Source organism: Solanum dulcamara, chromosome 1 (assembly GCF_947179165.1).
Source record: "Solanum dulcamara chromosome 1, daSolDulc1.2, whole genome shotgun sequence".
In the NCBI taxonomy this organism is placed as follows: domain Eukaryota; kingdom Viridiplantae; phylum Streptophyta; class Magnoliopsida; order Solanales; family Solanaceae; genus Solanum; species Solanum dulcamara.
In genome coordinates, this window is record NC_077237.1 from 79,719,223 (window position 1) to 79,791,311 (window position 72,089).

General features: G+C 35.3%; 2 protein-coding genes and 2 pseudogenes across 2 annotated transcripts; 2 read left to right on the top strand and 2 right to left on the bottom strand.

Moving 5' to 3' along the window:
• The first annotated feature begins 2,952 nt into the window (after nt 1-2,952).
• On the top strand, nt 2,953-4,481 carry LOC129889283 (transcription factor ORG2-like; annotated as a pseudogene).
• Nucleotides 4,482-7,985: 3,504 nt separating this feature from the next.
• LOC129894618 (transcription factor ORG2-like) lies at nt 7,986-38,161 on the top strand. Its single transcript, XM_055970302.1, has 4 exons — nt 7,986-8,281; nt 35,064-35,070; nt 37,360-37,713; nt 38,072-38,161. The coding sequence occupies exons 1-4, from the start codon at nt 7,986-7,988 to the stop codon at nt 38,159-38,161; spliced, it is 747 nt and encodes a 248-aa protein (XP_055826277.1).
• Nucleotides 38,162-39,077: 916 nt separating this feature from the next.
• Nucleotides 39,078-40,536, bottom strand: LOC129894624 (importin subunit alpha-4-like). Its single transcript, XM_055970305.1, has 4 exons — nt 40,461-40,536; nt 39,991-40,122; nt 39,769-39,899; nt 39,078-39,339 (listed from the first exon to the last, which is right to left on the bottom strand). Exons 1-4 carry the CDS (start codon nt 40,500-40,502, stop codon nt 39,078-39,080), a joined length of 567 nt encoding a protein of 188 aa, XP_055826280.1. The 5' UTR covers nt 40,503-40,536.
• A 115-nt stretch (nt 40,537-40,651) lies between these two features.
• LOC129889289 (uncharacterized) lies at nt 40,652-44,195 on the bottom strand (annotated as a pseudogene).
• Nucleotides 44,196-72,089: the final 27,894 nt, after the last annotated feature.

Below are 72,089 nucleotides of genomic sequence, written 5' to 3' on the forward strand. Positions count from 1 at the left end.
TTATGAAAAATTTTAAAAAAATATTTATAAATTATATTTTAATAAATATTTTTATATATAACATAATTTAAAAGTAGTATATCTATAATCGGGTCGGTTTGGGTTCGGTTTGACTTTTTTTAGTTAAAACCAAATCAACCCTATAATGGTTGAGTTTTTTTTCCAAACACCAAACCAAGTCAAACCAAACCACTAGTCGGGTTTTTTTCCGGTTTGGTTTGATTTGTCGGTTTGGTGCGATTTATCGATTTGCCCTGTACAGCCCTACCTACACCTATTCCCGATTGATTGGAAGCCCATACATAAGCGGCCCATGAACCATGTTGGTAAACCAAAGTTTGTTTAATGGGCTTAATGTTATCGATCTGATCCAAATTCTCAATATTGGGCCAAAGTTTGCAACTAGAGCTTTCTTCTTTTAGGTTCCTATTATTGAATTCTTTGTAAAATGGCCCAAATGTAGTTAAATAGGAATATTAATTTTCATATGATTAAATAGTTTGCATGTTGATATCAATTAGCCCCTTTTATCAAGACCAAAATGTACAAGTTTACTCCGGCCAAGACCAATTCTGCCTAAGGTCATGATCGAGTCATGACGAGAGAGAAAACTGGTTAAAGTTAAATAGCCGATTCCTGTAATTGAAAAAATAGCCATTATCTTGGAGTTTCAAATTCCAAAAGTAAAATTCTAAGATATTTTTCGAGACATGACTATTTTGGAGTTTTACTTATAAAATTTGAAACTTTGAAACAATATTTATTTTGGAGAAGTGAAAAGTAAAAGCTATTTTTATAGAGTAAAAACTATTTTTTTTTGTAACATTTGAGAAGATTGTCCTTCTGATATAACTTTGCAAATAATAGCCTTTCACATTTTTTGGATACTTAATGGACTCCTTATCTTTCCTGGAATTTGGGGAGATTCTTTAATTTGCCCCAAATTATTCTTTTTCTAATTTATGAGAATGTAGTTCATTAATATTTTTCTCTTTTTTTGGTACTATAATTAAAATATAATGACGGTTGACTTAATGATTGTATCAACCCTATGAATTATAGAAAAATAAAAGGAATATAATGCAAGTTAAACACTATTCACAATTGATAGAAATGTTTAGTCGAAAACGACTAATTATTATTAATTTTAAGTTTGTAACAATAGAGTATCAACATTAATTTTACTTTTGGCGTGGCAATTCTTTTTAATTAAAAAAAAGTAGGTATATTTTGAAATTTAGTGGTCCTCACTTCATCTATTTGTTTCTTAACACAAACCGTTCTTATTAATGTTTTAAAAATAAAGTATCGAAAATTAGTGGACCAAATTGAAACGAAAGAGAAACCAAAGTATTGATATGATTCGAAAAAGTCTAATTTTAATGGTACATAATATAATAATAAAAAATTAATACGATATAAATTTTTTTGAATATTTGATTGAATAAAATTATCGATACCTTTATTTTAAACATCTTATTTTAGGAATAAACGAGAAATTAGATCATCTTTTTTCCGAGAAAAACCGTTTTTCTCTCATGCAGACACTTTTTTTTTTACTTCAAATAGACTATTCTATGGTGAACTTTCCTCTTCTTTTTTTTTTTTTGGCTCTAGTTGCTACCATTTGAAAGTTAGTATTGCTCATTTTATCTATTATTGTTTCTTAAAATAATAACTGTTCTTTTTTATTGTTAAATTGAGGTTTCTGAGAATCTTAATAACACTTCTGTCATATTTGACGTTTCAAAAATAAAATATTAAAAATTAATCGAATTAAACTGAAACAAAACAAAAACCAAAATGATTAAGACATTTAGAAAACGACTAATTTTGATTATGCAAGATAAAATAACTAAACTGTCAGTATACTATAAATTTTTTGAAATAATTGATCGAATCTAATCATTAATCACTTCACATCTATGTAAGCAAATACAAAAAAAATATAACAACTTGTATTATATTCTTGATTTTATTAGTTATTCCATCATCCTAAAGAACCTTGCATAATAATTTAACATTAAAAATGTAGACGTGGCATATTTAATTAATTAAACGTGTTTAAGCGAGACTAATCCACTAATTACTTGAGCTTTAATGTTTAATCTATTTGAGGCTCGTGCTTGTCATGTGATCTCACACGCAATGACCCCTACAAGCATATACAATTTTTAATATAATAAATAATTAATCATTTAATTGTATAATTAATGAAAGGGATAATAGCGCTGTTAGTCCCTTAGTTATTGGTAAATTTTATTTTGGTTCTTGTAATATTTTACTACTCACATTTAACTTCTAATTTATTAAAAAGTGTGTTTTAGTCCTTTTATGTAGGAGTATATTTAGATTACACATACCTTTTTCCTCTGATGGAAGTGGAAAAAAAATTAATTTTATCTATTAGAGGAAAAGGGTATATGTGAGCCATTTTTATAACGGTAGAGGTATTTGTAAGCCACTTTTGTAATGAGGGGTATATCAACTCTAAATGACAAAGTTGAAGGGTATATCAGACTTTTTTCCCTTAATTAGTTGAGCCTTAACCCCTTGGTGTCTTACATGTCTTCTTCTACCCTGCTGAAACAACTTTCTTTCATAATGAAGTCACGACTCTACCAAGTGCCATCTCGCTCGACCTAACCCAAATGATTGTTTAAGATATTCTGAGAGAGTGCGTTGCGCGTTGCCCAAAGTTTAATGTGTTTAATTAGATATCAGAAGGATCAAAATTAAAATTCTTCAATAATTGAAGGACCAATGTGCAATTATCCTGAATAATTAAATATTCCTTAATTAGAGTAACTATCATGCTCATGAGCTGTGCTCTGATGAAATCTATTGGAATAAATCCTCATATATAAACATTATAACATTGTCTTACAAATTAGTACTACTAATTAGTAATTAAAGTACAAAAAAAAGTCTTAAGAGTGTTGATTAGCAAACATGCTAACCATTTCTTCTCCTATGTTTTCTACTAATAATAATTTTGGTTGGCTTTTGGAGGATCCAGTTAGTCAACAAATTAACATTAATCCCATCGAGACTCTTCATTCATCATCATCATCATCTCACAAGAGCCTTCAACACTCTAATTCAAATAAATTTGATCATCAAATTATTAACGGTGGTGATCATCATCAACCTGATCAGACCGTGAAGAAGCTTAATCATAACACAAGTGAACACGATCATACAAAGAAAATCAACGGCTTATATTCTTCTCTTCATTCTTTGCTTCCTTCTTTTGATCATACGGTATAATTTCTTTTCTTTTACGATTCGATAAAATTTCATCTTAAAAATTTATTTATTTTGAAAAGTACTTTTGTCTGATACATGCTTCACAAAAAATTGCTTTTGAAGAGTAACGCTTTATGTTTGGCTAATCTACTTCTGTTAATATTAGAACAACAATTTGTGCTTGACTAAGATTTTACAAGTGTTTACTAGGAAAAATAACTTTTTCCGCTTCCGAAAAACGTTCTTTCTACTACTCAAAATAACTTATTTTTTCCTAACAAATATTTCAACTCTCCAAAAACTTGATCAAACAGACTACTATTAATTTGGAATTTTATTTTCTTTCTATCATATGCTTACGAGACTTGTTTATTCTTCATGTTTACAGAAAAAACTAAGTATTCCATCAACAATATCAAGAATTCTCAAGTACATACCAGAGTAACAAAGTGAAGTGGAAAGATTGGTTCAAAAAAAAGAAGAATTTACATCAACAATTATTTCCAATAAAGAAAATTCAGCTGATTTTGACAAGCAAAAAAGAAAGAGGAGGAATTGAGAATTCTTCATTAGTTATTTGAACAAGTAAATTAGGTGATAAAGAAATAGTGGTTCAAATATCAACTTTGAAGATCAATAAAGGTTCAATTGGTGAGGCTATTTCAGTATTAGAAGACGAAGGACTTGTTCTACTCAATGCAACTTCTTTTAAAACTTTTGAAGATAGAGTATTCTATACCTTGCATTTTCAGGTATTATTAAATATCCGTTCTGTCTGTCTGTTGCTGCATTTGCTTTGTATCTTGTTGTTTTACTGTTATATTTTTTCTTGTAATTCTGCTTCAAAAACTTTTCTTTTGAGTCGATGGTCTATCGGAAACAACCTCCCTATACTGCACTTATAGGATTCCGTATGTTGTTGTATTAAATTCACTTACCCTTAATCAAGAATAAAAAAATACATTTTATCACAAGTCCAAAACTAAAATATTCTAATAAGAATCAAAAAGAGCAATTATTTCTTATACTATATATAATTATTTGTCTTTAGACAATATTTAAAGAATGATCTTATGGTTATATTAGTAGATTTTTGTTTGTTTTCTATATTTTTAATTTTTTCCTATTCATTTTGGGTATTTGTTCAACAGGTTGAAGGAAGTATGGTGGTTGAGGTTGACATGTTAAGAGACAAGATTTCATCTTATTTTGAGAAGGAAGACAAGTTATAATTACTACAATGATTTTCTAGTTTAATTTTTAGAAGGATTTAATTTATATAAAAATGACATTGTATTTTCAGTTTAATTTTCCTTTTTGCTGTTTTTAGTAGGACATGATCAGAAAAAAAAATTATATATGTAAATACCATTTTATTATCCTATCATTGTGAGTTGTGCCTTCATTTTCAAGAGAGGCAATATCTTGTTATCGTAAACACGTTAACTATAGTAATATTCTTTGGATCTTGAGTCATTTGCACTTCCACAAGTTTGGGATTTAGTAGATTTCTATAAATTTTCTTTTGATAGGGAATGTACATCGAAGCTCTCGTAGGCAGAGACGGATCTAAGATTTTGAAGTTTATGATCAATTTTTATAACGATTTCAAGCTAATATACGATAATAATTAGGTTCACAGATAATAGATATATAGAATTTGAGCAAAAACTATTGAGTTCCCGTGAACCTACGCTCGACAAACTGGATCCGCCCATGCTCATAGTGAGTTGTTATGGATGAATCCAAATTGGTTGGGGGTAGCTTGAAGCCAAATCGTGGAAATCTTAAGAATTTGATCAGCAAAACTGGTATAATATCTTGTTGAAGTATGTTGACAATTTCATTTAGAAGTTTAAGTTATTGAAGAGAAACATTTTTTTCTTTAATTAATTTACGTACAGACTAAATTGACGTTGAGTCTACCTCAATAAAAGAAAATAACTCATGAGCTGAGATTTATCGAAAATCATATATAACGAATCAAATTATCTCATTCTACACCAATTTGGAACATTAACACACCTATTAAATTAAAGACTGTATTTTGAGATGAAAATAGTCTCTCAACCATAGAGAAGAATTATAATTATTTTCATTGTATCACATTGAGCTCTACCAAGTAACTCAAAATTAAGAGTCATTTGCACTCCCTTTCACGTATTGTCTGCTTGGTCCAATTAGTTTTATGAATTTGTCCATTTGGCTATATCAACATCGAGCCTAAAAATTGGATTCATGGTAACAGGAAAAATATTTTTCATTCCTTTGTCAGAAACATATATGGCCATGAAAGAGGAATTAAGTAAAACAGAACTGACTAGGTGATAGAGTCGTGAAAATGCTTGTTTCGAACCATAAGTAACTCTAAATTCAGGGACTCTTTTTATATCCGAATGCGAGAAAGGGTCGTTATGCCAATACTAACGCGTACTGTACGAATTTTTGTTTATGCCTGACAAAGTTCTTTAATTTCTTCTCTCATCATCGATGTAAGATTCATCTGAAATATCATATATATATACACCTTTTGCAAAAGCTTGTTAATCTAGAAGTTTGCACTACTAGAAACAAAATCATTTTCCACCGTGAATTAATGAAAAATTTATATTATAAAACATGCTTTTTCCCACCGAACTAGCTTACTAAAAAAACGCATGTTGAAAAATATATTCTCATTGAAATACTGACAATAGTCACTGAACATTTTTTCTCTGTTATCCACCTTTGTCGGTCCGCGCTCCCTACATTAAATTTTAACTAGTTTAGGATACGTGTTTTGCACGTGTGGACCGTGCTAATTTATAAAAGTTATATATAACATGAATAATTATTACACGTGTGACGCATATCAATGAGTACACATAGTTTTGAAAAATTTGTAACGTTATCCTTGCCTTATGAAGATAGAAATGTTGTTTCAGATAAATTCTCCTCTCAAGTAAAGCATATCAAAAATAGTAAGAAAGGAAATAAGTAATAAAGGAATCCCATAGAAAATAATGGATAAAGAAACAACAACAACAACAACCAATCAGTAAGACAACCAAAGCAATGAAGCATACACCATACAACAACTTCAAACATGAAAAATTCGGTTAAATCGAAGAATCAAAACTCTAAAATCAATAATTTTATTGAATATCATTTTTTTTTTAAAAAAATGTTAAAACCAAATTTAATTAATTTTATTCGGTTCAATTTTTAATTTGTCAGTATTTATGTCCCCCTTAATACAAGATATCCTTTTTCACTTCACAATGACCCCAAAACTCCCACCAATGACCATCCTATCCGTGACTCCTTTCACCCATTTTATAGTATTTTTTTTATATGCATATTATATAAATATGCCATTTAACTTGATTTCAACTACTATTTATGCACTCTAACTTTGAATGCATACAAATAGACACTTAAATTTATATAAAGTTGAACAAGTAGACAGACGTGTCCTATAAGGGAAGTATTATTCTAGAGACCCTCAATTTTTGGACTTATTGAATAGCTTGGTTCTTCAGCAACAATTATAGTAAGCTTGAACATTATAAAACAATAAATATAAGAATATAAGAATTGTTATGTGGGTAATCTCTTTGTTGAACAAATTCAATGGCTATATATGCTTATTTCGTCCAATTTTTCTATTAAAAAATTCCAACTAAAAAACAAAGAGAAATTATCAAAACGGGAGAATCTATTATCAATTGTTGATTATGTATTAACTCATATATAATTTTAAAAGTTATTAATTAAAAAAAAATAAAGAAAGGTGAAAGGATGATGATAATATGAATGCAAGAAGATGACTTGAAACAAAATCAAAATAAAAATACTTGTAAAATTTGATCCAAAATTGATAGATAATAATAAATTTTGAAAATACGTATGATGATCGTGGTGCAAAGGAAAAAAGATCTTTGTAACATATACTACAATTCCAATTCTGCTTGGGCTAGTAGTGCTTGTATCGAATTAGTCTCTCAAATTATTTTAATTAGCACTCTAAAATTATTACCTTACCGTATTATGTTTGTCAGATTAACCAACAATATGTTAAAAAACGATTCAAAGTAAGACCACACCGTTGGTAGTTTTCCTCCTTAATAGAACTCTAACTAAATTTTAGTCAATTTTAAAATATAAAATATTAAGTGTTTTTACCTATTACAAATAGATAAAGATTTAATAATTACTTGGTTATGAATATTTTAAAGAAACTCCTATTATTTGAAATTTAAATTTAAATTTTATTATTCCTTATATAAATCCTCTGTAGAAGATTATTTATTAAAATATTCCACACTTTGACTTTATTAGATTTTTTAAAACTAAATAATTATCCGAAATATTATGATAAGAGTATGGTTACAAATTACCATTAGAAACTTCATGCTTTTAATATAGTATAATTAATTAAACATGCTTACATGCACGTGACATGGCCACTAACTACTCGAGCTTATAAGTAAAGGTTGGCTCAAGGCTCATGCATGCCATGGTTTCCACACGCATTGCGTATTACAAACTTGATACATTTTTAATGTAAATAAGCATTGTCCATGGAATTACACAACTACTCTATTACTTGTTAATTTAAGAAATAATATTAATTTATCTCACTTGTTATGGTCGATGATGTATAGATTCTCATTATTATAAATATCACGACAACATTAATGTCGTAATGACAAATTAGTAGTAAAGCAGAAAAATTAAGTGTTAATTAACAAAAAATGCTAGCCATTTCTTCTTCTCCTTTATTTTCTACTACTAATGATAATTTTGGGTGGCTTTTGGAGGATCTTATAAGCCATGAATCAACAAATAGTGGAGAAACTTCAAATTCATCTCAAAAAAGGCTTCAACAATGTGATTCAAATAATATTTTTGATCAGATTATTATCAACGGTGGTGATCATCATCAATCTGATCAGACGGTGAAGAAGAACGCAAGTGAACGTGATCGTAGAAAGAAAATCAACGGCTTATATTCTTCTCTTCGTTCTTTGCTTCCTGCTTCTGATTTCATGTTTAGGTTGAGAAAAAATTTAGGGACGAAGTGGAACATCAAGACAAATTACAAGGGTCATGATAAATGTTGTAGTTTAAACCCTAATAAGACCCGACCCAATATATGCCCAAGCCATTTCTTAATGTGTAGTTGCACAATAAAATCTTTCCGTTTTGCTATTTAAAATTTAATCCTTTTAAAAAGACAGTATGAAAAATAATCTTTTCGTTAAAAATGAGAGTAAAATTCCAATGAATCACCATAAAATTTATCTTAACAATAAGTTACGGTGATCGCAAAATTTTTACTAAATACTAGTGATGATTATAATCAGTGTAGAAAATTCACTAACATAGCATATTATGGTAATCACAAAAGGATTAATACCACTCAATTAATACTTATTGGATTATTTTAAGGCGAAATGGTCTAATGGACCTTTGTACTTGTCCGAATTTGTATTATGGACCCTTCTAATTAACTATTTACCAATTAAACCTTTAAACTCAGTAATACACAATATATCAAATCCGTCTGGCTATTGACTAGGCTTATGTGGCTATATAATTGCCGAGTTGACAAAAATGTGTGAATACACGCGTGTAAAGGCAAGTGAAGGAGTACATTTAAATTGTAAAAATATGAAAATTATAAAATAATAAATTTAAAAAAAGAAAAAAGATTTTTTTTTTTTAAAATAAAAATCTTCTTTTGATTGAGTTTAAGAATTTAGTTAATTAGGGTTAAGTAGAAAATTCCACAATACAAATTCATACAAATATAGAGGTCTATTAGATTATTTCTCATTATTTTAAATCTACCAGTACTAAAAATAGTGTCATTTTTGTCATTTTCTCCCAACCAAACGCGCAGTTCAAATAAATGTGACAAAAGTACAAAACTTTGTCCCACTTATTTAAGATTACCAGACAGAAAGTGAAAAAAAATAATTACCTGGGCAGTGATTTCCACCACGTGAGTTAAATAGCCAATGCAACTTGTAGCTGTATTTTAAAAAATATTAATTTAAGTTATTATTTTTTTTTTTTTTACATGTCTTACAATTACAATTGAGAGTTTGAAAGCTAACTCACTTGATAGGCTTTTCAAGATTGAGGTGAACGATTCTAATTCGATGATCAGTAGCTCCTATCCCCCTCATTTAATTTGATAGAAGAAATTAAAAAGTATATTATAGTAGGTTAGCTATCAGATATTTATCAAAAAAAATTAACAAGTAAAAAATTCATCACAGAAAGACTTTTAATTATCTATATATCCATATTAGGTATTTGTAAATCTAATAAATATATGGTATCTATCTTCATAAACATGATTATTACTAAATCATAGTGAATTAATATACACCAACTTAATATGATCTATGATTTAGCATACATACTCACAAATAAATTTATTTTTTGGTACACAAAACTTAAATTCTTTATTTTCTTTATTATTATTATCCACACGTGTTGTAATTCCTTATAGCCTGTGTGTGTCCCCTACCACTCTCACTGTCTCACTTTGCTAAAAAAAATATAAAATTTTCCATTTGTTTAATCTCAACAACAAAAAAAAACCTTTAGCTTCTCATTCTCTGAACTTGCTTTTGAAGAATATAATATCCTAATCGATATGAGTTGTGATGGAATAATTGAAATTTCTTCATTTTAATTAGAGGTTTTAGGTTCAATTCAAAATTTTTTCTTTATCCCACAGAGAACATGTTGTAATAGATTGTTATTTAAGTATTCAACTTGACAGTTGGAATTAAATGTTTTTTTCTCTTTTGGCCTCTGTCTCTTTTTAGAATGGTCAGCTACTTTATGTCGAAGAGTCTCATGGCAGATGAAAAAAGAGAGCTTCTAAAGTTGAATTGGATTCCGGATCCATTTTAATATATGATAATACAAATATCAATTCTGCTATAATATCATATAATGAAATGAATATTGAATCTAATTCGACTCAGAAAGTCAGCTCATGAAAAAAGGATTATACAACGTCAGATACAAATATCAAACATTCTTCTTTCATTCCATGTGAGACTCTTCAATGAACTGTTCAAAGTATATACACCACATGCTTAATTACTTACATCGATAAAATAAATTTACCCAATAATTAAAATTTATCCTGCTATAAAAGATTGTTTGCCTTATTTTCAAGTAATCAATTCTACTAGTTATGATAGTTTAACTTTTTATTTACTTTTTAAGTTGCCTAATAACGTAAAAACTTGTTGCCTGGCGTATAGAAAGTAAACTTTAAATTATTTACCATGTGTGCGCACTAACTTGTATAGAAAAGTGACACGAACCAACAAGAGTTTTGGTGGAGTAATATATTCTCGTTCATTCTTAATTAAAGATTTCAGGTACAAGCCTTGAGTATTGAGTCATTTTTGTTAAGGAATGTTTTACTTCCAATGTGAGTCTCTTTAACACGAATTCGAATTTAGTTTGGCTCAATACGGGAAATCGGATGAAAATATATAAAAGTAGAACAGAACAAATAAGATAAATGAAAAAGGATGTTGTTTAGATAGTGACAGAATTAGAGGCTTCAGAAGTTGAATTAGACTCATCTTACGTCGGATGAAAAAGGAAGGCTTAGGGAGTTGAATAAGACTCAATGCCCATTTCAATACACGGTAGTACAAACATCGATTTTGCTATACTATTATGTAAGGAAATCAACATTGAGTCTAATTCAACCCAGAAGTCATCTCATTAAAGAAGAATATCTAAAACCATATAAATAAATCACCCATCTTTTTTTCATCCGAATGTGGGACTCTCGACGAACAGTTCAAAGTGTATACACCACATGTTTGATTACTTACAATGATAATGCAAATGAATGTTTACACAATAATTAGAATTTAACCTGCTAGAAAAGATTGCCTGCCTTATTTTCCAAGTAATCAATTCTACTAGTTATGATAGTTTAACATTTTATTTAACTTTTAAGTGGCCTAATAGCTTAAAAACTTGTTACCGGTGGATAGAAGGTAAACTTTAAATTATTTACCATTTGTGCCCACTAACTTGCATTGAAAAGTGACACATACCAACAAGGGTTTTTGATGGAGTAGTAAGTTCTCCTTCATTGTTAATCAGAGGTTTCAGGTATAAACCTTGAGTATAGAATCATCTTTGTTAAGGAATGTTTTTCTTCCAATGTGAGACTCTCTAAACAAATTCGGATTTAATGTGGATCAATATGAAAAATTAGATAAAAAAATAACAGAAAAAATGGAACAAATAAGATAGATGAAAAAACAATGTTGTTTAGAGAGTGACGGAATCAAGAGCTTCTAAAATTGAATTAGCCTTGGAGTCCATTTAGGCAATTATCGATTCTGCTATACTAACATGTAACGAAATGGACACCGAATCTAACTCAATCTTAGAAGTCAACTCATTAAAAAGGAATTGTCTAAAATCATATAAAGAATCTGTCTATCTTTTTTTTATCCTATATGGGACTCTTCGACAACAGTTCAAAGTGTATACACCACATGTTTAATTACTTACACTAATATATAATGCAAATGAATTTGGAATTTAGCCTGCCATAAAAGATTGCTTGCCTTACTTTCAAGTAATCAATTCCACTAGTTATGATATTTAAACTTTTTATTTACCTTTTAAGTGATCTAACAACATAAAAAAACTTAGGATCATTTATATTGTCAATGTATAGAAGATAAACTTTGAATAATTTATCATGTGTGCCCACTAACTTACATAGAAAAGTGATACGAACCTAAGAAAATAAATTCTCTCTCATTCTTAATCAAAGGTTTCAGATACACACCTAAAATATAGAGTTATCTTTGTTAAGAAATCTTTCTCTAATAACCTCATTTCTTATGGATGAAAAAGCAAATAGCAAGAAGAAAAATTCAATTTTGTGACTTGTGAAGTGATGGTTTGTAACACCTCAATTTTTTTCGTCAAGACTCGAACCATTCTTCATATGCGTGTAGGATCGAACTCAGTGACTTTTAGTTGTATATATGAGTTAGGATCAATTCTTAAGTATTTGAAGTGTATTAGATGTGTTTTAGGGTCATAAGGGATCCCTAACACCAAGCCGAGTCCAAAGAATTTCTATCGGCTAAGTTTTTTGATGAGTCCGTATAAGAGTTAACTTCAAATGATCATATCTCCTAAAATATAAAGAATTGGGTGGCCCATGACCTATAAAATTTAAGGTATTTGAGTTTTATTTCTAATTCCACCACGTTTGTCTCATTTGGAGTTCGGAGTAAACAGTTATGACCATTTTACTGGAGACGCTCTATCCTTACAGAAGTCCACGATAGATCTGCGATGCGGAGAGGACACATACTCCACTGCCTAAGACGAACGACGCCCCCTTTATTTTTTTAGGGTATTTTTGTCCTAAACCCTTTAGGGAGTTATTCTAATGTCCCTAAACTTGTAGAAATCAGTTTTCCTCATTAAAAACTCTCTCATTCACTTCTAAACATCAACGTTCAAGAATTTTCAAGAAAGCAGCAAGTTAGGGTTCTTTTTCAAGATTCTTCAACAAGGTAATTCCTTCATAGATTTCAAGCTTTCCAAACCAAACTTCTTCATTTATTCATGAATCGCTAAGAGATATCTTAAATCCTAACCATAGGGTTTTCAAGAAAATAAGTCAAAGAATTTCAAGAAAGGGTCCCTTGATTGTTCTTCTTCAAGTTAAGATTTTTCATCAAGATCTATGGAGATTTTAAGGTATGTAAGGCTAACCTAAAATATGGATTAAGTTCTTCCATATGCCCCATAGATGTGTTGGATACAAATTGTGAAAGACTTGAACCCTCCATGAACGTTTTCTTGAATTTTACTAAAACCCTAGAATACCTTTACATACTATTAATTGATTGATGATCTTCATGAATTGAATTCTTGAATAAATTACTTTTCACATGATACGTCATAAATTGTAGCCATATATATATATATATATATATATATATATATTGATTGTAAATGATTATGTATATGTATTGATTGGAATGAAAAATAAGAATTGGGATAACTAGGAATGTGAATGACATAAAATAGGAACATAACTTATTGTTGTCATACAAGTATATCTAACTACTCTTGAAAGATATGATTGGGACTAATTGGATAGTATAATTTGTTGAAAGGTTTGATTGTGATAAAATTGATAAATTGATAGGGGTCAACATGAGACTTGTCGATATGATTAGATTAAACTGATTGGATAAAGTTTTATGAGCATTGAGTCTTAAGAGGATTATCGAGCACCGAATTGGGTAAGAGTAAGTAATAACTCGAATTCAATAACTACGTCGCCAAATATAGAAGATGATTGGACCGTTAAAGTCGGATATTTTCCAAATTACTGTCCTGACATAATAGGACTTGATTGATTGTGGATCCATGATTGTTGATTCATTCCTACCCTGGCAAGGTATGAACAGACGTGGCAACATAGGCTTGTTGTACTATCATTGGCTCATAAGTGATGGTTGTCGGATAAGAAAAACTCCCATATAAGTCTTGATAGTACTCTGAGTCAGATTGGAATGGATTGGATTGGATTGTACATGATTGGTATTGTCTAAATCATATTCTTGTTTAGACTTAGGACATCTTAATTAAATTGTTTATTCTCCTGAGTTGACTGATTCTACCCTGATGCATGTTTCACTCTGCCATTTTACATACTCATACATTCCACGTACTAACGCCATTTGGCCTGCATCATTTCATGATGCAAAGATGGGTACTAGAGATTATCAACAGGTGCACCGTTGAGGATCTATTCGCTTCCAACTAGTTGGTGAGTCCTCTTTGTTTTCAGAGGATACCGTAGTTATCTTTTCGGCTATGAGTTAGTTTTTCTTTATTTGATTTATGGTAGCCATGAACTTGTCATTGACAACTCTTGGATTGTTGATAAAGGCTTCATAGACTAGAGTATGGATGATGTTGATTTGTTCATTTTGTATAGTTTCATTCTTACTAGTTGTTAAATTGGATATGTGGTTGGCCTTTGGCCTTATTTATGAATAGAATCCTTGTGAGTTGAGTCTTCCGCTGATAGAATGTGACGAAATGAGAGTGTGATTGGACCAAGTGGTTCGCTTGAAGGCCAGCTGTAACACCCCTCAAATTTTTTTCCTAAGATTCGGACCTTTCTTATATTTGGGTAGGGTCAAACTTGAGTATTGTGGAGCATTTACATGAGTAAGAGGAGTCCTTGAGAAATTGAGCAGCGTTAGAGGTGATGTGGGGTCATGAAGGACCCCTAGGACCAAATCAATCCAAAAGATTCATCATGGCTAAGTTTGAGGAGGAGTTCGCATGAGAGGTTGACTTCTAACGACCCTATCTTTTGAAATATGACAATCTGAGTGGCCCACGACCTATTAAATTAAAGGTCACCGAGTCTTCTTTCCAACGCCACTAAGAATGTAATTTTTGGAGTTCGGAGTCGAAAGATATGACGTTCCTAAGATGAACTAGCACAACAGATATTTTCAGGCCTGGGTTGCAATTGCTGGAAAACTAGGCTTGGCGCCGCAGTGGCGCGATGCGCCACTATCGCGCCAGAAACATGCCTCAGTAGTTTGGGCTCTGGCGCGGCGCGCCACTAAAAGGTGTGCAGGGTTTTTCAAGCCAATTTCCAGAACCCAGAAAATATTGGCCTTGGCGCTGTAAGGGCGCGACGCGCCACTATCGCGCCAAGAATGTGCCTCAGTAGTTTGGTCCTTGGCGTGGCGCGCCACTACGAGATGTGCAGGTTTTAGGCGTAATCAGCCTGGCGTTGCAATGGTGCGACGCGCCACTATCGCGCCAGGAATATTTTTGCCTATTTTCAGAACTTTTGAGAAGGGGCAATTTGGGAACTTACCCAAATTATATATGTATCACCCTAGACCATTTTGAGATTATATTTTGCATCCTCTCTCTCTCTCTAAAGAGCCCTAGGAGTTTTCCTCTCTCTCTCTCTCTCTTCTTCTTTTTCTCCATTTCCAACAAGAAGAGTTCCAAGAGCTTCAAGATTTGAGTCCTCCATTGAAGACCCAACATCAAGATTTTCTTCAAGTCTTCACTAAGGTATGTAAGGCTATCCAAAACATGGGTTGATTCCACCCATGTGCCCTACTCTTGCTTTGAGGTTAGATGTTCATGAAAATGGAGTTTCTTGGTATGGTTTATGTTTGAATGAGTTTTATCCCCTATTTATTTGATGCTATATGTGTTGATGTTGTTGAGATAAGAAGCTCCTAAAACCTTCATGTTAGTATGATTTGATGGAGATGACTTGTTATTATGTTTTGTTGATCTCTTTAGCCATGTGATTATGTTGCTCAAGTCAATTATGTTGCTCAAGTCAATTTCCTTAAATGTGTTATTCTACTTGAATTGTTGAGCTAAAGTCATAGAGTTGTGATGAGTCTTGAGGAGATGTCATAAATGCTTATTTAAATGAGGCTTAATTGAGTTAATTGGAGGATAGAATTGACGAGTGGACGAGGTCCTAAATGGAACTTGCCATTATGACTTAATTGAGTTGAAATGAGAATAGAGTTGATGAGTTGGCAATGTCTCACATGAAACTAGCCGTGAGGGATTATTTGAGATGATTGGAGAGAGTCTTATGAGCATGGAGTTATGGGAGGAGTATCGAGCACCGAAGCGGGTAAGAGTATAGTCCATACTCGAACCCCAGAAACTACGCCGCCAACGTAGGTAGGGATGGAACCGTTAAAGTCGGATGCTTCCCATGGGATCGAACCGTTAAAGTCGGATGTTTCCCATTTTATTATCTTGAAATGATAGGACTTGACTAATCGATGGTATCCATGATTTGGGAGGCGTTCATGCCCTGGCAAGGTATGGATGGACGTGGCAATAATGTCTGATTGTTGTACTATCACCGGCTCATAGATGAATGTTGTCGGATAAGAGAAACTCCCATTTAGGTCTTGATAGTGCTCTGAGTCAGTTGAGTTGAGTGGCTTATGAGTTAGTTCCGTCTAAACTATTCTTGTTAGACTTAGGACACTTGAGTGAGTTGTCATGTATGTATGCGTTGAGACCCTGAGTTGATATTGATGTTTTCTTGATGTTTATTTCATCCGGCCATTTTACATACTCGTACATTCCATGTACTGACGCCATTTGGCCTGCATCGTTTCATGATGCAGAGACAGGTACTAGAGATCATCAACCGGCGCTCCATTGAAGATCCATATACACTTCCAACTAGTTGGTGAGTCCTCCTAGTTTCCGGAGGATCTTGAGCTCCTTGCATAGTTTCATTTTGTCTTTGTATTTTGATTGTTGGTAGCCATGGGCTTGTCATTGGCACCTTCCAGACTTTGGTAGAGGCTTCATAGACTAGAGTGTGGGGAGGTTGAACTGTTATTTTGAGGAGTCCTATTATACTTATTTTGTTGAGTTAAACATGTTTGGCCTTCGGCCCCCATATTGTAAATAACATGTTATAATTGAACCTTTCTTTGAGCGTATATGACTGAATGATGGAATGATTGAGTTAGGTGGTTCGCTTGAAGGTCAGAAATGGCTTTTAAGTGCCGGTCACATCTAGGGTACCCTCTTGGGGCATGACAAACATGGTATCAGAGCACAGAGTTCAAGTATCCTAGGGAGTCTATGAAGCCGTGTCTAGTAGAGTCTTGCTTATGGGTGTGTTGTGCACCACACTTATAAGCAGGAGGCTATAAGACATTAGGAATTGTCTCACTTCTTTCATCCTCTGAATTCGTGCGATAGAGTTAAACTCTATAAAACTCCTTTCTAATTCGTTCGTTTATACGCTACAGATGATGCCTCCTAAACATACGGCTAGCCAGAGAAACGTTGATAATGCAGAGATGCCCCAATCAGAGGTACGTCCAGCAAGGTCTAGAGGCCGACCTACGAGATATGCGAAGGCACCTCAAGTGCCTGCTACCCCACCTGCACCCACATCAGAGGCAGAATTTCCTGGGGCGATTGCAATGCTCACGCAATTAATGGCTGCCCGGAATGGTAACCAGAGTTCGCCGACTCTTAACTCTAGTTCCTAAGAGTCATCTGCTGCCACTAGAATTAGAGACTTTCTGAGGATGAATCCGCCTGAATTCATGGGTTCTAAGGTTGATGAAGACCCCTAAAATTTTATCGATGAGATGTGGAAAATTTTGAAAGCTATGCATGCTACGGAAATTGAGGGGGTTGAGTTGGTGTCTTATCAACTCAAGGATGTGGCAAATATCTGGTATAATCAATGGGAACAAGGTAGGGGTGAGGATGCTGAACCTGCTAGGTGGGATGAATTTGAGAGAGCCTTTCTTGACCACTTCTTTCTCCGAGAATTGAGGGAAGCGAAAGTGGAGGAATTTGTGAATCTGAAACAGGAGGGTATGATAGTTAAGGAGTATGACCTGAAGTTCATCCAGCTATCCAGGTATGCTCCAGAAATGATCCTAGATGTGAGTTCAAAGATGAGGAAGTTCGTCTCCAGATTAGGGAGGCATGTGAAGAAAGAATGTAAGGCAACATTATTGATCTCGGATATGGACATTTCCAGATTAATGGTGTATGCTCAACAGGTAGAGGATGAGAACAGAAAAGACAGAGAGGAGTATTTGAGCAAGAAAGTAAAGTCAGCTGGCAATGAGAATGAACAGAGGCAAAACAAGGGTAACAGGTCCTTCTTCCAGAAGAGGCCTTCCAACTATGCCTCATCTACCGCCAGTGCTTCTATGCCGCAGAACAGGTATGATCGGCAGGGATAGAGTTGCCAGAATCTTGGACCCCAGGGTTCTCAATCCCAGGCCAGTGTAAGTCAAGGCTCGAGAGGGAAGCCACCATGCGGCAAGTGTGGTAGGCTCCACTTGGGAGAATGCAGAGCAGGAAGGGTTGGTTGTTATAAATGCGGCCAAATGGACCATTTTCAGAGGGAGTGCCCGATAGGGGAAATAGAGTCCAGCATTCTGCCACCTCACCGCTGGCTAGGGGTAACCAGAGGGGCACTACTTCAGGTATGAGTGGAGGTACAAACCGCCTGTATGCCATGGGTAGTCGCCAAGATCAAGAGAACTCTCCAAACATCGTGACGGGTATGATTCGAGTCTCTTCTCTTGATTGTTATGTGTTGATGGATCCGGGTGCCACCCTATCTTTTGTGGCTAGTAAATTCGATAAAGTTCCTGAATATCTTCGTGAGCCTTTTTGCGTAGCTACTCCTATCGGTGATTCTGTTTTAGCTGAGAGAGTCTATAGAGATTGCACTGTGTCAATCCATTATAGGGACACCTTGGCCGACTTAATTGAGTTGGACATGGTCAATTTTTATGTGATCCTTGGCATGGACTGGCTTTATGTCTGTTATGCCTCCATTGATTGTAGGACTCGAATTGTTAAGTTCACATTCCCAAATGAAGTTGCCATAGAGTGGAAGGGTAGTCCGGTTATGCCTAAGGGTAAGTTTATTTCTTACCTTAGGGCCAGGAAGCTAATCTCAAAAGGGTGTATCTATCACATTGTCCGAGTGAAAGATGATAATATTAAGCCCCTATCTATTGAGTCGGTCCCAATTGTCAACGAGTTTCCTGATGTCTTTCCCGAGGATCTGCCTGGAGTCCCTCTTGATAGGGAGATCGACTTTGGGATTGATGTTCTTCCTGATACCCAGCCTATCTCAATCCCTCTATATAGAATGGCTCCGGATGAGTTGGAAGAGTTGAAAGAGCAGTTAAAGGACTTGTTAGACAAGGGATTCATTAGGCCGAGTGTCTCACCATGGGGTGCTCCCGTCCTATTTGTGCGGAAGAAAGATGAGTCCCTTAGAATGTGCATTGATTACGGGCAGCTAAACAAGGTTACCATAAAGAATAAGTACCCTCTCCCCAGAATAGATGACTTATTCGACTAACTTCAGGGTGCCACTTATTTCTCAAAGATAGACCTAAGATCGGGCTACCACCAGTTGAAAGTAAGGGAGTGCGATATTCCAAAGACAGCATTTCGGACCCGTTATGGCCACTTTGAATTTTCTATCATGTCCTTTGGATTGACTAATGCCCCCGCAACTTTTATGGATCTCATGAACCGGGTATTTAAACCATATCTTGATATGTTTGTGATTGTATTCATAGATGATATTCTGGTCTACTCCAAGAATGAGGAGGAGCACGCCCATCATCTTAGAGTCATCTTTCAAACTTTGAGAGAGCAGGTATTATATGCAAAGTTCTCCAAATGTGAATTTTGGCTTGCATCAGTGGCTTTCTTAGGCCACATTGTATCTAGAGATGGTATTTAGGTTGACGCTTAGAAAATTGAGGCAGTGAAGAATTGGCCTAGACCCACATCCCCGACAGAGATAATAAGCTTCTTGGGTTTGGCCGGCTACTATCGAAGGTTTGTAGAGGGATTCTCATCCATATCATCACCATTGACTAAGCTGACCCAAAAGAAGGCTAAGTTCCAATGGTCCGATGCTTGTGAGGAGAGTTTCCAAAAACTAAAGGCTAAGCTAACCACTGCTCCTGTTCTAACTTTTCCCGATGGAACAGAGGGCTTTGTTGTCTACTGTGATGCATCCAGAATTGGTTTGGGTTGTGTGTTGATGCAATAGGGGAAAGTGATAGCCTATGCTTCAAGACAGCTTAAGATTTATGAGAGGAATTACCCAACTCATGACCTTGAACTGGCAGCTGTGGTATTCACGCTTAAATTCTGGCGCCACTACTTATATGGAGTGCATGTTGATGTATTCACCGATCACAAGAGCTTATAATATGTTTTCAACCAGAAAGAACTCAATCTGAGGCAAAGGAGATGGCTCGAGCTACTCAAGGACTACGACATGAGCATCTTCTACCATCCAGGTAAAGTTAATGTTGTTGCTGATGCTCTTAGCAGGTTGTCTATGGGTAGAACTACCCATGTAGAGGAGAGAAGAAGGGAATTGGCGAAGGAGGTACATAGATTAGCCCAATTGGGAGTTCGTCTGGAAGAGAACAACGAAGGCGGAGTTACTGTTCAGGATGGGTCTACATCCTCACTTGTGGCAGAGGTAAAGGAGAAACAAGATCGAGATCCTGTCCACCTTCGGTTGAAGGAAGTTGTTCACAAACAAGGGGTGATGGTTTTTACCAAAGGGGGAGATGGTGTGTTGAGGTACCAAAATAGATTGTGTGTGCCTGATGTCGATGATGTTCGAGAGAGGATTTCGGCTGAAGCGCATAGTTCTAGATACTCTATTCATCTGGGCTCTACAAAAATGTACCATGACTTGAGGGAAATCTATTGGTGGAGTGGGATGAAGAGGGATATTGCAGAATTTGTTTCCAAGTGCCCGAATTGCCAACAGGTGAAGGTTGAGCATCAAAGGCCATGTGGTTTAGCCCAAAACATAGAAATTCCGGAATGGAAGTGGGAGATGATCAACATGGACTTTGTTATAGGGTTGCCGAAGTCCCGGAAGCAACATGATTCGATCTGGGTGATTGTGGATAGAATAACGAAATCAGCTTACTTCTTGGAGGTTAAGACTACTGACACCGCAAAAGATTATGCAAAGTTGTACATTCAAGAGATCGTTAGACTGTATGGGATTCCCTTGTCTATCATCTCAGACAGAGGAGCTCAATTCACTTCCCAATTCTGGAAATCCTTTCAGAAGGGACTGGGTTCAAAGGTGAACCTTAGTACGGCCTTTTATCCCCAGACGGATGGCCAAGCGGAGCGCACCATTCAGACGTTAGAGGATATGTTCAGAGCTTGTGTGTTGGACTTCAAAGGAAATTGGGACGATCACTTACCTCTCATAGAGTTTGCATATAATAATAGCTATCATGCAAGCATTCAAATGGCTCCTTATGAAGCTTTGTATGGAAGGAGGTGTAGATCACCAATTGGATGGTTTGAAGTTGGTGAGGTTGAGTTGATTAGGCCTGACTTTGTTCACCAAGCCATGGAAAAGGTGAGAGTTATCCAAGATAGGCTAAAGACAGCCCAAAGCCGCAAAAAATCTTACACCGATGTGAGGAGGAGAGACTTAGAGTTTGAAGTGGGTGACTGGGTATACTTGAAAGTGTCACCCATGAAGGGAGTCATGAGGTTCGGGAGGAAAAGGAAGCTTAGTCCCCGATATATCGGTCCTTACCAAATTTCGAGGCAGATAGGGAGTGTTGCCTATGAATTGGAGTTACCCTCAGAGCTATCCTCTATTCATCCAGTATTCCACGTTTCGATGTTGAAAAAGTTCTTAGGCGATCCCTCATTGGTAGTCCCTATTGATAGTATTGGAGTTAAGGATAACTTATCCTATGAAGAGGTTCTGGTCCAAATTCTTGATCGCCAAATTTGCAAATTGAGAAACAAAGAGGTCGCCTCAGTCAAGGTCCTTTGGAGAAACCAATTTGTTGAGGAAACCATATGGGAAGCGGAGGAATCTATGAAATCTAAATATCCACATCAATTCGTGCCTACCGACGAGCATGTTGAAGGTAATTCCCATTTCCTTGACTTGAATTCATTTGTGCATTTTGAGTCTTGATTGATAATTGTTTAAGAATTTGATTGATTGAATGACTAGATTCTTAGTTGTGATTTGCGCCTCGAGTCCATTCTTGGTTACACGTCATTCGAGGACGAATGATCCCAAGGGGGAGATAATGTAACACCTCTCAAAATTTTTCCCTAAGATTCGGACCTTTCTTGTATTCGGGTAGGGTCAAACTCGAGTATTGTGGAGCATTTGCATGAGTAAGAGGAGTCCTTGAGAAATTGAGCAGCGTTAGAGGTGATGTGGGGTCATGAAGGACCCCTAAGACCAAATCAATCCAAAAGATTCGTCGTGGCAAAGTTTGAGGAGGAGTTCGCATGAGGGGTTGACTTCTAACGACCCTATCTTTTGAAATATGATGATCTGGGTAGCCCACGACCTATTAAATTAAAGGTCGTCGAGTCTTCTTTCCAACGCCACCAAGAATGTAATTTTTGGAGTTCGGAGTCGAAAGATATGACGTTCCTAAGATGAACTAGCACAACAGAGATTTTCAGACCTGGGTTGCAATTGCTGGAAAACTAGGCTTGGCGCCGCAGTGGTTTGGTTAAGAAGACTCGATGACCTTTGATTTAATAGATCATGGGCCATCTAGATCGTCATCTATCAAAAGATAGGGTCGTTAGAAGTCAACCCCTCAAGCGAACTCCTCCTCAAACTTAGTCATGACGAATCTTTGGGTTAAAATTTGGTCTTAGGGGTCCTTCATGACCCCACATCACCTCTAATGCTGCAACATTTCTCAACAACTCATTTTACTCATGTGAAGGCTCCACAATACTCGAGTCCGACCCTACCCGAATACAAGAAGGGTTCGAATCTTAGGGAAATTTTTTGGGGGGTGTTACATTATCTCCCCCTTGGGATCATTCGTCCTCGAATGACGAGAAATAAAGAATAGAATCGGGGTGCAAATCACAATCAAAACTCAGTCATTCAATCAATCAAATTCTCAGTCAATTATTAATTAGGACTCAAAATGCACAAATGAATTCAATGTCAAGGAAAGGGACATTACCTTCGACATCCTCCTCGGTAGGCACGAATAGATGTGGATATTTAGATTTCATAGCTTCCTCCGCTTCCCATGTGGCTTCCTCAACAAATTGATTCCTCCACAGGACTTTGACTGAGGTGACCTCTTTGTTCCTCAATTTGCGAATTTAGCGATCAAGAATTTGGACCGGAACTTCTTTATAGGATAAGCTATCCTTAATTCCAAAGCTATCAATAGAGACTACCAACGAGGGATCGCCCAAGCACTTTTTCAACATCGAAATGTGGAACACCGGATGAATAGAAGCTAGCTCTGAGGGTAACTCCAACTCATAAGCAACACTCCCAATCCGCCTCAAAATTTGGTACGGACCAATATATTGAGGACTAAGTTTCCCCTTCTTTCCAAACCTCATGACACCCTTCATGGGTGACACTTTCAAAATACACCCAATCACCCACCTCAAACTCTAAGTCTCTCCTTCTTACATAGGTGTAAGATTTTTGGCGGCTTTGGGCTGTCTTTAGCCTCTCTCGAATAACTCGCACCTTCTCCATGGCTTGATGAACAAAATTGGGCCTAATCAACTCGGCTTCACCAACTTCAAACCACCCAATGGGCGATCTACACCTCCTCCCATACAAGGCTTCATAAGGAGCCATTTGAATGCTTGCATGATAGCTATTGTTATATGCAAACTCTATGAGAGGCAAGTGATCATCCCAATTTCCTTTGAAGTCAAGCACACATGCCCTCAACATATCTTCCAATGTCTGAATGGTGCGCTCTGCTTGGCCATCTGTCTAGGGATGGAAGGCTGTACTCAAGCTCACCTTCGAACCCAGTCCCTTCTGAAAGGATTTCCAAAATTGGGAAGTGAATTGAGCTCCTCTGTCTGAGATGATAGACAAAGGGACCCCATGCAATCTGACGATTTCCTGTATGTACAACCTTGTATAATCCTCTGCGGTGTCAATAGTCTTAACCGCCAAAAAGTGAGCCGATTTCGTCATTCTATCCATAATCACCCAAATCAAATCATGTTGCTTTCGAGACCTCGGTAGACCTGTAATAAAGTCCATGTTGATCATTTCCCACTTCCATTCTGGAATTTCTATATTTTGAGCTAAACCACATGGCCTTTGATGCTCAACCTTCACCTATTGGCAATTCGGGCACTTGGAAACAAATTCTGCAATATCCCTCTTCATCCCACTCCACCAATAGATTTCCCTCAAATCATGATACATTTTCGTGGAGCCTAGATGAATGGAGTACCTGGAACTATGCGCTTCGGCCATAATCCTCTCTCGAACATCATCGACATCCGGCATACACAATGTATTTTGGTACCTCAACACACCATCTCCCCCTTGGATAAAAACCATTACCTCTTGTTTGTGAACAACTCCCTTCAATTGGAGAAGGACGGGATCTTGGTCTTGCTTCTCCTTTACCTCTGCCACAAGTGAGGACGTAGACCCATCCTGAATAGTAACTCCGCCTTCATTGTTCTCTTCCAGATGAGCTCCCAATCGGTTTAATCTGTGTACCTCCTTCGCCAATTCTCTCCTTCCTTCCTCCACGTGGGCAGTGCTACCCATAGACAATCTGCTAAGAGCATCAACAACAACATTAGCTTTACCTGGATGGTAGAAGATGCTCATATCATAGTCCTTGAGTAGCTCAAGCCATCTCCTTTGCCTCAGGTTGAGTTCCTTCAATCTCCCTATCCGGAGGGACTCCAGGCAGATCTTCAGGAAAGATATCCGAAAACTAGTTGACAATCGGAACCGACTCAAGGGATGGAGACTCAATATTGTCATCTTTCACTCGGACAAGGTGATAAATACACTCTTTTGAGATTAGCTCCTTGGCCCTAAGGTATGAAATAAACTTACCCTTAGGCGCAACAGGACTACCCTTCCACTCTATGACAGCCTCATTCAAGAATTTGAACGTGACAATCTGAGTTCTACAATCAATAGGGGCATAACAGATATAGAGCCAGTCCATGCCAAGGATCACATCAAAATCAACCATGTTCAACTCAACTAGGTCGGCCAAGATATCCCTGTGATAAATGGACATAGTGCAATCTCTATAGACTCTCTCAGCTAAGACAGAATCACCGACAGGAGTGGCCACACTAAAAGGCTCAAAAAGACGTTCATGAATTTTATTGAATTTACTAGCCACATAAGGAGTCACAAAAGATAGGGTGGCACCCGGATCCATCAATACATAACAATCAAAAGAAGAGACTCGAATCATACCCGTCACGACGTTTGGAGAGTTCTCCTGATCTTGGCGACTACCCATGGCATATAGGCGGTTTGTACCTCCACTCGTACCTGAAGTAGCGCCCCTCTGATTACCCCTAGCTGGCGGTGCGGTGGTAGAGAACTGGGCTCTGTTCCCCTATGCTGGACACTCCTTCTGGAAATGGTCTATTTGGCCGTATTTATAACAACCAACCTTCCCCTCTCTGCACTCTCCCAAGTGGAGTTTCCCACACTTAACACATGGTGACTTCCCTTGTGCACCTTGACCCATGCTAGCTTGGGATTGAGAACCCTAGGGTCTGAAATTCTGGCGACCTTGTCCCTGCCGATCATACCTATTCTGCGGCATCGGTGCACTGGCGGTAGATGAGGCATAGTTGGAAGGCCTCTTCTGGAAGAAGAACCTGTTGCCCTTGTTTTGCCTCTGCTCATTCTCATGCCCAGCTGATCTTGCCTTCTTTCTCAGATGCTCCTCTCTGTCCTTTCTCTTCTCCTCCTCCACCTGTTGGGCGTACACCATTAACCTTGAAATATCCATATCGGAGATTAACAACGCCGCTTTGCATTCCTTCTTCACATGTCTCTCCAAACCGGAGACAAATTTCCTCATCTTTGACCTCATATCTGGGGTCATTTCGGAAGCATACCTGGACAGCTGGATGAACTTCAGGCCGTTCTCCTTAACAGTCATAACCTCCCGCTTTAGATTCACAAATTCCTCCACTTTCGCTTCCCTCAATTCTCGGGGAAAGAAGTGGTCAAGAAAGGCTCCCTCAAATTCATCCCACCTAGCAGGTTCGGCATCCTCGCCCCTACCTTATTCCCATTGGTTATACCAAATGTTTGCCACATCTTTGAGTTGATAAGACACCAACTCAACCCCCTCAATTTCCGTAGCATGCATAGATTTTAGAATTTTCCACATCTCATCAATAAAGTTTTGGGGATCTTCATCAACCTTAGAACCCATGAATGCCAGCGGATTCATCCTCAGAAAGTCTCTAATTCTAGTGGCAGCAGATGTCTCTTGGGAACTAGAGCTAAGAGTCGGCGAACTCTGATTACCACTTCGGGCAGCTATTAAGTGCGTGAGCATTACAATCGCCCCACGAAATTATGCCTCTGATGTGGGTGCAGGTGGAGTAGCAGGCACTTGGGGTGCCTCCGTATACCTCGCAGGTCGGCCCCTAGCCCTTGCTGGACGTACCTCTGCTTGGGGCATCTCGGCGTTATCAACATTTCTCTTGCTAGCAGTACGTTTAGGAGGCATTATCTGTAACGTACAAATGCACGAATTAAAAAGGAGTTTTATAGAGTTTAACTCTATCGCACGAAGTTAGAGTATGAAAGAAGTGAAACAATTCCTAATGTCTTATAGCCTCCTGATTATAAGTGTGGTGCACAACACACCCATAAGCAAGACCCTACTAGACACGGCTTCATAGACTCCCTAGGACACTTGAACTCTAGGCTCTGATACCATGTTTGTCATGCCTCGGGAGGGTACCCTAGGCGTGGCTGGCACTCGAAGGCCATTTCTGACCTCCGAGCGAACCACCTGGTCCAGTCACACATTTAATCAATCACATTCTCTTAGCGGAAAACTCAATTAAAGAAATACTATTCATATATAGGGGCCGAAGGCCAAACATTTACAACCCAACAAGACAATAAAATAAGACTCCTCAAAATAACAGTTTGACCTCTCCACACTCCAGTCTATGAAGCCTCTATCAAAGTCTGAAAGGTGCCAATGACAAGTCCATGGCTACCAACAATCAAAATAAGAGAAACGACAACAGACTGTCCAAGAAAGCTCAACATCCCCCGGAAACTAGGAGGACTCACCAACTAGCTGGGAGTGTATGTGGATCTTCAACGGAGCGCCGGTTGATGATCTCTAGTACCTGTCTCTGCATTATGAAATGATGCAGGCCAAAAAACGTCAGTACATGGAATGTACGAGTATGTAAAATGGCCGAATACAATGAACATCAAGGAAGAATCAAATCAACTCGGAAGCTCAACTCAAGAGGAATACCAACTCAATCAAATGTCCTAAGTCTAAACAAGAATATGATTTAGACGGGACCAATCACATACAATTCAACTCAATCTGACTCAGAGTACTATCAAGACCTATTTAAGAGTTTCTCTTAACCGACAACCATCACTTATGAGCCAGTGAAAGTACAACAAACCGACGTTGTTGCCGCATCTGTTCATACTTTGCCAGGGTATGAACGAATCAACCAATCATGGATCCAATCCAACCAGGTCCTATAATGTCAGGACAAATCTCTCGGGGAAGCATCCGACTTGACGGTTCCATCCCTCCTATGTTTGGCGACGCAGTTATTGGGTTCGAGTATGGACTATACTCTTGCCCAATTCGGTGCTCGATACTCCTCCCAAGACTCAATGCTCATAAAACTCCATCCAATCAACTCAATCAAATCATATCGACAAGTCTCATTACAACCTCGTCAACTCATCAACTCTATCACAATCAATCTCTTCCAATCATACTATCTGATCAATCTCAATCACATCTTCAAGAGAAATTTAAATGCATATATATAGCATCATCTAGATATAATCAATCATTTCTTCCATCCATTTGAGAAACCTTTGAGGCTTATCACAATTTCAAGACTTTAAATTGACATTTTATAATAAGCAATATTTTTAAGAAAATAACATCCTTTATCATAATCTACATAGTTAAGAAGATTAATAAAACATATTCAACAACTCGTTTCTTCATCAACTCATACTCACATAAGGGCTCATTTTAGGAACCTCTTATCTCAACAACATTGACACATATAGAATCAAATAAATAGGGGACAAAACTCATTCAACCATAAACCATACCAAGGAACTCCATTTTTTATGAACATCTAACCTCAAGCAAGAGTAGGGCACATGGGTGGACTTAACCCATGTTTTGGATAGCCTTACATACCTTAATGGAGACTTGAAGAAAACCTTGGTGTTGGGTCTTCAATGGAGAACTCAAATCTTGAAGCTCTTGGACTCTTCTTGTTGGAAATGGAGAAGAAGAAGAAGAGAGAGAGAGAGAGAAGCTCCGAGGGCTTTTAGAGAGAGAGTGAGGGATTGAAAATGATCCCAAAATGTGTTAGGGTTGATACATATATAATTTGGGGAAATTCCTAAATTACCCCTTCTCAAAAGTTCTGAAAATAGGCAAAAATGCACCTGGCGCGATAGTGGCGCATCGCTCCATTGCAGCGCCAGGCCGATTACGCCTAAAAACCTGCACACCTCGTAGTGGCGCGCCGCGCCAAGGAAAAAACTACTGAGGCATATTTCTGGCGCGATAGTGGCGCGTTGCGCCCTTATAGCGCCAAGGCCAAAGTTTCTGGGTTTTGGAAATTTGGCCTGAAAAACCCTGCACAACTTTTAGTGGCGCGTCGCGCCAAGGACCTAACTACTGAGGCATGTTTCTGGCGCGATAGTGGCGCGTCGCGCCCTTACAGCGCCAAGGTCATTTCCCCAGCAGTTGCAACCTAGGCCAAAATGAAATTCCTACCGCGCTAGTTCGTCTTAGGAGCGTTATATCTTTCAACTCCGAACTCGAAAATTCGCATTCTTGGTGGCGTTGGAAAGAAGACTCGACGAACTTTGATTTAATAGATCGTGGGCCACCCAGATCGTCATCTATCAAATGATAGGGTCGTTAGAAGTCAACCCCTCAAGTGAACTCCTCCTCAAACTTAGTCACGACGAATCTTTGGGTTAAAATTTGGTCCTAGGGGTCCTTCATGACCCCACATCACCTCTAATGCTGTAACATTTCTCAACAACTCGTCTTACTCATGCAAAGGCTCCACAATACTTGAGTCCGACCCTACCCGAATACAAGAAGGGTCCAAATCTTAGGGAAAAAATTTGAGGGGTGTTACAACTATCGCGCCAGGAGTATTTTTGCCTATTTTCAGAACTTTTGAGAAGGGGAAATTTAGGAACTTACCCAAATTATATATGTATCACCCTAGACCATTTTGAGATCATATTTTTCAGCCTCTCTCTCTCTCTCTCTAAAAAGCCCTAGGAGTTTTCCTCTCTCTCTGTGCTTCTTCTTCTCTATTTCCAACAAGAAGAGTTCCAAGAGCTTCAAGATTTGAGTCCTCCATTGAAGACCCAACATCAAGGTTTTCTTCAAGTCTTCACTAAGGTATGTAAGGCTATCCAAAATATGGGTTGAGTCCACCCATGTGCCCTACTCTTGCTTTGAGGTTAGATGTCCATGGAAATGGAGTTTCTTGGTATGGTTTATGTTTGAATGAGTTTTGTCCCCTATTTATTTGATGCTATATGTGTTGATGTTGTTGAGCTAAGAAGCTCCTAAAACCTTCATGTTAGTATGATTTGATGGAGATGACTTGTTATTATGTTTTGTTGATCTCTTTAGCCATGTGATTATGTTGCTCAAGTCAATTTCCTTAAATGTGTTATTCTACTTGAATTGTTGAGCTAAAGTCATAGAGTTGTGATGAGTCTTGAGGAGATGTCATAAATGCTTATTTAAATGAGGCTTGATTGAGTTAATTGGAGGATAGAATTGAAGAGTGGACGAGGTCCTAAATGGAACTTGCCATTATGACTTAATTGAGTTGAAATGAGAATAAAGTTGATGAGTTGGCAATGTCTCACATGAAACTAGTCGTGAGGGCTTGTTTGAGATGATTGGAGAGAGTCTTATGAGCATGGATTCATGGGAGGAGTATCGAGCACCGAAGCGGGTAAGAGTATAGTCCATACTCGAACCCCAGAAACTACGCTGCCAACATAGGTAGGGATCGAACTGTTAAAGTCGGATACTTCCCATGGGATCGAACCGTTAAAGTTGGATGTTTCCCATTTTATTGTCCTGAAATGATAGGACTTGACTAATCGATGACATCAATGATTAGGGAGGCGTTCATGCCCCGGCAAGGTATGGACGGACGTGGCAACAACGTCTGATTGTTATACTATCACCGGCTCATAGGTGATGGTTGTCGGATAAGAGAAACTTCCATTTAGGTCTTGATAGTGCTCTGAGTCAGTTGAGTTGAGTGGCTTATGAGTTAGTCCCGTCTAAACTATTCTTGTTAGACTTAGGACACTTGAGTGAGTTGTTATGTATGTATGAGTTGAGACCCTGAGTTGATGTTGATGTTTTCTTGATATTTGTTTCATCCGGCCATTTTACATACTCGTACATTCCATGTACTGACACCATTTGGCCTGCATCGTTTCATGATGCAGAGACAGGTACTAGAGATCATCAACCGGCTCTCCGTTGAAGATCCATATACACTCCCAGCTAGTTGGTGAGTCCTCCTAGTTTCCGGAGGATCTTGATCTCCTTGCATAGTTTCGTTTTGTCTTTGTATTTTGATTGTTGGTAGCCATGGGATTGTCATTGGCACCTTCCAGACTTTGGTAGAGGCTTCATAGACTAGAGTGTGGGGAGGTTAAACTGTTATTTTGAGGAGTCCTATTATACTTATTTTGTTGAGTTAAACATGTTTGGCCTTCGGCCCCCATATTGTAAATAGCATGTTATAATTGAACCTTCCTTTGAGCGTACATGACTTAATGATGGAATGATTGAGTTAGGTGGTTCGCTTGAAGGTCAGAAATGGCTTTTAAGTGCCGATCACGTCTAGAGTACCCTCTTGGGGCGTGACACCAGCAATGGTTTTCGAGTGCCGACCACGTCTAGGGTATCCTCCCAGGGTGTGACATGATTATAATGTGGGCATCTCTAAATTCTATCCAAATTCTAAGTAATTAAAGAAAAGAGAAAACTCCCAAAAGAAAACAAAAATAGTACTATAAAAAGGCATTTTATCTACCCTATTTATTAACCCATTGGCCCCTTTTTAAAATATAGCACATTGGCATTTTCTTCAAGGTCCTTAAATAGTGAAAATGACTCGAAACAGAAATAATGCCTGGCATATAGTTCCATGGTCCCAATTATAGTTTTAATTCTCAATAAAGTTATTGGATGTCATCCTCAATAAGTCCTTTTAAAATTATACTTCTTAACCAAAACATCGTACCCACTCCTCCTTAGTGGGTAGAATCATAGTGGCATGTCGGGAAAGCTGATAAAATCTGGCCTCATACTCTGTAATTATCATGTGGACCTGCTTCAACCAAGTAAACTGATCTCGAAGTCGGTCCCTAACACTCCTAGGGATGTATCGAGTCAGGTAAGCCTCTGAGAACTGGGTCCATATCAATAGTGGTGACCCAGCTGGCCTGACTGCAAATAAGAGCGCCATCACTGTCGGGCTGCCCCTCTGAACTGGTGAGCAGTGAAGTCGTCACCTCTTAACTCCACAAGACCCAAGGAATGGAGCTGCTCCTGATAGGTAGTCAAGAACTCCGTGGCATCCTCGCCAATGGCTTTACAAAATATCGAGGCCGACAACCTCTGAAATACCCCTAACATCTTCTGATTATGAAATGATATCACACCCTCCGAAACTACTGGCGGGGGTGCAATAACTGGTGGAGGCAGCTGAACCTCAGGTGCTGGCTGGGCGGGCAGATCCCGCGGTGCAATTATGCCTGCTACTGGGGTTGGGGCTTGTGGTACAACCCCAATAGCTGTGCGGACCTACGCAATCGAAAGCAGTGCTGGGGTCATAACTAGAGCAGTTGGGAATGTGTTGCTAGTGGTGGTCCCTCTGGCTTAGGAGGAATAGGAGCGTCCTGATGCTCTTCTACTAGTTTCGGCTCTATCTCCGGTTCGGGAGCTGGTGCTGCTCCCCTACCTATCCCACGGGGCCGGCCTCTAGGCTTGCCAGGCCTTGGTGCGTCATCACGACCGGTGGTACCGCGCGTACGAACCATCCCTGCGAAAGAGTGGAACAAATGAGATTTCAGGAAATCAATAAGACACAACACTGCACAAAATGATACAACATAGAGAATGTTCCTAATAACATCCTGTAGCCTCCTGAAGATAAGTTACGGATATCTCCGCACCCATCTGCAAGACTCTACTAAACATTAGCTCTATACAAGTGAGACCAACGAACCTGGGGCTCTGATACCAACTTGTCACAACTCGATGTTCCTCAGGTCATGATGACACCTATTGTAAACCACCAGTAGGTAAGCCAACCCGTAAACCCAGAACGTCAAGTAATGGGTCAATATGTCTAATAAATTGGATAATAATAATATATATTAATGAAATTCATGCCTCGATATAGAGATTTATGATATGCCTTTTTGAGAAGGTTATAAGTTTTTATCATGTCAAACCTTGCAAGTGAATTTATAAATCCGACACATGAAATAAGTTAAGCAGTGCTCTAAAAAAATTAATCTTTAAGTTAAATTCATTAGCAATTTAATTTATTGATTAGTATCTGTAATCTTAACATGGGGAAGTACATAATTGTTTAATGGGAAATTTCAAAAATATAAATGGAGGAGTGCAATTATGACTTTTTAGTGGAATGATTTGTAATTTATTATGGTAAGAATAATTCAAATTAATTATTTTGAATTATTTCCATAATAAGGAGCCTCAATAATTAATTCCGTGGTCCCTATAGTGCCCATATTTAACTAGAACTCAGAATTCTATTTTCTTCTTGATGACCCAACAATGTTCTGGGTTTTGATAATGACAAAGGTGAACCAGGTTCATACACGTTGCAGGACATAAAGATTAAAACACAAAGCTACAGCAAAAAGGAAATAAAAATTCAACAGTAGCAAACAAGAAAAACGATATAATAAGGACTCTTATAATGAGGACTCCTAAAAGGAAAAGAATTAGGTGGACAAATAGTTTTCCAAATAGGACTCAATCAGGTTTATGCTTGCACACACTATAAAATGGAAGCTACGACATTAATTACAGCCGCTTCTTGGTCATCTGACATAGAGAGTTTTTCTGTTAAGCAAGAGGTAAAGCAGCAGTTTAAGAGCAAAACATTGAAGAAAGAAGAACTAGAGTTAAGTTTTCTTTCTCAAAGTTAATTCATGTGTTTAAAATCTACTTAGGAATATTATTGAGTTATAATTTTCTAAGGTAGAAAGTGAGGCTTGTAACAAGAAGTGTGTTTGACTTCTTGGAGAGTTTGAGTTGCGATTATAGTTAATCGTTAGAGTTTAAGTACTTGAATTAGCTTCTTGATTGTTAAGTTGTAATCTAAACTGTTCTTTGAAAGTTAGTGAAGTTTGGAGGAAAATCCTATGAGGTGTAGTTTGTGGTTTTTCTTCCCTTGAGTAAGGAAGTTTTCCACAATAAATTTTGTGCCTTGTCTTTACAGTTTTACTTTCGTATCACTATTCAAGAACCTGGTTCTTGAAATCGTTAGGTGGTCTAGGTTTCTTCACTTCTCCTTTTTTGGACTGGGAAAAGGTCCCTATAAATAGGGGTTCTCCTAACCTAAAAAAAAGAAAATGATAGAGGTAATGTTTTCTATGCGATATTTGCCCACCAAACTATTGAGAGAGTTCAGCTGTGAACTTGGGATCACTGTAGAAGAAGGTAGAACTGCAGTCTGATTTGGAGATTTGCTTGAAGGTATTTGCTCACACTTCAAGAGGTATTTATCGAATTAAATTTCAGAAAGTTTATGTGTTCTAGCATGCTTATATGTGTTGTAGCATAAACATATGTGTTATTTATTATTCATGTAAGCAGTATGATTCTAGTATGCTTCCGCTGTGCATATAGTGTTTCAACAATTGGCATCAAGAGCCTAGCTTCGATCTAAATAGATAACTTAAAAAGGATATACGTACGTGTGATTGCACTACATGTTTCGAATTTTACGTTTTCGGTCAAAGTGAGTGTCGTAGTAAATTCATTCAACGTTCATATTTCGTCTGACAGTAAAGTTGTCTATGACACCGGACTTAAGATTCCTCGTTTGTTTGGTTAAAGAAATCTTTGTTAAAAAGCCTTTGTTTTGGTGATTAGTAAAACAAAAGGAATTGAATGTTGTACATGTTGATGGCGGCAGCAACACAGTATTTAGTTTTAATGATTAAACTCAATTTTTTAATCAGAAAAAAACAAAAAGGAAGCTAAGTACTGCTTATTAGGGCTTTTCACCTTGATGATTTACATCACGATTTAAACCCCTTTCTTGTAATTTTTCTTTTTAAAAAAAATTAATTAGATGGTATTCACATGATAAATGTTGTGGTCATTCAATGTGTTTCCCTTGGTGGCTTAGCTTCCTCAAATAATTTGTTTTCTTATTTTGAATCATGACTTATCACGACCCAATTCCTCAGGTCATGATGACACCTACTATAACCCACCAGTAGGTAAGCCAACCCGTCAATTCGGAACTTCAAGTAATGGGTTTGAGGGCAGAAACTAAACAAGAGTGGCGAATTATAAAGATAGGCAGAAAGAATAAACAAAAGTAAACCAAAACATGATATAAACAACTAAAGATCCCTCCCAAAACCCGGAAGTCACAAGTATAGAGCTGCTACAAAATAAAAGATGAGTACAAGTTTTAAAAGTGGACCGAAAATATATACAATAATTGACTGGTCTCAAAAGGCAAAAGACGGGCCATCCATACTAAAGGAGACAGAAATGATCCAAAAACGCCAAGTGCTCACCCTAGTCTCCAAAGCTGACTGCAACAGGCTCGATCTATCCATGGTGTGGTGCTCGGTCCTGCATCACAAAAGTAGATGCAAAGTGTAGTATGAGTACCAAGACAATAGGGACCCAGTAGGCATCATAGGTCGATTGAGCAGAAAAGGTAAAAACAATATGAAAAAAAGGAATAGCCTAAATAAGAGTCACCATAAGCATCAAAAGGGGAAAAAGTACTACCTATGAGACTACAATGCATGAATTGAGAATTAAGATTAATAAATAGGATTCACTTTAGTGTTGTGTGTCTTAGCTAATGGAAAGACACACTGTATATCTTATGCTCATGAGATAATTATTAAAAGAAAAAAAATATCTAAATCAAGTTATTTTAATCTTTAACTATGCCTAAAACGATTAGTTTCAAATTTGGTCATAGTTTAGGTGGTCATGAATTTTATGATCTCTTATTGACTTGAAATTTGATGGTTTCATCGAAAATTGTTTAGATGATTTTAGGTAGTTTGTCAAATTAAAATTTGATTTGAATTTGATAAAATCATTCTTTATGTCAGTTATGTTTATATTAAATATGAAACATGATTACACATGGTGATTTAACATGAATTGATATGTGATAAGAATGTAGATCATATTATTTTAATTCCTAAAAATGTTTAAATCACTTGAATTTGAATTTGAATTTGGTCATAGCTTTGGAAATAAAGTTTTTTAGACTCCAATTGACCTGAAATTTGGTAAGTTCATTGGAAACAATCTAGTAAGAAATACTCACTGCTATGCGTTTATGGTTCTTGAGGTCGTTAAGATGAATTTTAAGTTGTTCTTTTGGATTAAAATGTGAGTTAGTATGAAAACAATCCTTTATATCGATTTTATTTATGTTAAATGTGGTATATGAATACACATGATAATTTAACATGAATTGATATATGATAAGGATATAGATTTGATTATTTTTCCTTAAATTGTTTGAATCTGAATTTGATCATAGCTTTGGAGATAAATATCTTTTTTACTCAGATTGATTTGAAATTCGGTAAGTTCATAAGAAATGATCAAATTAAAAATACTCACTATTATGTGGTGATTTGGCAATTTGAGATCATTTAGATGATGTTTTGGATATTTTTTTGTATCTTAAAAATTAATTTTAATGAAAAATTACTCGACTATGATATAGTGGTGATAGAGATTATTCTCTATGGTCTTCATGACTAATTTTCAGCGTTCATGTGTGGGCTTTAGACCTTCCTCCATATCGGATGAAAGTAATACAAGTCGCTAGATTTAATCTCTAGTTTTGATAATCTGTATTGACTCTCCCTATTTGAATAATATATGATTGGATCAATGAATCTAGGGATAATGATATTCACCTGGCTTAAATTTTAACAATATACTCTTCACCTGAGTTAGCTATTGTTCTAAATTTATTGGAGTGAATATCTGACATCACATATGTATGTTGCATTAGTAGTTAGTTTTCATCAAAATTTATCCTTCAAGATGCATGGATATATATGAGGTGTATTTTGAATTTTAATATTCAATGAATACATAGACATGTTGATTTTCATCAAAATTTATTGGAGTGAATATTTGACATCACATATGTATGTTGCATGAGTAGTTAGTTTTCATCAAAATTTATCGTTCAAGATGCATGGATATATATGAGGTGTATTTTGAATTTTAATATTCAATGAATACTAGTTCGTATTAGTATGTGATTACACTTTCTGACTACTGAAACGAATTCAATGATCCTGCAAACTAAGTGTTTGATTAAATTCTTCAGGCTATATCAACACCGAGCCCAAAAATTGAATTCATGTTATAGAAGAAAGATTTTTCATTCCTTAGCCAGAAACATATATGGCCATGAAAGAGGAATTAAGTAAAACAGAATTAACTAGGAGATAAGAGTCGTGGAAATGCTTGTTTCGAACGACAAGCAACTCTAGATTCAAGGGCTCTTGATATAGTCGAATGCGAGAAAGGGTGGTTTATACCAATACTAATGTGTACGATATGAATTTGTGCTTATGTCCTATAAAGTTCTTTACTTTCTTCTCTCATCTGCTGTGAGATTTATCTGAAATATCATATATATATTCATACACCTTCTGCAAAAGTTTGTTAATCTAGAAGTTTGCACTACGATAAACAAAATCTTTTTCCTCCGCAAATCAATGAAAAAATTATATTGTAAAACATGATTTTCTCAGCGAACTAGCTTAATGATAAAAAACGCATGTTGAAAAACAAATTCTCATTAAAATACTGAAAATAACCACTAAACGTTTTTTCTGAGTGACCCGCCTTAGTCAGTCCGCGCTCCCTACGTTAAAATTTCTAATTAATTAAACATGCTTACATACACGTGACATCGTCACTAACTACTCGAGCTTATAAGTAAAGTTTGACTCAAGGCTCGTGCATGCCATGGTTTCCACACGCATTGCGTATTACAAACTTAATACATTTTTAATGTAAATAAACATTGTCCATGGAATTACACAACTACTCTATTACTTGTTATTTTAAGAAATAAAATTAATTTATTTCACTTGTTAATTATTCTTAATGTTTACAGAAAAAGTTGAGCATTCCATCAACAATTGCAAGAATTCTAAAGTACATACCAGAGTTAGTGGAAAGATTGATTCAAAAGAAAGAAGAATTTATATCAACAACTATTTACAGTAGAGAAAATTCAGTTGATTTAAACAAGCAAAAAAGAAGAGGAGGAATTGAGAATTCTTCATTAGTAATTTCACCAAGTAAATTAGGTGATAAAGAAATAGTGGTTCAAATATCAACTTTGAAGAACAATAAATGTTCCATTGGTGAGGCTATTTCAGTATTAGAAGATGAAGGAATTGTTCTTCTAAATGCAACTTCTTTTGGAACTTTTGAAGATAGGGTATTCTATACCTTGCATATTCAGGTATTATTAAATATCCTTTTATTTGTTTCTATTGCTTAAATTCCATCTGTTGCTTGGATCCTGCAAAAATGTTGTCGGATGTGTTTCGCAGTGCGACGACTTTTTTGGAGGATTCGAGTAACACAATCTTAGGTATGGTTGATTTAGAGAATAGGGAAAAAAGAAAAGAAAATGAATAGAGGATTAAGAGAGATGTCAGAAATAATTTCTCTATCTCTACGAGGTAGGGGTAAGATCTGCGTACACTCTACCTTCTTCATACCTCACTGATGAGATTACACTCGATATATTTCTTTTTGTTTATATATAGTCTTTTTCCTTATTTTGTGTTTTTTTTTAAAATTGTTTTGGTCAACAGGTTAAAGGAACAACGGTAGTTGAGGTTGGCATGTTACGAGACAAGCTCTCATCTTATTTTGAGAATGAAGAAAACCTATTATTACAATGAATTTCTAGATTTATGTTTATTGAAAAACATTGTAATTACACTTTTCTTTTCTTTTTTCCCATCTGTTTCCTCTAGGACAAGACCCAAGAGCAATACAAAAATGTAAATGTCATTTTATTTACCCTGTTATTGTGATCACCATTTCCGCAAATCTAGGTCGATCAATTAGTTTTGTAGTCCTTTATGAATTCGTTTTTAGTTCTGTGTCAGAAAGCGTGAAAACAAGCAGCAATGGGTGAAACCCATCTTTGACGCATCAAATTATCCTTTTTTCTTATAGGGAGTTCTATGATTTGGTCCATATCTTTTGACTGCTATAGCGAGATGATGTTATATAATATAACATACTATGAAAGTCGGTTCCAAAGAATAGACCGTTATAGTGATATGTTGTTATAGAGAATGACTGTTATAAAGAGATTTGACTGTACTTTAAAAATTTAAATTAACCGCTGTTTCTGAAAAACAGTTTGAGGTAGGGAAGTACCTTAGGTAGCACTGACAAATCTGCAAATCAATGGACTAATTAACGCCATGAAGTCATAACAATCAGTCAAAGACAGAACAATTAATATTCAACAAGCAATGAGCTCTAGCAATTGTAAAGCATCACTCTTTTGGCTTTTACATTAGAGCTTAGCACATAGAAAAACCAAAGACAACAGGACAGTCGCACTCGCACATGAGGATAGTGAATTAACTGGCCGCCCCACACTAACAGATTCAAAACAATTTGTACTCTGAAAAAAAAGCAGAGTACACAACACTAGTAGCCTAGAAGGCAAAAACTACGCCAACATAAAACACTAGTATCGACCTTGAGACATTTTATAGTATATCACACTGTACCACTGATATACAAAACTATGTTTTTAAGTACACAACACTAGCGGTCTGAACAAAAAGTCAAATTATATCATACTTCCCCAGGCCAGTACGAGCTCAACAATCTTCTTGCTATCCCTCCGACATCAGGGTCATCCCTCTGACTCTTGATCCTAGCAAGCCCGCCGTTCTCGGTGACCATCTGTGTGTAGATGTTCACACCATCTACCTTATGAGCCTCTCCAACCCTTAGAATACTGCGGAGCCCATGGAAACAAGAGGCTCTTCTAGTGTAACCTTCACACAGAAGGCCCCGAGAAAGTACTGCAATTGAACCATGATCTACCAAGTGTCTGAGCAATACCGAATAAACATATTTGAGACCTTCCAAATCAGATTAGTAAAACACACTAACCATATCCTAGAATTAACACTAATGCCCAACATGAACATTTCAATCAAGGACGAAAATTGGCTTCTAATTTCCCTAGAAGTCATGATCACAACATTAAAGATAGCTACTTGTAGTAGCACAGTTTACAATAAATCTCAATAAGCGGATATACCAACAGGGAACAAGCCAAGTATTGGTATACATACATATTGTTAAATCTTGAGCCAATTATTTTAATAAAATATGCAGTGCAACTTCACAATGATACAACACACGTGCACACAAATATTTATATAACTATATACACACAAGAGGACATTAGACAGACATACACATATATAAGGAAACTACAGCACACTTATGAAGAATCTCAAAAAGAAGATTGTACCTAATCTGCTCGTGAGATCCTCTCCTGGCAGCAATTGAGATGGCGTACATAGCCTCATTTTTGGTATCACCAACCTCTTGGTTAATTGAAATTTGAATAATAGGAGGGAAGATAGCTGCATCAACCATTCTCTGTTTCATAGAATAAGGTTAGTTAATAACATTCATATAGAATGTCTCGAAGAATATTCTACAAAAACATTGCACATGTCAGGAAATGAACCTGGATTTGACTGCTCCGGTAATTCACTATATTTGCGATGGCACGACAAACATACTTCAGATGGAAAGGTCGGTTCTCATGATTGATTAGAATTTCTGAAAAACGTTGAAGAACTTGGTTTCCATGTAGAACCTAGAAAACATTTAAAGGGTTCACTTTAATTCCTCATGATGAAGTAGACTTTTCATTCACAAAATAACAGACCACACATTGCTAATTTTCTCATCCTTCTTTAATACGTACAAACAAGTTTCGGTACGTGCAACAAGGTCCTTAGTTAAGAGGTGAAAAGACGTAATTACATTGAGATCATACATTATTTTCAGTTAACCACATTCATAGTACTATAGTAGTAATAATTTATTATTTAATAGGATTTCAATTATTCAAATTCAATACAACAAAAATTATAGTAGGAGGTTATAATTGTTGGTTTAGCTGTTGCATGTTATATGGTACAATGAAATTACCTGAATTTGATTCTCAGTTCCGTTCTTAAAGAAGTTCTCCATAACCTTCAGCGCACTTGCAACTACGTCACTGTCAGGATGTCTGTCATAACCTCAAGTTTATCAATTAGATTCTATGTTATACTAGCTTAACATTTTATCTTAACTATTAGCACACAAAAATTATCGTCTTAAGGAGAATTTACACCAAAAGAATCACCAGCCTTGGGCACATATTTCCATCAATCAGCGCATTTATAGGATCAAATCCACCGCGTGCCAGACATGCAATAATCAAGCATGCATGCTTAATAGCAGGACTTGCTCTTTCTCCTATAAGAGGCTCCAGTCGATTAATGAGAAACCGGAGGATCGGTAATGATGGCCTCAACTGAAATAACAACAATGTAGCGTGTATGAGCATAAATGAAATTAGTGATGTGTGTGATAGATCTCAAAGAACAGAACATAAACTATCTCCTACTCAACCTTATCAAATGGTGGTGATGGACTACCAAAGCACAAGTATCCTATTGTCCTTGCAGCACTCATGGCTGCTGGTTCAATGTTCATTGCATCTGTGACTAGGCAACTTAGAACTCGAAATAATGGGATGAGATTTGCACCACTATCAATGACGAGGTCCCTACACCTTATTGAACGACGAGCGAAATTCCCCAAAGCCTCTGCTGCCCTATATTGTGCACATACATTGGACCCAGCAGGATTATCAGTTACAAGTCTCAGGTGATGCAAAACTTGGTTGTCAAGAAGAACCTAGAACACATAGAACTCTAATTATAAGAGGACCACTTAGTATAACAATAAATGATGATGAAAACACTACAAATGCTTTGAAATGAATGAGGGATAGGTAAGTAGTACCTGTATCTGATCTTCACCTCCTCTAGTAAGAAAGTTCTCCACAAATGTCAACGCATTTACAACTACTGTGCGTTTAGGATTCCTATCATGATAACCCCAATTTAGTAGATCACATAAAGCTCAAATAAAAAAAAAGATCAAAAAAACAAAGAAGAAAAAAACAGTAGACCACAAGCATGCATAATGATACTTCGATTTAAAAGAGAGAATCTTACCTCAACAGTAACATCAGCCTTCCACACAGATTTTGCTCAACAAATGCTCTAACCAAATCACTTCCAACATGTAATTTAGTTGACAATAAAGCCAAATCCTTCACAGCCTTTAGAAAAAATTCAAAAAATAAGTTAGGAGATACAAAAACCTACATTGTTTGGTAAACTATATACAAGATTTCAGTACAATCTTTGGAGCTCCTTCATAAGAACATGTACTGCAGGTATACTCATCCGGTGGCAAAGAAGTGGAGAAGTGGTCAATCATACACATAGAAACACCTCCTGATGGCTAAGGTTCATGCTGAAATTAAGGTAACATAGTTTGGCCTATCAACCAAAGGGGAGTCAACTTTTGGTGGGATAATTGGACAGGGAAGGGTGCAATTGCATGCTAAGAATTACCCTTGTCCAAATAAATCTCACAAATAGAATATGGTTGACTATATCAATGAGGGAACTCGGAACATTGACAAGTTAAAAAGAAGTTCTACCTTCTGAGATGGTCAATCATACAAGGAACCTTGGTGATCAAAATCAGAAGGAAAGGGATTACCCTATATGGAAAATTGATGCTGATGGTAAATTTTATACCAAAGCAGTCTATCAACAGGAAAGGGATAAAAATGAACAGTCAAGAATTCCTTTTAAAATATCCTTTCTCTCTTGGAGAATGCTCCATAAAAGAACTCCCCATTGATGATGTTTTTCTTAGATCTGGCAACAACCTAGTGTCAAGATGTTTCTGCTATACCTCTCCTAAAATTGAGACAGTCCAACATGATTTTACTGAGAGTGAAGCTGCTGTGAAGATATGGAGTTTGTTTGGGGGTGCTTTAGGCATCAAACATAATGCTAGAAGTGTTAAAGATGTCCTTCATAATATCCATAAACTTACTACTCAGATTACCCCTTTAGTGGTCTGCTGGGAACACTGGAAAGGGGTAAGCTCTTGAAAATTTTGGGATCACGAGAAAGTGAATATAAGCTCTGTTTATTATTACACTGTGGTCTCTCAAAACAACTCTAAAAATCTGGCATTTCCAACCTGTAAATAGGATCTACCTTAGCCAAAAATTTGTGAACTCATCGAGATTTTTTTATACCTGTCCCAAGGAGCACAGTCAACAAGGTTAAACTGAACTCACATGGAAGCTTTCAACTATCTGGGAAAGCTGGCATGGGTGGCATTATCAGAGATTGGAAAGGAGATTTGACCATGATCTTTGCAATCCCTACTAAATGTGAATCCAGGGATTAGCAAAATGTGTTACCACTATCCAAGATCCTAGGATAATCACTAATTTCCAACATTTTCCAAGGGATGCCGAAGGAGTTTACTTCTTAGATAAATGAACTACCTATAGTCTTGATAAAAAAAACGATATGATAAGGCAAATCTTTTTTTGTTAGTTGATAGGCTACTTGGCAATAATGAGTTTGAGTTAAGATTGCCATAGGGTTATACTATTCATTTTTTCGTTATTAAGGAGCTTACTTCTTAATTAGATCAATCTGAAACAGATTTTCCAGCAAGGGAGGGCGGTCCAAACAAAGATACAACAAGCAGGGTAAAAATCAATATGACAGGGGACGTGGCTCTTCTAAATGACATGAATGGTAAGTGATTTATCATTATCAACAGTCTACAGCAGTCACAGTTTACCACTGTATTCCAAAGAATCAATAAATCTTTCTCATTGAAACTCATGGTTAGTTTCAGCTGTTCTTCAAACTGACTCTTTGAATGAAAGCAGGACGACAGAATTATTCATACGTTTGCCAACTTAAATTATCATTCATTCTAAGTGTTCCTAGTTCCTATTAACCATTTCTCATAGTGATTTCTATTAGGGGTGTCAAAATGAGCCCAAATATAGGTTGATCCGTCCAAATTTTTGTTGGTTGGGCTCAAGATAATTTGTATTAGGTTCAATCTCAACTCATTCAAGCCTTAACCCATTTTAAAAGAATTTTCAATTGAGCTCAACTTAATCTCCAATTTCAACCCGTTTTAAGGCTCTTTATTTGCATTAGTATAATGTATCTTCTCATATTAAATGTATGAATTGCTATTTATTTTATTTCTTTTAAGATTAATCTATCAATTTGTAAATTTTTATTTTTATTTTCATGAGTTGAAATTCAAATTGTGGTTATAAAATGTAAATAATAATATGTTAAAATTATTGAGATTAAGCGAGTCAAATTGGGCGGGTCATGATTCAGCCCGAATTTGAGCCCAATCGAGTCCAACCCATTTGAGCCCAAAGAAAATTTGGATGGGTCATGACCCAATCCAATTTCTATTCCAACCCATTTTAATATTCTCAATTTCAACCCAACCCGTCCATTTGACACCCCTAATTTCTATCAAACAAACTGGCATTATCATGGATTTCATCAAACATCTTAAACAGAAATTTAAGATGTGGTATGGCAATTTTTTTCAGAAAAAGAATGGGAACTCAGTTTTACTGGGACTTCATTTATTGAAAATAAATACAAGATTTCAGAAAAATTAGCATTGGACCTGAACAGTTACTAAGGCATCCAACCAGTCCTCATCATCAAGGTCTATTGCTTCCTCATCATTAAGCATTTGCAGAAAAATAGGAATGACACCACGTCTAAGCAATTCCTGATTTTGTGCCATTGTTCCACGTCTAATCAATTCATGTAATGTCCCAGCAGCTCGGCCCTAAGAAAAAAAAAAGAGTAAAATCAGCCACATAATAAATTAGTCTTAGAGCCCGTTTGGATTGGCTTTAAGTTGGTCAAAACCAACTTAAAATCCCTTTTTAGCTTTTGGACGTGTTTGCCTAATGCTGACTTTAAGCCATAAAGTTCTTAAAGTCAGTCAAAAATGAAAAGTTAGGATTCCTAAATTTTTTTTTCAAAGTGCTTAAAGTCATTTTCTTTGACCATGGAAATTACTTTTATATCCCTTGTATTTTAATTAAATTCTCAAACTACCTTTTTTTTATTCTTTTAACCTTAAAATTCACATCATAAGCACTTTTATCCAAACACTCAACTGCTTATTTATAAAAATAACTTTCAGCACTTCAAAATTCTAAAAACACTTCAAACATAAAAGTTACTTTTTTTAAGCCAATCCAAACGGGCTCTTATTTACAAAACATTATTTGCTATGTATCAAACTATAATGAATTATACTCACGCGAAGACTGGGCCAATGTCTTGATCGACAACATTCAATAAGATTGTCTACAATGCCATTACTGAAAAGCCTATCAAGGGGAAGATTATAGTGATAATCGTCTTCTGCATGATGTTCCAAAAAAATTAAAAATGTCATATCGACTAGGATTATAAGCTAAAACATTCTTATTTGTTTCAGACTTATTACTGTTATTTATTAGAAGCTCGATCCTGTAGGCAGTCGACTCCAACAAAAATGGTGTGATATTTGGTAATTGCTCATACAAAGTTAAACCCACAGAAAAATCTTTCACCATCTGTGGTAGCTGATCAAACTGTCAAAAAGAAAAGTTCAACAAAATATATATTAGTAGCTGATTTTAAGACAAGTTGAGGAGAAAGGGAACAATTTTTTTAAATGTTTGACTTTATGTTGACTTGTCATAATTTCTTCTATTTATCTTCTTTTCAGCCCATATCAAGTTTAAATTCATCATTCACGACACTGAAATACAGGTGATGATCTTTACTGAATAATTTTCACTTCGTAATTAACTTACAAACAGTGGGTCATTTTATATCAAAGCTGATTTAACAACTCATGAACTATTCAGATTCTCAAGCATATATAAGATCTGAACACTCCAAAAAATGCAAATCTCACTCAATTTTTCATACATGGGGAAACATTTAAATTTTCCTTTGTTTTTCCTTTTTTGGTTGAATTTTGTCATATATATATATAGAATACTACTAGTTAATTACTTAGTAACCTCATTAAGAACATGCATGTTAGTAGAATAAAGTAAATCTTCAAAGAGAAAACAGAAACATACCAATATTCGCTTATATCCATATTTGCTGATCTGTTCAGGTTCATAATGACACATGTTGTAATATGAATCTGTTCTGTTTGCAAACATTTTCCAGAAGCGTTTTTCTTTCTGAAACTTTTCGCGATATTCTCTATTTTTGACCACGTCAGGAATTATATGGAATTTCTTCATGTATTAGCTAGAAATGGAGAAGAAGATCATAAATGTGGAGAAGAGAAATAATGCAAGTGTTGCAGAGAAAGAAAACGTGAATAAGTATGATGCTCGCACTGAGCCGAAAATTGGTTTCAGGTAGTGCTAGCTATTGTTACTTTTCCAACTTTAACCCTCCGTACGTCTGTCCATTAACAATATATATACACTGCATTCCTTTTTCTTTTCTTTATTAAGTACTCTTAAATAATAGAGTAAAGAGCAGACCGTGAACTTAAACTTTTGCTATGCGCAAGATTCAAAAAAAAGTACGTAGTATTACTAATTAATTAGTTCGTATTGTGATGAGTCTAAATTTTGTAATTTCTTTACATTTTTATTGTAATCATCTAATAAAAAACTGTTGATTAATTATATTGGCTGGGGAGATAATACCCGTAGTAATGATTTTCTATAAATAAGATGCAAGTATATATATATATGAACAATATTGAAAGTGAGAGAAGGTAGAGTATCCAATTTTTCTCTATTTTTGAAAGCAAGTATTATAAAGGGAAACTTACATAAATATATTATATTAAGAAAATATTTATCATTTATAATAATAATAATTTTTTCACTGAATACTTATAATATAGTTTTAATACAATTTTAATACATATTAGCGAGAATAATTTATAAAAACTCATATAAAAAAGGGCAGCCCGGTGCACTAAAACTCCCGTTATACGCAAGGTCTGGAAAAGGGCCCGACCATAAGAGTCTATTGTATTATTCATGGATAATATATCTATTACATACTTTAATACACTTATAATGCATTGTATCAATTTCTTACCAAACAAGTATAATATATTTTAAAACACTTATAATATATTTATCTTGGATGCATATTCACTTTTAATAAATGACAGATATATCATAATATTTCTATGTATTATTATAGATGGTAATAAATAAAAAATATCACTAAAATTAATAATTATTTATTAAAAAGTGTTCTCCCTAATAATTTTTTCTATTATATTACGTACAAACAACCTATAGCAACAACAAAATAATAATATGGCAAAAGCAATACATTAATCGAATTAAAAATAAATTATTATTTTTTCAATTTTTTCACTCAAACTATTTTTTTCCGAGGAGATAATAATTAACAAACTATTCTTTTATAAAATCTTCCCACATTGTACGGATAATCTCTTCCCAACAACTTTCATTTCTAGATCAGATCACCGAGAAGATAAAGCAATGGAGTAAGTTGATAGATAAATATTTAGTTAAAATTAATAAATTGTGGGTGTTTTTATAAAATATAAAAGTTTAGGATAATTTTTAAATTTTTAAGACTTCTCAAGTTCCAAGTTCTAGTTTTTTCTAAAACTTGAAAATTTGAGATTTTTGCCAAATATATTTGTCAAGTAATGACAAATTATATGGCCAAACACTAATACCCAAAAAAGTTTCAATTTTTTTTCAAAAAAATACTTGGGACCAAACACTTACTAATTAATTCACCCAAGTTGGTGAGTTTTTTCCTTGCCTTTTTCTTTAACTATGATTAATTAAATTGATTTAATCTAGACCTTTAAATTTTAAATATGACAAATATTACTCATCTGAATATGCAAATGAGGAAATGGAGAGAAGGTGTAATAGAGAGAAGCCAAATCCAAAAATTTATCTCAGAATAATTACTATTTTAGAAATTTAGTATTAAATTGTTAATTATTTTAAACTATATACTCTTAACATTAAAAGATACTTCATTTGGTTTAGTTTATGTGACAATTTTTAAATTTTGAGAGTTAAGCGAGTTTTACTTTAACCAAGATAAATTCATATGTTTTTAAATTATTAATTACTATATCTTATAATATATTCTGTGTAGTTTTTAAATATATGAATATATTTTTAAAAGAAAACTCACAAATATTATGTACAAATTTACAATCAAAAATCTTAATTTTGGTCTCAAAATCTGAATTGCGTGTCACATTGATTGGAACATATAAAGTAGTTCTTTTTAATATTGCCCTATTCTCAAAAAAGAAATTAAGAAATAGGGATAATTAACTTAATAAACTATATATATATATATATATATATAACGGTGAGAGAATATATTCTTAACATGAACAAATATTAATTTCTTCCCAAAATCCTTTAGGGTACTCGGACACGTCACATAAGTTATTTCTTTGGCCGCGCTAATTAACTGTCTTAAATTCACATTTATCCTAGCTCCTTTTATATAATAATAGTAATATAAAAAATAGATAAGTATCAAAAATATACTTAAACTATCCCTCTTTTTTTAGTTTTATACCTAAATTATTAAGAGTGTGAATTTCATACCTGAGGGAGTGTGAGTTTCATACCTAAACTATCAGAAACACACTCATCTCTTTTATTCCACTCTCACCATAGTGTGTGTGATACACCCTCTCTTTCATTTTAAAAAAATTATCACATCACACTCCACATACACAAAATATTTCACCTAGATAAAATTAAATAAAATTTTAGAATTAGTTAAAATTGAATATTAAAGTATTACTATCTCACCCTAAAAAAATATGAAGAAAATATAAAATATTTTTTACCCCACTCCACCACTTTTTCTCACCATACTCCCCCCTCTCCCCCCCCCCCCCATTTTGTTTTGTTTTATTTTTATTTTCTAAATTTTTTTAAAAAAATTCTTACTTCATCTTCCCCCTCCCCCTTCAAATAATAATTTAGATATTATTTTTATATATTTTTCTAAAAACCAATTCTACCCCGTCACATTTATTCCTCCGCTTCCAATTTTTTTCTCGTTTTGTGTTAGATATATACACATGATTGAGAAAAATAATTTTTTTAATAAAAATAAATTTTTAAAGAAATAATTTCTTTTTGGGGGGATAAAAATACTTTAGTTTTAATTAATATTAATAGTTTATTTAATTTTATCAATATAGAATATTTTAGTCATGTGGCAAAAAAAATTCAAAAAATAGATAGAGTAGAGGAAGTGTATTACACAAGGTGTGTTTCTCAAGAGAAGTGATAGTTTAAATATGAAACTCACAATCTCAATAATTTAGGTATGAAACTTAAAAAAGAAGGATAGTTTATGTATGTTTTTGACACTTATCTCTATAAAAAAATATATTTGTCCTTTCTGCGTTTCGTAAAGGAATAAAAAGGCAGTTGCTTGACTGAGTTAAGTAGATGGATTGTCTTGATAAAAATAGCAATTCTGCATTTTATTTCATGCAGTTTTCACTACTAAAAAATTGCCAAAAAGTGATGCAAAAAAGCGACGGACTGCGTTGCTTTTTTTTGTCAAAATTGACGAAAAAGCGACGCAGTCACTGCAGTCAATTTTTTGCTTGACGCTTTTGAAGGAGCGACAGACAAGGTCGTAAAAAGCGACGGACTGCGTCGCTCCTAATTTTTTTAATTAAAAAAATATAAAAAAAAATACGACGGACTCTGTCTTTTTATTTTTTTTAAAAAAGAATTATTTAATACAAAGCGATAGACATTTAGTCTCCGTCCATCGCTTTGTTTATTTGAATTTTTTCCAGAAAAGAGACGGACAGGGTGTTTCTATCCGTCGCTTTTCTGGAAAAATATTTTTAAAAAAATCCAGAAAAGCGACGGACTAAAGGACCCTGTCCGTCACTTTTCTGGAAAAATATTAAAAAAAATAACCAGAAAAGCGACAGACTAAAGGACCCTGTCCGTCGCTTTTTCTGCAACAATTTTGACCCACCTGCAATCAAAATTCAATTCAATTGTATTCAATTCAGCCCATTCAAACACAAATAACAACAAACAAAATTCGCAAAATATATAATAACAAGCATAATTAAACACTTAAAATGAATAAAATCATAATTTAGAACGATTTAAAGTGTTTCAAAGTTAACAAAAAATATTCAAAATGTTCATAAACAAACATATGAAACCCTAAGGACTATTTGTTATATATTCATCACTATCGTCGGAATCATCCGGAGTGGACGCTCTTGAATAACGGGGCGGAGGCTGACAGGTGAGGTTGAGCACTTGTTCTTTAATTTGCTCAACTTGTTCATTCATACTTTTTTTATCCTCGATTTTTTTTTCCTCTGATTCTGCCAATGCGCGTGTAAGTTCTGCAATTTGGTGAGACATTGCAGCTATCAATATCCCCTAAAAACGTTGTATACGATGTTTCAATTTTTGCCTAAACATGATACAGCCTGTGTATTTTGGTCATAACTTTTCATAGAAATATCCAAATTGAGTGATTCAAATTTATGAGTAACCACAAGATCATTAACTACAACTTTTATGAAGACCACATTTTAATATTCAGAGGTTAAGTAGGTCAAACAAATTAATCTTTGTAAGGTAGGATGCTGTTACGGAAATGAGTGTTTATAGAAGAAAAATCATATCTCACTGTAGGTTTATCCAAATTGGTTGATTCTTGAACGATATGAAACTAGACTTCCATATCTACAATTCTTATGAAGACACTAAATCCTAATAAGGAATTTATCTTATTCAAACGCAGCTCCCAAAAAGAGTATTCTGTCAAAGATAACTCATTTCACCTACCATAGAAAGATCTAGATACATTTGACATCACTCATGACATAAATTGTCCTCCATTTAACATCATCCATGACATCAATATATTCCACTAAATTTTTAGATTTTTATTTATAATTATTTTATTTATTGTTAGGTCATCTTTCCCACCTATAAATACCCACCTTATTTCCTCATTTTATTCATCAAGCTTTCTCAAGCAAATTTTCTCTCTATACACATTCTCAAATATAGTTTTAGTTCTTAGTAGTGAAGAAATACTATTCCGGTGATTCATATATTCCGGGTAGTACACAAAACGTTCCGGCAAGGAGAGAAGCTAGGACTCAAGAGTGTTCATTAAGTCTTCCGGTACCAACTAAAGCTTCGGTTTCCAGGTATGTAAGGTTTCAATGAGAGTATTCCTTCCACTCTCATGTCTAAATTATTTTGATTATATGATAAATTATGTTTATTTTCTTTAAGCTTTACTCTAAGTTATGTGGGTGTTTATCCATGGGTTCTTCCACCCATGTAGTCCAAAAACTCTTTCAATTAAGTCTCTTGATTTCAAGTAATATTTTCTTATGGTAATTTTTAATTTTACTTAATAGTATGAATCATGGTTAAACTAATGATTATTGCTCTATTTTGATGCAACATAATTTCATATATATGAACTGATGGTTTACAAGTAATTCCTATATTTATCTATTTAAAGGCTCTTGAAATTCATGGTGGGTTGTTTAAAGCATGATTTTTAATTAATGGATTTCAAAGTATTTATGAATATTTATTTACATACATATTTGCAAGTTGAAGTGATTTGAACCCACCTAGTTTTACTATGTTTTTAATAAAGTTTGACTTGAAAGCTTTGACTCCAAATGAATGTTTATAAAAGCAATATCTATGATCAAAAGGGAGTCTTATGAAATAAAAGAATGATGAAATGATATGAATGATGGATTCTTTATGCAATAAGGAATATTCTTGCATATTTGAATTACCAAATGTTTTAATGAGCTATTCTACCGAATATGATATTTTGAATTCTCAAGCTATATGTTATGACTATTTTAAAGTATTAAACTATTCCGTGGGATTGACTTAGCACCGAATGGGTCATTGAGGTGTGATTCGGTAAGGGAATCCTAGTAGCAACCCCTTGTTTCATTAACTATGTGCCAACATAGGAGCCCTTGTAGGCTTAGGCTAATGGATCCATAAATAGCCCTTAAAGTTAAAGTTAAAGAAATGAATAAAGTTGACGGAGTTCTACCTGGCAAGTAGTCTCCCCGGCCAACGTAGGGGGTTATGTTGGATTCCATGTAATAGCTCGCATGGTCTTAAATGTCGGTTATGGTTAAGCTTCCCACAAAATGAATGTTTTAAAGGATATCCATATGATTTATTATGCATGTATTACATTATGTTCCATATTACATAAATGTTATAATATTTTCTCAATGTTCATGCATCCTTACATACTTAGTACATTCAAAGTACTAACGCATACTCTTTTGCCTACATGATATCACCATGTAGGGATCAGTGCTCCTCCTCGTTCTCCTCCACGTGGCTAGTTGATATTCCATTGAAGACTACTTTTGGTGAGTTCCCATGTTCCGGGAACAATACTCCTTTGTCTTTCTAGCTTATGATATGTTAAGATATTTTATTATGGCATTTCTTCTATTATGATTGAGGGTGAGCTAGGAACTTGTCTTAGCCCCATTAAATCTAATAGTTAGAGGTATTATTGGACATATGTAAGTTGAAGATTTATTATTATAATTTCCGCTTGTCTATTTATCATCATTATCTATGAAAGGCTAAAAGAATGCTAAGAGGCTTGTTTGAGGTACTTTCGGGTTCCTCATTCGCCATGTCACGTCTAGGCCCTAGGCTTGGGTCGTGACAAACTTGGTATCAGAGCCTGAGGTTTTGAATGATCCTTGGAAGTCCAACATGCCGCGTCAAATAGGTTCTTGTTCATGGTTGTGAAGCGCGCCACAATTATGAATAAGAGACTATGAGGCGTTTAGGAAAATTTTCACTTCTTTCAAATTCATGTCGTGCCTTAGAGTGTCCTAAGCTTTCCTTTAACTAACGACCCATTTTGTGTTCTCTAGATAATGACTCGTGGAAGACCATCTCGAAGAGCAAGGGTTGACGATGAGGACCAAACTCCTCCGATTCCTAATGCCCAACATCATGAGGATGGGGTAACCCATGCCGAGTTTCGCAGTGTTATTACTTTGTTAGCTCAAGTCGTAGCTAACCAAGGGAATCTAGGTGTTCCTCCTCCCCAAATGCAAAATCCAGCCTCTAGGATTCGATATTTCCAAAGGATGAATCCGCCCGAGTTCGATGGTTCTAAACTAGATGAGGACCCTATGGAGTTCATTAATAAGGTGTACCGGATTGTGGCTATCATGGGTGTGCCACCAAATGAGAAGGCCGAGCTAGTGGCCTATCAACTCAAAGGTGTGGCTCGAGTGTGGTACGAACAATGGATTGTTGAGAGGAATGAAGAAATAGGGTCGATAGGATGGGAAGAGTTCAAAGGTGCCTTCCTAGACCGCTTCTTCCCATTGGAGCTAAGGGAGGCCAAAATCCAAGAGTTCATCAACCTCCGTCAAGGAAGTATGAGTGTGAGGGAGTATGCTCTCAAATTCACTAAGTTGTCAAAGTATGCTCCCTTCATGGTCTCTGACCCAAGAGCTAGAATGAGCAAGTTTATTTCCGGTGTCTCAAGCTTGGTGTCCAAGGAGTGCAAAACGGCCATGTTGATCAAGGAGATGGATATCTCTCGGTTAATGACTTACGCAGAACAAATTGAAGAAGAGAAGCTTAGATAGAGATCAAGGGGGTTCAAAAAGGCTAGAGTGGATGGTGGAGGGTTTAACCCTCAAAGGTCCGATTATGGTAACAATGGCAAAGGCCAAGGTGGGAAATGATTTATGGGGCAAGGTTCCACCAATACTACTCCTCCAAGGTTTAACAAGGACAAGAGTGGTAAACCAATGATTCCAAGAGAGAATGTTGCTACTCAAACTTTCCCTGCTTGCAAGAAGTGTGGAAGGACTCACAAAGGGGAATGCTTAGCTGGCTCCAATGCATGCTTTAAGTGTGGCAAGCTGGGCCACCATGCTAAGGATTGTAGAGATGGTGGTGGTAGGACTCAAGGCCAAATTGCTCATGGTCAACAAGTCCAAGGAGGTGTCCAACGCACCAACCGATTTTACGCCTTGCATGGGAGACAAGAGGTTGAGGATGCACCCAATGTCATTACCGGTATGTTAAAGGTCTTTTCTTTTGATGTGTATGCACTATTAGATCCGGGTGCAAATTTATCTTTTGTTACTCCATTCCTTGCTAATAGATTTGATGTTTTACCTGAAATGTTATTAGAGCCTTATTTGGTGTCTACCCCTGTTGGTGAGTCAGTTATTGCTAGAAAGGTCTATAGGGGTTGCCTTGTGTCTATCTTGCATAAAGTTATTCCTTGTGATCTCATTGAGCTTGATATGATAGATTTCGATGTCATTCTTGGGATGGATTGGTTACATGCATCTTATGCTTCCATAGATTGTAGGAATCGTCGAGTCAAATTCCAATTTCCAAATGAGCCTGTTATTGAATGGCAGGGTCATGATTCGGTGGTGAAGGGTCAATTTATTTCTTATCTTAAGGCTCGCAAAATGATTTCTAAGGGATGTATTTACCACACTGTGAGGGTTAGGGATGTCAACTCCAAAAGTCCTTCTCTTGAGTCAGTTCCTATAGTCAATGAATTCCCTGATGTCTTTCCCGATGACCTTCCGGGTGTCCCTCCCGAAAGGGAAGTTGATTTTGGTATCGATCTCCTCCTCGATACCCAACCTATCTCTATTCCTCCTTACCGTATGGCCCCAGCAGAATTAAAAGAGTTAAAGGAATAATTAAAGGACTTATTGGAGAAGGGGTTCATAAGACCAAGTATTTCTCCATGGGGTGCTCCCGTTCTATTTGTAAGAAAGAAGGATGGGTCACTTCGAATGTGCATAGACTACCGGCAATTAAATAAGATGACCATTAAGAACAAGTACCCACTCCCTAGAATAGATGACTTGTTTGATCAATTGCAAGGGGCAAGTCATTTCTCCAAGATCGACCTTCGGTCCGGCTATCACCAACTACGGGTAAGGGAGTGTGACATTCCCAAAATAGCCTTCCGAACAAGGTATGGTCACTATGAGTTTGTGGTGATGAGTTTTGGGTTGACGAATGCACCGGCGATGTTTATGGACTTAATGAATAGGGTGTTCAAACCTTACCTTGATACCTTTGTAGTAGTCTTCATTGATGATATTTTAATTTACTCTCGGGGTGAGGAAGAACATAAAAATCACTTGAGAGTTGTGCTTCAAACATTGAGGGATAAACAATTATTTGCAAAATTTAGTAAGTGTGAATTTTGGTTAAAGGAGGTAGCATTTCTTGGTCATGTAGTGTCCGGTGATGGAATCAAGGTTGATCCTAAGAAAATAGAGGCAGTCAAAAATTGGCCTAGACCATTATCTCCTTCAGACATTAGGAGCTTCTTAGGTCTAGCCGGGTACTATAGACGGTTCGTCAAAGGCTTTTCTTCCATCTCATCTCCTATGAAAAAATTGACCCAAAAGAAATCCAAATTCATATGGACAGATGAGTGTGAGAAGAGTTTCCAGACCTTAAAAGATCGACTTACCTCTGCTCCTATTTTGACTCTCCCAGAAGGATTAGAAGGGTTTGTAGTTTATTGTGATGCTTCAAAGATTGGTTTAGGTTGTGTCTTAATGCAAAAAGGCAAGGTAATAGCCTATGCTTCTAGGCAATTAAAGGTGCATGAGCGCAACTACCCTACCCATGACCTTGAATTGGCGGCTGTTATTTTTGGTCTGAAGATTTGGAGGCATTACCTCTATGGGGTGCATGTGGATGTCTATACTGATCATAAGAGTCTTCAATATGTGTTTACCCAAAAGTACCTTAATCTAAGGCAAAGGAGGTGGCTAGAACTCCTTAAGGACTATGACATGAGTGTGCACTATCATCCGGGTAAAGCCAATGTGGTTGCTGATGCACTTAGTAGAATATCTATGGGGAGTGTGGCCCATGTGGATGAAAGGAAGAGGGAGTTGGTGAAAGATGTTCACCGATTGGCTAGATTAGGGGTGAAGTTGGGTAGTACTAATGATGGGGGTATGGTTGTTCAAAATAGTTCTGAATCCTCTTTGGTGGTGGATGTTAAATCAAAGCAAGATCTTGACCCAAAGTTTATCGAGTTAAAGAAGTTGGAAAAGGAAAAGAAGATAGAAGTCTTTTCCCAAGGGGGAGATGGGGTTCTATACTACCAAGGTCGGATATGTGTTCCAGATGTTGATGACCTAAGGAGTTTGATCTTGATGGAGGCTCATAATTCTTGATACTCCATTCATCCCGGTTCAACAAAAATGTACCGAGACTTAAAAGAGTTGTATTGGTGGGGTGGCATGAAGAAGGACATAGCAAGGTTTATGTCTGAATGTACAAATTGTCAACAAGTGAAGGCCGAACATCAAAGACCGGGTGGCCTAGCCCAAGACATTGAAATCCCAACTTGGAAATGGGAAAATGTGAATATGGATTTTATAGTGGGTTTGCCTCATACCCGGAAACGTCATGACTCGATTTGGGTAATTATTGATAGAATGACTAAGTCAGCTCACTTCTTACCGGTTAAAACTTCCTATAGTGCCGAAGACTATGCCAAGTTGTATATTCGGGAGTTGGTGAGGTTGCATGGTGTGCCATTATCCATTATTTTGGATCGTGGTACCCAATTCACTTCTCACTTTTGGAGATCATTTCAAAAAGGCCTCGGTACTAAGGTAAAGTTGAGCACAGCATTCCATCCTCAAACGGATGGGCAAGCCGAAAGGACGATTCAAACACTAGAGGATATGTTAAGGGCTTGTGTGTTGGAGTTTAAAGGGAATTGGGATGATCATCTACCTCTCATCGAGTTTGCCTATAATAATAGTTACCACTCAAGTATTGAGATGGCACCGTTTGAGGCTTTGTATGGGAGACGATGTAGATCACCGGTAGGTTGGTTCGAAGTAGGTGAGATGACCTTGTTGGGCCCCGATTTGGTACTTGATGCTTTAGAGAAGGTGAAGATCATTAGAGAAAGGTTGAAGATGGCTCAAAGTCGTCAAAAGTTCTATTCTGACACTAGAAGAAGGGATCTTGAGTTTAATGTGGATGATTGGGTGTATCTGAAGGTTTCACCCATGAAAGGTGTGGTTTGATTTGGTAAGAAAGGGAAATTGAGTCCTTGATATGTAGGGCCTTATAGAATCGTGAGACGTGTTGGGAAGGTTGCATATGAGTTGGAATTACCGTTGGAAATGGCCATGGTTCATCCGGTGTTTCACGTGTCTATGTTGAAAAAACATGTGGGTGATTCTAGTTCCATTGTACCTATGGCAGTAGTGAATATTGAAGAAAACTTGACCTATGAAGAAGTTCCTGTGGAAATTTTGGACCGGCAAGTTAAGAGATTGAGGAACAAAGAAATTGCATCTGTTAAAGTCCTTTGGAGAAATCAACAAATAGAAAGTGCAACATGGGAAGCGGAAGCGGATATGATTAAGAGATACCCTCATCTTTTCCCCTCTACCCAAACCTAAGGTATTAAGTTGTCCTTGCTCAATTACTTGAAATCCTTTCATCTCAACTTTTCTTGTCATATGCTTGCAAAATTATGAAATATTTTTTTAACGATATTTTAAATTACACTGTTGCATTAATGATAGGTTGTTTGTTAATACTCTACTCTACTCAAGCTAAGTCTTTTCTCATTCGAGGGCGAATGTTCCCAAGGGGGAGATAATGTAATATCCCCTAAAAACGTTGTATACGATGTTTCAATTTTTGCCTAAATATGATACAACCTCTGTATTTTGGTCATAACTTTTCGTAGAAATATCCAAATTGAGTGATTCAAATTTCTGAGTAACCAAAAGATCATTAGCTACAACTTTTATGAAGACTATATGTTAAGATTCGGAGGTTAAGTAGGTCAAACAAATTAATCTTTGTAAGGTAGGATGCTGTTACGGAAATGAGTGTTTATAGAAGAAAAATCATATCTCCCTGTAGGTTTATCCAAATTGGTTGATTCTTGAACTATATGAAACTAGACTTCCATATCTACAATTCTTATGAAGACACTAAATCCTAATAAGGAATTTATCTTATTCAAACGCAGCTCCCAAAAAGAGTATTCTGTCAAAGATAACTCATTTCACCTACCATAGAAAGATCTAGATACATTTGACATCACTCATGACATAAATTGTCCTCCATTTAACATCATCCATGACATCAATATATTCCACTAAATTTTTAGATTTTTATTTATAATTATTTTATTTATTGTTAGGTCATCTTTCCCACCTATAAATACCCACCTTATTTCCTCATTTTATTCATCAAGCTTTCTCAAGCAAATCTTCTCTCTATACACATTCTCAAATATAGTTTTAGTTCTTAGTAGTGAAGAAATACTATTCCGGTGATTCATATATTCCGGGTAGTACACAAAACGTTCCGGCAAGGAGAGAAGCTAGGACTCAAGAGTGTTCATTAAGTCTTCCGGTACCAACTAAAGCTTCGGTTTCCAGGTATGTAAGGTTTCAATGAGAGTATTCCTTCCACTCTCATGTCTAAATTATTTTGATTATATGATAAATTATGTTTATTTTCTTTAAGCTTTACTCTAAGTTATGTGGGTGTTTATCCATGGGTTCTTCCACCCATGTAGTCCAAAAACTCTTTCAATTAAGTCTCTTGATTTCAAGTAATATTTTCTTATGGTAATTTTTAATTTTACTTAATAGTATGAATCATGGTTAAACTAATGATTATTGCTCTATTTTGATGCAACATAATTTCATATATATGAATTGATGGTTTACAAGTAATTCCTATATTTATCTATTTAAAGGCTCTTGAAATTCATGGTAGGTTGTTTAAAGCATGATTTTTAATTAATGGATTTCAAAGTATTTATGAATATTTATTTACATACATATTTGCAAGTTGAAGTGATTTGAACCCACCTAGTTTTACTATGTTTTTAATAAAGTTTGACTTGAAAGCTTTGACTCCAAATGAATGTTTATAAAAGCAATATCTATGATCAAAAGGGAGTCTTATGAAATAAAAGAATGATAAAATGATATGAATGATGGATTCTTTATGCAATAAGGAATATTCTTGCATATTTGAATTACCAAATGTTTTAATGAGCTATTCTACCGAATATGATATTTTGAATTCTCAAGCTATATGTTATGACTATTTTAAAGTATTAAACTATTCTGTGGGATTGACTTAGCACCGAATGGGTCATTGAGGTGGGATTCGGTAAGGGAATTCTAGTAGCAACCCCTTGTCTCATTAACTATGTGCCAACATAGGAGCCCTTGTAGGCTTAGGCTAATGGATCCATAAATAGCCCTTAAAGTTAAAGTTAAAGAAATGAATAAAGTTGACGGAGTTCTACCTGGCAAGTAGTCTCCCCGGCCAACGTAGGGGGTTATGTTGGATTCCATGTAATAGCTCGCATGGTCTTAAATGTCGGTTATGGTTAAGCTTCCCACAAAATGAATGTTTTAAAGGATATCCATATGATTTATTATGCATGTATTACATTATGTTCCATATTATATAAATGTTATAATATTTTCTCAATGTCCATGCATCCTTACATACTTAGTACATTCAAAGTACTAACGCATACTCTTTTGCCTACATGATATCACCATGTAGGGATCAGTGCTCCTCCTCGTTCTCCTCCACGTGGCTAGTTGATATTCCATTGAAGACTACTTTTGGTGAGTTCCCATGTTCCGGGAACAATACTCCTTTGTCTTTCTAGCTTATGATATGTTAAGATATTTTATTATGGCATTTCTTCTATTATGATTGAGGGTGAGCTAGGAACTTGTCTTAGCCCCATTAAATCTAATAGTTAGAGGTATTATTGGACATATGTAAGTTGAAGATTTATTATTATAATTTCCGCTTGTCTATTTATCATCATTATCTATGAAAGGCTAAAAGAATGCTAAGAGGCTTGTTTGAGGTACTTTCGGGTTCCTCATTCGCCATATCACGTCTAGGCCCTAGGCTTGGGTCGTGACATATCTGAACCCCGTCAATGGCCTCAGCTTGACGCGATGATCCAATACCTTCTAAAACTGATTGGAGTCGTTGTACATTATTCCTAGAGCTCATTCTATATATTCGCCCATTGTGGTTGCCTCCAACCACTTTTTCTGTCCAAATTTGAGTGGATTGTTCAGGCGTTAGCTGAACCCAATCTCCCATCTCACGTACGTGCCGCTCATAATCTTACTGCATATTAGAAAATAAAAGTTATAATCGAACTATATATATATATTAAAAATAAAACTTAGAAACAAAATACATTATAATATATCTTGAATAACTTACATAGGCTCGTTTGGCCCTTTTCTCCACTCACTCATTCGGATCCGACTCATTAGTCTGTTTCTTCACATGAGTCTTTTTAAAGACTTCATGGTGATAGGGAGTGCGTCCCAATTATTTTTCCTATAAATAAAAATAAAATTAATGAAATAATATTTTGTGAAATAATTTATTTCAGAAAATGAATTTAAACTTAAAATTTAGAAACCTTAACATCTCCCTCGGCATCGTACCAACACTCTTTTCACCTCCGGTGTGCAACGAGCCAACTTTTAGACTGGCTTTTGCGTTTTTTCTTGATCGGACAAGGCCTTGAATTCTTCGGTATTCCAATACCGGCATAATTCTTATAATATATGAGGTAGCATCCAATTCGAAGGTGCCGATCATCCCTAGCTTTCTTTAGCCAGCTAGACAGTCTGGCGCTCGCTTTTCTTTCAAAAGTGGTCGCAATGACCATATTGTACCTTAGCTTCCAGGTACATAAAGTCTGAAAAAATGAATAACGTGAAATAATTAGTTAAGTAGAGTATAGTAAAAATATTAAACGTAACTTAAAAAACTAAAATTAAACATATATATACCTTGAATTCATTAAACATTGCTTGGTGAATATTATTTGGAATCTCCCGCCAAGAGTGATAGGGCTCAATATATAGCCTCCTAACACTCTCTTGAAGAGCCCTAGCAACATCCTTCGAAGGATGCCACCTGCAAGACACATAATAAACATGTAATTATATCATCACTAAGTTATTAATCTAGCAATAATAAATAAATAAATAAAACATTAAACTTACGAGGATTCATTAGGTTCAATCATGACTCTCTCAAGTCTGTCCCTCTTCCCAGGAGCTAACCCAGACACATCATCTAATGCCTCTGTTCTAGTAGTAGAAGAAGGTGTAGGTGATGCTGTTGGAGTGTCAGTCTCAACACTAAAATCTCTAAGCCTCAGATTAGATATATGTGGAGACTGAGATCTTGGAGATGGAGTAGAAGAAGATGATACTCTCGGGGGTCGAGCAATAACCTCTGTGGATAGTTGATAGGTCTGATCATATGAAGTATATCTGACCTGTGAAGAAGAAGAAGCGACGCGTGGTCGGTGAAACTGACTATTGTAAACTAAAGGATCCATAGTCCCAAAAGGCACAACATGAATATGTGTACTAGTACTAGTTCGGCGGTGCTGCATCTCCGGCGCTGAAGAAATATATCCTGGAATATCCTCAGGATAAACAGGTCTCCTAGACTTCTTTTTACTTCTACCAGAATAGCTAATACCAAGATGATCCCGGGATCTATCACCATCACCAGATGATATCTGCCTGTAAAGTAACAATACAATATATAAAAACCACTTAGTTGATTAAAATTAGGGTTAGAGAAATAAATAACTTACATACTAGTGATAATCTACCACTCTATTCCTCCTCACTTGTTTCATTTTCGTCATCTTTCCATTCGTCCTCCTCAGATGTTTCATATTCATTGTCAACCCATTCCTCCCCCTCAAATGATTCATATTCCTCATTTACTTCTTCCTCAACATTTGGCATTATAAGTTCATCATCAGAAACCTCTTCTATTATGTGTTGAGGATGTTCTAGTGTGGTTTCCAACTCAACATCAACTTGTCGTTGAACAAGTGCAACATCATTTTGGTACGCCACATCTAATACATTCTCAATTTCAATTCTTCCCACAGTCTTTGTCTTAATAACAACCCACCAATCAGCCTTATCTCTACGCAATGAATATGGAGCGTAATAGACTTGCTTAGCATTTTGGGCAATGATGAAAGGATCATAACTTCTGTATTGTCTGGTGTGCTTAACTTCAATTATATTATGTTATTGGTCCACCCTTGTGCCTCTGTGTGATGGATCGAACCACTTACACCGAAATAATACTATCTTTTTTTAGGCCAACCTGAATATGTTACTTCAATAATCTCCTGAATGACACCATAATATTCTACAATTTGTCCATTACCATCAACATCACCTTGAATGCACACACCATTATTATTGGTTTTCTTGTGCATAGAAACTTCTTCAGTTTGAAACTTAAAACCATCCACACAATATTTATTCATTGTATGAATATGAGATGCAGGTCCGAGTGCGATCTTTCTCACAAATGTAATAATTAAGTTCAAGCTCTACTTAATTCAAATTGTAATTAATTCAAGTTATAATTAATTCAAGTTATAAGTAATTAATTCATATAATAATTAATTTAATTTATAATTAAGTTCAAGTTCTAATTAATTCAAGTTATAATTAAGTTCAAGTCCGAATTAATTCAAGTTATAATTAAGTTCAAGTTCTAATTAATTTAAGATATAATTAATTAATTCATGTAATAATTAAGTTCAAGCTCTACTTAATTCAAATTGTAATTAATTCAAGTTATAATTAATTAATTCAATTTATAATTAAGTTCAAGTTCTAATTAATTCAAGTTATAATTAAGTTCAGGTTCTAATTAATTCAAGTTATAATTAAGTTCAAGTTCTAATTAATTCAAGTTATAATTAAGTTCAAGTTCTAATTAATTCAAGTTATAATTAATTAATTTATATAATAATTAAGTTCAATTTCTAATTAATTCAAGTTATAATTAATTAATTTATATAATAATTAAGTTCAAGTTCTAATTAATTCAAGTTATAATTAAGTTCATATTCTAATTAATTCAAGTTATCATTAATTTCATGTTCTAATTAATTCAAGTTATAATTAATTTCAATTTCTAATTAATTCAAGTTATAATTAATTTCAATTTCTAATTAATTCAAGTTATAATTAATTTCAATTTCTAATTAATTCAAGTTATAATTAATTCAAGTAAAAATTAAGTTTCAAACCTCATGACATTCAGGTTGAAGTTATAAATTAAAATATCCTAAAATTCACGTATCTAAGTTATTCAAACTAGATATAAAGTTTAAAGAGTTCAAAATTTATACAAACCTAAAAAAATTCTAAGTTTAACTTCAAAAGTCCTAAAGTTCAACTTCATGACTTTAAATATCTAACTCTACTTAGTTTAATTAGTTCTAAAGTCTAAAGATTTCAAGTATTATACAAACCTAAAGTTCAAAATTAGTATCTAAGTTATTCTAATTATAAGTTCTAAATTAAAGTCCTATATATAATTCAAGTATCCAATTTCCAATATTTTTCTAAGTTTCAAACTTCAAAATTTTCTATATTCATGTATCTAAGTTATTCTAAAGTTCAACATTAGCTTAATTAGTTCAAAAGGAAGTTTAACCTCAACAAGATTTCTAAAGTAAACAAAAATTTCAACTTCAAAGTTCTAATTAAGTTCAACTTCTAAATTTAAGTATCCTAAAATTCAAGTATCTAAATTATTCTAATTATAAGTTCTAAAGTCCTAAAACACCAGCCTCTAATTAAGTTCCAATATTTTTCTTTAAGTTTCAAACTTCAAAACTTCCTAAATTACAATCCAATATACAAACAAACTGCAATAAACTAAATGAAATAAACTAATTAAGTAACTATTAAATCACAAATTACTATCCAATTTACAATCTAATTCAAAAGACTCAAATCTAACTTAAAGCTTAAAATCAAAACTTTAACTACATTCACTAATTTTACAATCCAATATACAAATAAACTACAACAAACTAAATGGCATAAACTAATTAACTAACTAACATCACAAATTACTAAAAAAATTACAATCTAATTCAACAACTTAAATCTAACTTAAGCCCTACAATCAAAATTATAACTACATTCACTAATTTCACAATCCAATATACAAATGAACTACAACAAACTAAATGTAATCACCTAATTAACTAACTAACATCACAAATTACTAAAAAATTTACAATCTAATTCAACAACCCAAATATAAATTAAGCCCTAAAATCAAAACTATAACTACATTCAGTAATTTTACAATCCAATATACAAATAAACTACGATAAACTAAATGGCATAAACTAATTAACTAACTAACATCACAAATTACTAAAATATTTACAATCTAATTCAACAACTCAAATCTAAATTAAGCCCTAAAATCAAAACTATAACTACATTCACTAATTTCACAATCCAATATACAAATGAACTACAACAAACTAAATGTAATCAACTAATTAACAAATAAAAAAATTAAAATTTAGTTTTAGGTTTAAGCCCTAACCTCTTAAAAATGAATAATAGTCCAAAATCTCCACAAGACGACTGCGGCGACGGTTGACCGACGGAGGACTAAGAAGGGGGTGGTGGAACGACGGTGGGAGGCGACGGATTTAGAGAGAAGGCAGAGAGAAAAGAGAGTTTAGAGAGAGAGAGAAAACTGAAAAAAATACGTTCTGTGTTGAACATATTTAACAAAAAGCGACGGACAGCGTCTTTAAGTCCGTCGCTTTTTTAAAAATATTTGACCGCCATTTTGACCAAAAAGCGACGGACAAAGCGACACCGTCCATCGCTACGTTAAAAAAACTAAAAAAAAAACTAAAAGCGATGGACGGCGTCATAATATTTAATTTATAAATAATTATTTTTTAATAAAATATATAAAATATTTATATAAAAATAATATTTAATTTTAGCGAAAAGATTTGCCAAAATAAGCGACGGACTAGGCGTCACTGTCCGTCGCTCCTATTAAAAAAAAAATGACGGACAACGTCGTTTTCTCCGTCGCATTTTATTTACGATGCAGTTCATCGCTTTTTGTTCTGTCATTTTTTGCCAATTTTTTAGTAGTGTTTTTCAGGCTCTGGGTTTGGATTAAGATACAGAGTTTCTATTTTTGTAATTAATTAATGGATAGAAAGACCATGCAGCAATGCATGCAGGTAGAACGTGTCACCTTCACTCAGGGCGGAGCTAATAAAAATCTAACGATTTTATCTAAGAGTTTAAGTTTTGTGAATCGTTGTATAATATTTTCTACACCATCAAGTAATTTTAAAGATAAACATGATAACTTAATTAAGTTATTAATTATATATCTTTTTAAATATAATTATAATTACGATAAAATATAGTTAAGGAAAGCTGCGTCCTCTTTGTGCTCTAACTAAAATTAATTCATAGTTATCTTCTTAATCAATTTTATTTCCTTTTTTAACTCTGAATTTTAATTGCTATTAAATACGTGGCATCTAAATTATATTCAACAGAAAATTATATTATTTATATATGATTAAAATTATTTTTTATGTATGTATATTGTAGATATGTTAAACTGATCCCTTTTATTTCTTTATGTACTTTAATAGGGGTGTGCATTCGATTTTGTGTTATTCGATTTCGATTTTTTGATTTTGAAAAAGTGTAATCCAATTTAAACCAAAAAAATTGGTCTGGTTCGGTTTTTCTCTTTTTGATTTGGTTTTTTTCGGATTGACTATTCGGTTTATGTCAATAATTAATAGCATATTCAAAGTTATATTTGCATGCTAAAAAAATAAAAATTACATACAAGGCGAAGTAATAATATTAAATCTCTTAAATATACTTTCTGGTAGAAGTAACGAGTAAAACTTTAAACACAATAACTTAAATTATACCAATAGATGTCCAAACATAAAATCTAAACTAAATCATAATGAAACTTTCAATGAAACTAACTCTAGTTTAAAAATATTATAACCTAGTACCTATAATTTAGGGAAATAAGAATGGCCAGTGAATTGGGCTTAGTCCTAGTACGATAAAGGGAAACTTACATAAATATACAATATTAAGAAAATATTTACCATTTATAGCAATAAAAGATAATTTCACTGAACACTTATAATACATTTATAATACAGTTTTAATACATATTGCAGAGAACTATTTATAAAACATATATAATACAAGTTTTATAAATGGATAATACATTTATCACATATTTTAATAGACTTATAATATATTATATTAGTTTCTTACTACACAAACATAATATATATTTTAAAACACTTATAATACATTTATATTGTATGCATAATTCACTTTTAATACAAGCGTAGATTTATCATAATATTGCTATAAATGGTAATAAATAAAAAATATCGCTAAAATCAGTAATTAATTTTTAAAAAACACTCAATCAAGTAATCTTTCCTACGATAAATTACTAACCCAAATAAAAATCGTCTAACCAAAAAAAGGGGGATGAAAATGGTTAATTATAACTTTAATTCTTAACCTAAATATTATATATGTAATTAGTAATATATATATATATATATATAATTCTTTTTTTTCGGTTTTATTTTTCTAAATTCAAAACCAAACCAAAAATCAAAAAAAAATAATTTTTTAATCCAAAATCAAACCAAAAAACCAATCCAAATAAAAATTCGATTTAATTTGATTTGATTTTCCGTTCTAATCCAAATAATGCACATTCCTATGTATTTATATCTTCATATTTTAAATCTTTTAGTAAAAATTTTAATTCTGCCACGACCTTAAACGTAACTAAAGACGAGAAATAAAAAGGTATGTAGTAATAGTACTATTCTGCTGGAGGAAAAAAAAACTGATACTGATAAACGCTTAATTAGTGGCACGGCACCTGACGTTTTTTCCCACTTAACCTCTACGGCTCTACCGCTCTAGCAAGCCTTAATTTATCTTGGCACTATTCATCATTATGCGGGTTGAAGATGCAGATTATATTAAATTATTTCCTCCCAAAAAAAGATAAAGAATGAAGGGGAGAAAGTAAAAAAATAATAATTGCAATTTACAAATATTGTTGGGTCATAAACTTATAATATAACAACCAAGTAACTAACTCTTATATCGATCGTTAGAAAATAACAACAAAAAAATAATTATCCCTTATAAGGATAGATAAATTTATTAATGACTTCTAAGAATTTAATATATTCTGTTATATTAGAAGTAGCATGTGTCATGATTAATATTTTGTCATTTTGTATAGGAATAGCTGCAAGTTGGCTTAGTGGTTGAGGCTCCATGGTAGGAGGTTCTAGGTTCAGCCCTCTAGGGTAGAGGTGCATATTGGTTGGTTTGATTTAATTTTATGTATTAATGATTTGATTTATTGATTTTTGATTTGTGAATACGCTAAATTAATAATTAAATCAATAAGATTTATTATCAATTCTTAGATAATCGATTTTCAATTTGTGAATATGCTAAATTATTTATTTTATATCACTAGTCTTTTTTTTCCTGTCACAATTAGACAGATCACTTAGTATTTAAAATACTAACACTAAGGATTGCATCTTTGTATAACTTGTTTCTAGTTAACGATGACATTTTTATATTCTTCAAATCGTCAACTAAATGAACTTTGAATGTTGATTAAGTTTTTATGACTTCAAATCAGTTTCAAATTCAGAGGAGTAGATTAAATTTATATTAAATTCCTTAAGTTTGCTATCCTTGTATTCAATATAGTAAAACAAAAATACTTTTAAGATGAAAAGAAATGAAACTATTCGAGTCCACAGAAATCATTGTGTGTCCTTAAGAAATTTAATCCTCTCACCGTATCCGAGATTATTGTTGGGATATATACTATTAACCATGGAATATATACTATTAACCATGAGTTTGGATATAATATTTATTATAGAACAAATGTTTATTCAATTTTAATAAAAGCTTTAATTGATCATATATTTGTTTATGTGTGCATTTACTTATATAGTAAATGATTTAGTGTATAGAGTTTTAACTTATATACAGATGATTAAATCATTGATTCTTATAAGTATAAAGTATTTTTGTCACAATATAAGATGGAAATTGGACAAGTCATCGAGATGATTGTAGCACAAGATTATATATAATTTACTTGATTATGGGAGCGGTGTAGTTCCAACTTCTTGTACTAGTGTATTGTCACGACCCGATTTTTCTTAGGTCATGATGGCACCTACTATAACCCACCAGTAGGTAAGCCAATCCGTAAACTCGGAACGTCAAGTAATGGATTTGAGGACGAAAACTAGACAAGAGTGGCGAATTATAAAGATAAGTAGAAAGAATAAGAGAAAGTAAACCAAAACATAATATAAACAACTAAAGATCCCTCCCAGAACCTGGAAGTCAAAAGTACAGAGCTGCTACAAAATAAAAAAATGAGTACAAGTCTCAAAAGTGGACCGGAAATATATACAACAATTGACTAGTCTCAAAAGGCAAAAGATGGGTCATCCATATTGAAGGAGACAAAAATGATCCAAAAACACCAAGTGCTCACCCTAGTCTCCGAAGCTGATTGCAACAGGCTCGATCTATCCACGACGATAGTTGGTGCTCGATCCTGCATCACGAAAGTAGATGCAGAATGTAGTATGAGTACCAAGACAACAGGTACCTAGTAGGCATCATAGGCCGACTGAGCAGAAAAGGTGAAAACAATATGAAAAAGAGGAATAAGCCTAAATAGGAATCAACATAAGCATCTAAAGTGAAAAGAGTACTATCTACGAGAGTTATAGCTAACTATACCCAACTGGTCCCCTATAAGCCCAGCAGGGACACTCGTGCACAAGTTAAATAAAAATCTGGACGAACCCCCATAAGCCCGCCGAGTACACAGAATAGCTACAACTACCAAGTCTAGGAACCAAGAATCTGCGAGGTCAGGAACCGAAACACTGTATCATTTTCAAATCCAAAATCTCTAAGAGTCAACGAACTAGGGGTGGGTCAAGGCTAGGAGTGGACCCAGATACTCGCCCGAATGTCCAACGTGGCCAATGCTGGGATTGGGTACCCGAATGCTCACCATAATACATCATTGTGGTCGAGGTCAGGATTGGGTACTTGGATGCTCGCCGTAATGCATCGGTATGATCGAGGCCAGGACTGGTACCCGGTTTCTCATCATACTAGTAATCCGGTAGAGGTCGGGGCTGAGTACCCGGATGCTCCCCGATAATTTAGAACGTAGGCTGGGACTCGATACCCAGATGCTCACAGATAATTTATACCATGGTGCCGAATATTCTTCTTCCCAACTAGGCTACAATAGTACCGAGGATCTCCTCCCCATTATGTCAACTAATATGCCGCCAAAACTTGAGCCGGAGCCGAAGCCAAATAGTCATGAAATTTAGTATTGTCGATGCATCTCGAAGTCATGGTTATACCGAGTTATGGATGAGGGTGTTATTAAGAGCAATGGTATCGCCTAGCTAAGGCCAACTACTAGACACTAGCCCGCTACACCATTCTACAAGAATCTAAGTTCATCGGAGCGATGCCAGGGCAACTAAAACAAGTTTACAACCTATACTAAGGCCAACATACTCCATAATATCAGCAACATTCTCATTCAACTCTTCTTATAATACTAACAAATAACGGTAATACATACATGTTTTCAAATACCCGAAAAATATTATAACAATTCTAAAGCATGATTTCTAACACCTAAGATATACCATTAAACTACCCAACCCAAATTTCAACTATTTCAACATTCTTTCGCACATTCCAGCTCAATCTAAAGAAAGGAAAGTCGTGTCTACTTGTAGCTGAACACGCGAACTCTAAATCACAGTGCCGGAGCCTTTTCCTTCTGAGCGGTCTCAGAACCCTGCCACACTATCAAAAATAGAAGCACAATTTCAATACGGTCGATTAGACACTAATTTCATAATTTTTGGAGACAGACTAATTTCGGAGTCTAAAATGGAGAATGTGGAACCCGCATCTAAAATTTTAGATTTGACCCCCAAAATAGGTTCTAAACGTCACCTCAAGCTTACAAATCAGATTTATTATACAATTCGGGGTGGGAAAATAACGTAAACAATCAATTCTCACATTTTCAAACTAAGAAAACAAATAAGGCAACCTCTATATGCGTCAATTTCTCAAAAAAGAAATTCTTCCAATCAAAACAAATTATAACATGACGTTCCTTGCAAACCCCCCCATTATCTAACCTCAAGAATCACTCTAAACGGAGTTATATCGACCAAGATACACTTTTCCAAAATTCAACAAAATTTGATTCTAAAAATACTAAATCTACAACTAAAAATTGATTTCTTACCTCGAACGACATGTCAAAAGCAGATTCTGATACCTCTACGATTTTCTCCTCAAAATTCCACATAATATAGCCTCCGAAATTACCCAAATCGGATCATAATTGCTCTCAAAATCTTAAGTCAAAGTTTTGAGAAAAATGTCTTCTAATCTGATATCACCAGATTTTAGAAATTACCAACTCCTTGGTTTCGCCGCTCCGGACTTGTCCCGATCGGAAATACGCAAACCATATATGGAATATGATTGGAAACGATAATTCAGATTCAACGGCATGGTCAAAATTCTCATTAGAGATCGTTACAATAAAAAGTGAGTCCCACCTCCGACTATCAAAATCCATCGAGGGGGTCAAAATGAATCCAAAAGCCTCGAAAACCGAACAAATGGTCTTTCTAGACTAAACTCAACATCTGGAGCTATTAGTGCTGTTAGAATTCCCATCCAAGTGCGTTTTTCAAGAATGTTGACCAAAGTCAAACCTTGGATTAAAATTCCTCAAATTCTCAACTCAATACCTCAATTTTATGTTATAACTCTAAAACTAATTCCGTAAAGTCTCTCAAGCCAATTTTGACATTTCGAAGCTGTTGGAATTGATAAAATTCTGTTCTGAGACTTGTAACTCTGATTCATCCCAAATACCACTTTTTAATACTTAAAGCTTATGAAAACTCAAAATTTCCAAAAACTTAACTTTTCATAGGATTTTCTAAAAATCAACACCCGGTACCAATCAGAAACAACTCAGAGCAACTAAAGGGAGGGGTAAAATGGTCATTTTATATAAATTTCAAAAATGACCTTCAGGGTCATTGCAACATCCACTGCTAAAAGAACTTTCGTCCGCGAAAGTAAAGACAAGGGTATACCTCATGGAGGGCCAAATAAGTTGGGGAACTACTCCCGCATCTCCTTCTTGGTCCCCCATGTAGCCTCCTCAATCGGACGATGGCTCCACTAGACCTTAATCATAGGGATGGACTTAGAACAAAGCTAGCGAACATCTTTGGCTAGAATAGCAATCGGCTCCTCAACAAAAGTCAGGCGATCATCCAACTCAATAGAATCATACTGAAGCACGTGAGACTCATCTGGAATGTACTGGCACAGTATAGAAATATGAAAAATAGGGTGTATAGCTGAAAATGTTGGTGGCAAATCCAACTCATAAACAACCTCTCCAATTCTCCTCAGAATCTCAAAGGGCTCGATATACCTGGGGCTAAGCTTACCCCACATGCCGAATCTCATCAAGCCCTTCAAAAGCGACACCTGCAAGAACACCTAATCTCCCATCTCGAAGCGCAAGGGCCAATGCCTACGATCAACATAACTCTGGTGCCTACTCTGAGCTGTCCTCGGCCTATTCTAAATAACCCGGAATCTGGGTATGGCATACCAAAGTAAATTGGTACTGTGCGGCCTAGGCTCTGAAGACTCAAACCAACCAACTGGAGTGCGACAACGCCTACCATATAAGGCCCCGAATGGAGCCATTTGAATACTAGAGTGGTAGGTTTTGTTGTACGTAAAATTCTCCAAAGGCAAGTATTACTCCCAATGACCCTCGAACTCTAATACACAAGCTCGCAGCATATCCTTCGAAACTTGAATAGTATGCTCTGACTGGCCATTGGTCTGTGGATGAAATGTCGTGCTAAGATCAACCCGAGTGACCAACTCTCTCTGAAAAGCCCTCCAGAAATTGGAAGTAAATTGAGATCCCCTAGCGGGTATAATGGATATCGGTACCCCGTGCAGACGGACTACCTCCTGAATATAGATTTGAGCTAGAAGATCTGTAGTAAAAGTGGACCATACTGGCAAGAAATGCGCTGACTTGGTCAATTGATCAACGATGACCCAAATACCATCATTACCTCTAGATGTCCGAGGCAATCCCATCACTAAGTCCATGGTAATCTATTCTCATTTCCACTCGGTAATGGATAATCTCTGAAAGACTCCACTAGGCCGCTGATGCTCGCCCTTAACCTGATGGTAATTTAAACAATGGGATACATACTGAGTTATATCTCTACTCATACCACACCACCAGTAATGCTGTGTCAAATACCAATATATCTTCGCAGTGCTCGGATGGATAGGGTACCTGGAATCATGGGCCTCGTGAAGGATCAACTGAAAGAAGTCTCCAACTTTGGGAACACAAAGGCGGCCATCAAACCGTAGTATCTTATTTGAATCTATAGAAGCCAGGCCACCTCACCTCGCAATACTAACTTT

Coding starts and splice junctions, on each gene's coding strand:
- LOC129894618 (XM_055970302.1), top strand. CDS start 7,986: ATGCTAGCCATTTCTTCTTCTCCTTTATTTTCTACTACTAATGATAAT. Junction 37,714..38,071: donor TCTATACCTTGCATATTCAG/GTATTATTAAAT, acceptor TTTGGTCAACAG/GTTAAAGGAACAACGGTAGT.
- LOC129894624 (XM_055970305.1), bottom strand. CDS start 40,502: ATGGAGAACTTCTTTAAGAACGGAACTGAGAATCAAATTCAG. Junction 40,123..40,460: donor GAACTGAGAATCAAATTCAG/GTAATTTCATTG, acceptor AATGTTTTCTAG/GTTCTACATGGAAACCAAGT. Junction 39,340..39,768: donor GGATCTCACGAGCAGATTAG/GTACAATCTTCT, acceptor GGTATTGCTCAG/ACACTTGGTAGATCATGGTT.